Source organism: Ictalurus furcatus, chromosome 14 (assembly GCF_023375685.1).
Source record: "Ictalurus furcatus strain D&B chromosome 14, Billie_1.0, whole genome shotgun sequence".
Lineage (NCBI taxonomy): Eukaryota > Metazoa > Chordata > Actinopteri > Siluriformes > Ictaluridae > Ictalurus > Ictalurus furcatus.
In genome coordinates, this window is record NC_071268.1 from 28,835,508 (window position 1) to 28,907,596 (window position 72,089).

General features: G+C 41.2%; 4 protein-coding genes and 3 non-coding genes across 7 annotated transcripts in view; 2 read left to right on the plus strand and 5 right to left on the minus strand.

Moving 5' to 3' along the window:
• The first annotated feature begins 5,457 nt into the window (after positions 1–5,457).
• On the plus strand, positions 5,458–14,781 carry ddah2 (dimethylarginine dimethylaminohydrolase 2). The gene is made up of 6 exons (XM_053641160.1): positions 5,458–5,588; positions 7,433–7,843; positions 8,431–8,604; positions 11,879–11,998; positions 14,053–14,196; positions 14,507–14,781. Exons 2-6 carry the CDS (start codon positions 7,556–7,558, stop codon positions 14,621–14,623), a joined length of 843 nt encoding a protein of 280 aa, XP_053497135.1. The 5' UTR covers positions 5,458–5,588; positions 7,433–7,555; the 3' UTR covers positions 14,624–14,781.
• A 1,642-nt stretch (positions 14,782–16,423) lies between these two features.
• On the minus strand, positions 16,424–21,737 carry rps5 (ribosomal protein S5). Its single transcript, XM_053641161.1, has 6 exons — positions 21,646–21,737; positions 19,676–19,781; positions 19,220–19,429; positions 17,853–17,981; positions 16,837–16,935; positions 16,424–16,542 (listed from the first exon to the last, which is right to left on the minus strand). Exons 2-6 carry the CDS (start codon positions 19,778–19,780, stop codon positions 16,474–16,476), a joined length of 612 nt encoding a protein of 203 aa, XP_053497136.1. The 5' UTR covers position 19,781; positions 21,646–21,737; the 3' UTR covers positions 16,424–16,473.
• LOC128618820 (small nucleolar RNA SNORA3/SNORA45 family) lies at positions 16,646–16,779 on the minus strand. The gene has a single exon (XR_008387838.1). It is a non-coding gene; the product is annotated as a small nucleolar RNA SNORA3/SNORA45 family (small nucleolar RNA).
• LOC128618818 (small nucleolar RNA SNORA3/SNORA45 family) lies at positions 18,089–18,223 on the minus strand. The gene has a single exon (XR_008387836.1). It is a non-coding gene; the product is annotated as a small nucleolar RNA SNORA3/SNORA45 family (small nucleolar RNA).
• LOC128618819 (small nucleolar RNA SNORA3/SNORA45 family) lies at positions 19,500–19,635 on the minus strand. The gene has a single exon (XR_008387837.1). It is a non-coding gene; the product is annotated as a small nucleolar RNA SNORA3/SNORA45 family (small nucleolar RNA).
• A 2,175-nt stretch (positions 21,738–23,912) lies between the features above and the next one.
• On the minus strand, positions 23,913–34,124 carry ppt2b (palmitoyl-protein thioesterase 2b). Its single transcript, XM_053641159.1, has 8 exons — positions 33,767–34,124; positions 30,114–30,267; positions 29,531–29,626; positions 29,250–29,357; positions 28,451–28,534; positions 28,282–28,366; positions 28,108–28,162; positions 23,913–27,620 (listed from the first exon to the last, which is right to left on the minus strand). Exons 1-8 carry the CDS (start codon positions 33,926–33,928, stop codon positions 27,477–27,479), a joined length of 888 nt encoding a protein of 295 aa, XP_053497134.1. The 5' UTR covers positions 33,929–34,124; the 3' UTR covers positions 23,913–27,476.
• A 19,224-nt stretch (positions 34,125–53,348) lies between these two features.
• LOC128618317 (uncharacterized) overlaps positions 53,349–72,089 on the plus strand; it is a 20,968-nt gene continuing 2,227 nt past the window's right edge. Inside the window, exons 1-3 of the mRNA XM_053641853.1 lie at positions 53,349–53,433; positions 68,022–68,086; positions 68,430–72,089. The exon at positions 68,430–72,089 is cut by the window's right edge and continues 2,227 nt beyond it. Of these exons, the coding sequence (XP_053497828.1) occupies positions 68,489–72,089 (3,601 nt within the window). The 5' untranslated portion in view covers positions 53,349–53,433; positions 68,022–68,086; positions 68,430–68,488. The remainder of the gene's footprint in view (positions 53,434–68,021; positions 68,087–68,429) is intronic.

Genomic DNA, 72,089 nt, shown 5'->3' on the forward strand with positions numbered 1-72,089 from the left:
TCCTCCACACCTTCACACACATTATGAGTAAGTTCTTTCACATTTTTCTGTATTTCTGTGTTATGATGCTTTTTCTTTCATATTTGCTCTACATTTCTGCTTTTTATATCTGGTTATACTGCTTGCATATTTTACCCCCTTTCCTGCACTCCAGACTTCATAATATCCTTATAATCCTTACACTCCTTTTATTATCCTTTTATTATCCTATAATGTTCTGTATTCCTTCTGTGTGTGTGTGTGTGTGTGTGTGTGTGTGTGTGTGTTTGTGTGTGTGTATGTGTGTGTGTGTGGCTGCATAGGCCTCTGTGTGTGTGGGTGTGTGTTGTGTCTACATGCCTGACCTTATCTGTGTATGTGTGTCTGTGCCTCGGCAACTGTGTGTGTGCGTTTCTTTCAGCCTGCACTCCTCAGCTCCTATATTTCTCTGTGAATAATAAATCATAATGTCAATCTTAAAGTGTGAATCCAATTTATCAATATCCGCCTAATACAGTTTATTCGCTTCTATGTGTCCTAGGTGCCTGTCACTTTTACTTCTTTCCTTTACTGGAGGGGCTGGATTTGGATCTGAACACTCGCTATCAGCTCGCGCATCTCACTGCTGACATCACTATGCTACTCGACGTTCTTCGCACCCCCTCTGGAAATGCAGGGTTCCCCCCACCTCTCAGATACAGAATCCTCCCCGCAAATGTGTGTATTGACGCCTCTACACAGACAGACCCTCTGCCTGACCCTTCCTCCAGCTACCAGACTGATGATGACGTGGCCTTCTCCGACCCAGGCTCTGATCACTCCCCCCGCCCTCACTGCCAGTCCTGAGTACTCTCCCCCGTACACCTCCACTGGCTATCCCACATCCCCTGGGCACACCCCATTTTACCATCCGTTTTCTCCATACCGCTCCCCCCGGGAGTACAATCCCACCAGTCCTGTGAATTCTCAATAAAATTACATGCTATTCATACTTGGTCTGTGAAACCTCAATAAACTTGTTTATTTCATGTATTTTTTATACACAACAACTGTCAGAGCTGCTGTTATAGAAAACGAATCAACATGAAAGACTTTCAGAGAACGAGAAGAATGATGGAACAAAGGAAGGAAAGATTGAGGGATGAAAAAGCAAAAGAAACAAGGAATGAACGGTAGTTTGAAACGTCCGTTAGGGGGCAGTATTGATCATGAAGCAAAACCTTGCACCATCTGTCACCTCAACTTTCAACAATAGACGGTGTGGCCTTGTTCTCTCTCTCTCTCTCTCTCTCTCTCTCTTTCTCTCTCTCTCTCTCTCTCTCTCACACACACACACACACAGAGAGAGAGAGAGAGAGAGAGAGAGAGAGTTTAACAGCAGCTTTTTACAGACTGACCCTGTGTTGCAGGAAATCTATTCAATTTATCTGTCTGTAGTTTGTCGTAAAAGGAAAAAAAAAAAAAACAGTAGTTCAACACTATTTTATTAGTACACTAGCCTAATACAGGCTAACATTAATCCTAATGTTAGCTAGTTTGACATTTACATTTATTCATTTATCAGATTTTATCCAAAGCGACTTACTAATGATGAAATACAAGCAAAGTGTCAGCAGCCCTGTTACTAGTTAGTTTAGGAGAATGGGTATTTAATGGCTAGGTTGTTTTTATCAGTTAATGATATTCAGGAAAATCCTCATCATTCAATCAGAGATCTAAAAACAACAGTTTTCAACAGTATTCAACAACAACAACAACAACACACCATATCCCTCTGAGGTAACATGAATGGAGTGATTCCACTTTGTGTTTTATGCAGCATTATATTGTTCAGTAAGAAACAATCCCGTATTATGGTGACAGAATTTAATAAACTAGACAAGCTCATGTTAGTAAATATTCTGTAAGCCTGTGCTGTGTGTTTTCTTTAAAGTTAGAGACTCATGAGTTGGGATAAGAAACCTAAATATCCTCAAGTCTCTGAGGCCCCCTAGTGGCTGAGGCCCGAAGTTACCCGGAAACAGCGCTCCAAAGTCGGCTAAAATGAAAGAGATCCGCATACTTCGGCTCCAATCGTGCACAACCATCCCAGTTTTAATAAGGGCACAGATTCTCCGTGCGATCACGTGACCACAGCCACCGCAAGCGCGCTCTCGTCACACGCGTGTCCTGGTAACAAGCGCATTCGAATTACAAGATTCTGTGACGTCACAGGTGAGAACAGAGGACCATGTCGCGAGGGAGAGAGAGGAATGTGAGACAGTCATAGACATGGGAGAGCTAAAGGAGGTGGAGGTCAGGTGTGAGCTGATGATGAAGGCAGGGCAGTCGGGTTCAGAGGGAGAACAGCAGAAGGCTGAGTCAGAGGACGAGGGAAAGAAATCCACTGACACGGAGAGAGAAGACACTGAGCAGTTACTGACCAAGGTAGAGAATCAGAATGAAAGCCAGGTTCAGATTAAAGAGGAGACAGAGCAGCTCCAGAAAGAGCTGCAGCAGAGAGAGAAAGAGGCTAGAGAAGCTGAGATGGAAAGTCTGTCTCATGCTAAGATGGATGCTGAAACGCAGACTGTAGTGGTGGAGGAGCAAGAAAACCCGAAGTTGCGAGAGATAGAGGAGAGGAACGCTGCGCTTCTGCAACACATCACTCAGCTCCAGGCTTACAACTCAGACTTCGAGGAACAAGTAAAAATAGCAGAGGCGAGGACAGAAGTCTTGGAGAAAGATAACGAGAGCTGGAAGAGAGAGAGAGAGAACTGGGAGAAAGAGAGCGCGGACTGGGAGAAAGAGAGAGCGGACTGGGAGAAAGAGAGAGCGGACTGGGAGGGAGCATCAGAAAGATGGAAGTACGAGAGAGAAAGCTTAGTGGAAGAGACAAAGAGCTTAAAAGCAGGAAAAGAGATCTGGCACAAGAGTGGGAGAAGGAGACACAAACGCTGGTGAACGAGATAAAATCACTGAGAAACATTTGCATGGCTACTTGGGGCGGCTGTGGATCAGGTGGTAGAGCGGGTTGCTCACTAATCGTAGGGTTGGCAGTTCGATTCCTGGCCCATGTGACTCCACATGCCGAAGTGTCCTTGGGCAAGACACTGAACCCCAAGTTGCTCCCGATGGCAAGTTAGCGCCTTGCATGGCAGCTCTGCTACCATTGGTGTGTGTGAATGGGTGAATGAGACACAGTGTATAGCGCTTTGGATAAAAGCGCTATATAAGTGCAGACCATTTACCATTTACCTTTTACTTCAGCGGAATCCACCGGGTGGCTGTGGCTCAGGTGGTGGAGCGGGTTGTCCACTAATCATAGGGTTGGAGGTAGGGATGCACCGGTACCGATACCAGTACTCGGGTGTCGGCCCAATAGTGTGCTCATGTACTCGTACTCGTACTTGTAAAACTACCCCGATACAACCGCACCGATACCACTTTATGACAACGTGACACAGCCTAACCTCTCGTCAGTTGAGCAGGTAGTCGGAAGAGGAGCGATGTCAGCAATTTGGAGATATTTTAAGATAACTGATGATGATAAAAGTAGAGCAGACTGCAAACTATTCTCTGCTAAACTGTCAAGAGGAGGGGTAAAAAATAACTCATTTAACACAAGCAATCTGTTTAAACATCTAAAGAACAAACATAACGCCGAGTGCAAAGAGTTTGCTAATGCGAGCAGCAGGAAACAGCAACAACCAAGTTTGCAGCAAACACTGGAGAAGCGAGAGAAAATGTCCAGAAACAACCCACGGGCAGTAAAACTAACAGAAGCTCTTACCCAGTTCATTGCTCTTGATGACCAACCGCTGTCAGTTGTAGATAGTACAGGATTTCATCGTGTTCTTTGTGTACTTGAGCCGAAGTATGAGATTCCCAGCTGTCACCACATTACAGATACCGCATTACCAAAGCTGCATGACTTGGTGAAAAAGCACATCAGGAACCTGTTGCAGGACATTTCGGCCTTCAGCTTCACCACTGGTATTTGGACTAGCAGTGTCAGGCCAATGTCTCTTATAAGTTTAACAGCACAGTGGATTGATGAGGATTTTACTCCCCAGAGAGTCGTTTTACAAGCAACGCAGTTTAGGGGTTCGCACACTGGCCAAGCCATCGCAGGTGTGTTTGAGGACATGCTTCAGACGTGGGGCATTCCGAAAAGTGTGAAGTACTTATATCGGTACTTGGTATCGGCAAGTACCCAAATGTAAGTACTTGTACTTGTACTTGGTCTGAAAAAAATAGGTATCGGTGCATCCCTAGTTGGAGGTTTGATTCCTGGCCCACGTGACTCCACATGCCGAAGTGTCCTTGGGCAAGACACTGAACCCCAAGTTGCTCCTGATGGCAAGTTATCGTCTTGCATGGCAGCTCTGCTACCATTGGTGTGTGAGTGTGTGTGTGAATGGGTGAATGAGACACAGTGTAAAGCACTTTGTATAAAAGCGCTATATAAGTGCAGACCATTTACCATTTCATTGTAGAAAGAGAGCCGTGGCAGCAGGTGAAAGAAATATAGATACAAATTTATCAGATAATATAACTCAAACAAATATCATAACAGGTTTAACACAGATTTTTCCACGTTTAAAAAGTTTGAATAAAGTTCTTCTTATGCATCAGTTCTTGTGTGTTGTGTGTTTTTATTTTAAATGTGTAACAAATAAGTCTCGCTTTATCGTTCGGATATTGCGAGTTTGACTCCCAGTGGTGCCGTAACCATTAACTTGCCCCAGAGAGAAGGAACCATTAACTTGCCCCAGAGAGAAGGAACGCAGGTCTGGACTCCTAAAATAAACACAAAAATGAATATAATTAAGTAGAATTAAACTCTAACAGTCTAAGAGCTTCACAAAAACAATCCTCCCGACTTCTGCTGTTTTTATGATGAGACGAGACAGATGTTTTTGGTGTTCTACAGTGAGGATTTGTGTCTGTGGAGTCAGAATGCTTGAAGGTGGTCAGGTCTGATTCGGACGTTTACCTGTTTACCTGACGTTTACCTCACGTGCAATCCCTTCGCATAGTTTAATACATCTGCTCTACAGAATAATTCAGTCCTGCTCAAATGCACTTAGAAGGGCTGAAAAAAGTGACTACATTTAAATCTGTCAGTTTTCCCTCTAAACACACAGAGAAATAACCTCCGTACGCACGGGTACACCATTATGGTAAATAAAATAAAAGTGTATTAATATAAGGACTGTGTGTACATTTATTTTTTTTATATATATGAATATTTATCTATTAGTGCGTTTTTTATGTGTGTGGGGGTGGGGGTTGTTTTTGTTTAATTAAATTGAGGCTCATTTTTACGACAATTTGGATCAATCGAACGAATCAAAACCCGACCCGAGTTCGATTCACTAACTCGAAGGAATCGGTTCACTGAGTCGAATGGGAGTTGGTAGTTGGAAATGGACGAGGAGGAGGAATGTTAGGGGGAAGGGGGAGTGGAGCACGAGAAAGAAAGGCGGGGAGGGGGGAAGAGAGAGAGAGGGAGAGAGAGAGAGAATATGAATAACGGGCTCTGTGGGTGTGGGAGGAGAGGAGATGAATTAGATTCATGAACTCTGGTTCACGGATTCAAACCGAGGCTTTATTATTTTTATAAGGTAAGCCCAGATATCGGATATTTAGATTTATAATCGGGGTTTACATGATGAATAACAATATTGCATTTATTTATAACACACTGAAAGTTTGTAGCTCTGTTGTGAACAGAAAGTGCAGCATGGCTTAGTGTTTTCCTCTGTTACAATATAACACGTGTGTGTGTTTTATCTGGATTAAGGTTTAAAGGGGGGGGAGGGGGGGAGAGATGAAACTGGGTTTTTGTGAAGTGTTTTGTAGCTTTGTAAACAGATCCTTGCTTCACTTCTTTAACTTGTGCAATTTTGCAGAAAAAAGGGTTCAGGTTACAAAATGTCCATATTTTCCCCTCTGCTCCAAATGCAGGGTTGGATGATCAGTGTTTGGTGTCTAAAGTTTGCTTCTTTATTTTTGCATTGCGAGGCTAACAAATAGTGAAAGCCTATAGCTACTAGTTTAGCATTGTTCAAACTGCATGCCTAGGTAATTAGGTCAACTTCACTTTTGGCAGTACTGCACCTTCATGGCTGTTGTAGAACCTCTAGACAATACTGTGTGCGCGCGCGTGCCAGTTGTTTTGTGAAATGGTGAAGTCTGGAAACAATCTAGCTCTAAAAGCTATGCATTGTCTTCAGCCCTAACCATTTTGTGTGATGGAGACATCACTATCATTCATCTCTCTCACCGTCTCTCTCTCACTGTTTCTCTCTCTCTCTCTCTCTCTCTCTCTCTCTCTCTCACTGTCTCACTCACCTTTCATGTGCAGAGGGAGATCATCCGGTCAGCTTTCATTCCTGCCTCACTAAACAACTTCATCCTGCTGGATCAGCTCTCTGTCTCTGTCAGAGTGACTGTGGTCTTTTATACAGAATGCAGAGAATAAAAATAACTGCAATAACAGCAAAAAAAAAAAAAAAAAAAAGTTTAAAAAATCACAATGCGCTTGACTTTAATGCCTTCATTTAATAATAATAATAATAATAATAATAATAATAATAATAATAATAATAATAATAATTGGGAGAGTTTCCTGGTGTTTTGCAAGAAGAATTACACAATCACCTGTAGAATATGAAGTTCACGTGTCTGGAGTGAGAGCCTCCTCTACTTTATGAGCTGGAAACCATCCACCATGCTTAGCACCTCAGACCTCAAACAGTGATATTATCAACACTTTGTAACCTGCAGTGAACCCTGTTTTAGTCTGATGAGTCTGTCAATTTAGTAACTCTTGTTGGTTTGAGGAACTACATTTATTTAAAAAACACCACTGTTTCTTAGAACCCAGTTGGTTTATGGGACTTCTGAGAACTCCTTTGGTTCAGGGAAACCCATTAGTTTAGGGGAGTTAGTAGATTCAGTAAAACCTCTTGGTTCAAGAAACACATTAGTTTGGGGAAAATTTTTGGTTTGAAATGCACCCTTGGTTTCAAAGTTGTTGGTCCTGGGAACATTGGTTTAGAGAACAGTTGGATTAGGGGAGCTTGTTTTCAGAAACCACGTCGGTTTAGGGACGCTTGTTGGTTCGGGAAACCCTGCTGATTTAAAGCATCTGTTGGTTTGGAAATCCATGTTTATAGGCCATTGATAGTTGATTTAAAAAAAAATTATGCATTGACCAACATGCTGATTAATAATTTATTTAGTGATGTTATGCCATCTGCAGTAATAACAATAGTCATTTGTAATGTGTGTGTGGGGTTGGGGGGGCGTGGCCAGATGAGATAAGAGGTAACTGTCACCTACATTTTCTCTGACAGTGACACATCTCTCTCTCTCTCTCTCTCTCTCTCTCTATCTCTCTCTCTCTCTCTCTCTCTCTCTCTATCTCTCTCTCTCTCTCTCTCTCTCTCTCTCTCTCTCTCAGGTGTGGGTCATGCTGATGTAGATGAGTGAATGAGTCTCCTCACAGGGATCCATTAGAAACCACAGGTACACACCCTGTAACCACATCTCTCTCACACACACACACACACACATTCCGAGTGCTATGGCAAGTGTGTGTCCGTACGGACGGTTCACCCATGCTGTGGTACGTGGTATCCCTCAGTCCCCCAGTGTGGGTGGGGTGGAGGTGGAGGTGGCAAAGTTGCAGCGTCAGTACGGCGTGTTAGTGGGGACTCTGAGGCAGAAGGTGGGACTGCAGGTGCTGGAGATCCCTGCAGACACACACACTAACACACACCTTCCTGAGAGCTGGAGGATAGAGGACATGGCCATCATACAGGGAGACACGGCACTCGTCACACAACCGCTCAACCAGGAGAGACGCCAGGAGGTGACACACACACACACACACACACACACACACACACACACACACAGAGTGACTACTTCACTACTTAATACCCATCGTTTAACTGTGCTTTTTTACTATATTGGGACCCCTCTAATGAAGGTAGTGTTCATTAGTGTATCCATTTTGGACATTATGTGACCGTAGTAACGATCATAATGTTTCAGGTGATTGCACACTGTTCTTGTGTATTTTCATTAAAAACTCTCGGATTTAATGAAAAGTCTTCTAGGTTTCACGGACTAGGTTAGCTTTTGTTTGCAAGGTTGCGTTCCATTGTAACCATTTTGGAACAACAGCAACAATAATACATAATGGTTCAGGTCTAAAACTACGTTTAGTCTTGCTACCATCTTCGCTAAACGAAAATAATCAAAATCCCTGATGCGCTTGCTCTACAATTTAGAAATGTTTGAATTAAAATCAACAAGAATAGAACGGGAACAACCTCAGAGATGTAACCATGGAAACAATCATAGCATGGTAGCCTAAAATGATTGCAAGGTTGATATGAGGATGAAAAGTGTGTGTGTGTGTGTGTGTGTGTGTGTGTGTGTGTGTGTGTGTAGGCAGAGGCAGTGAGGCGTGTCCTCACAGAGTTGAACCTGACCATGGTGGAGATGGAGGATGATGGAGCCACATTGGAGGGCAGTGATGTGCTCTTCACTGGGAAAGAATTCTTTGTCGGCCTTTCCAAAAACACCAACCAGCGTGGAGCTGAGATCCTCGCCAACACCTTCCGGGTATAAAAGCAACGCTATAATCAGACTATACTCACCAACACCTTCGGGGTTTAATAGCATAACTCCACTATAAGATGCATAATAGTGTATCTGAAATCACTATGCCTGTCAACAACTTCAGGATAATAAAAAAAAGCACATTGTACTGTCACTTGCACATTTATTTTCAAACTTACAGGCTTCAGTGATTCAATCCTCAAAAAGAAACCTTAATCCAGTGCATATTAACAAAAAATATATATCTTACACAAAGGTAGAGAAAGCAGCTGAAAACTGTACTGCTTTCTTCCCTAACCTCTCTCTCTCTCACACACACTCACACACACACACACATACACACACACATACACACACACACACACTCATACCCAGGTCCATAACCCTACCTTACTCTACTTTAACACCATGTTGTTGAGCTTTGATTTGTCGGCAACTAACAAGGGAATGTTCACCTCCACAGACATGAAGCTGTGAAGGAGTCGGGTAGACTGGAATTTCTCATACCTGTAGATGCAGATGTTTTGGACATTCCAACGGCCACATGTGGCATAACTGTTTATAAAAAACTTCTAGCAAGTTGCCCACTGCTCGTGGTTTAGGATTTGCTGTTCTGGACCTTTGGAGTGTTCCACACATTGTATTGTCTCTGAAATAAAACTAAACAATGGTTCGGAAATACTTTCTGCTTGCTTTTCCAGAAATGACACATCTGTAGGTATGCGAATCCAGCTCCAACACTGCTTCTTTCCAGTATGTCATATCCAGCTGTTCTCTATTATTCACTGGCAGCTTTGAAAGGATTCATTTCAGGTTTGATAGAATATCAAGTTCCTCCGTTGCTTGCAGATTTCGCATTACGTTGCAGCAAACCTTTTAAGAAAAGTGCATACGCATGTAAGGCTTGACTTTGTTCTGTTTTTATATTTTGCCAGTTTAGTCCACGTACGCATTTGAAACTCCGACATCATCACCAAAGTTTTCTTTAAGTAGCTTTTTTTTTTTGCCTCAGAATAACCTGCCTTTGGTTCCACGTGCAAAAAAATAATAATAATAATAAATAGTTAGCCTTGAGTACTCTCGAGACTGTTTTCAATGTCATTTTTAAAGGCTTTTATATAGGATGGATAATTCAGCAAATACTGGATAATGTTTTTCTATCCATCATATTGAAAGACACACACGACCTGTTTGGTCTTCAGTTCCCACACCATTGCATGATTGAATGTGGATCGTTTGGGACGGTGCCAATGGGTACATATTCTGTTGGTGTCTGGATTGGCTCACTCGGTGTCTGCAGTGGCTCGCTGAATTTTCTTGCTTGCTTTCGACTTTCCTCATAGCACCAGTTTGTACTACTGGATGCAACTGGGAAGACCGTTCATGTTGTTCATACAGTTTGATCGTGGCTGTTGAATTTGGGGTCTCTTCCATTTTTGGGGAATATATTTCTGCTAATTAGAGCAGCTCACTCTGCTTCTGCTTTCATACTTGCTGTAGAGGATACAGAAGATTTCCTGCTAGTTTCGTTTAACGAGGCTCTTGAATTGACTCTTAGAATGAACAACTGAAACACAGTCCTCAGGATGAACTTTACATCCAGATAACATTGCTAATTCAGCAGTTTAGCCAGTTTGGGGATTTTCATGCAACCATTTCTCAACATCCATCATGAAGTGTTGGTTATTTTAGGGTCAAACCAGTTTATCTGGTTGTTAACACATTCCATGCCGGTCAGCATTGACTGCACCGATGTGCAACGTCCAGTATGTTCCTTTTGTCAGAGAGCAGACGGTTAACGGTTTCTTTTCCTTGTGGACTCTCCGAGTTTTCCTTTGCGAGTAGCAAGGAGTTTATTTGAAGGTTCGTCTGCTGTATCACCTGAACTGCTCACCGTTTGCATCATTTCCAGTTAATTTATCCTTTAACTTCTGCAGTATTTGCATTGCATATGCATTTCGAGCTCTCTTACTTTGCAGTTGCAGCTTATCCTAGACCAAACCAGTTTCACTCACGGCTGCTGCTCAGTGCTGCATCCTGTCTTTATAATCCATATTATCATCCTTTAGAATCCAGAGCATGGTCATCAGCCAGTACAGTTTTCAGCTTTGTGTTTGTGGTGGGGACTCGAGTAGATCCGACACACCATGTTGTTTCAAACTTACAGGCTTCAATTTTCAGTGATTCAATCCTCAAAAATAAATTAACCAAATGCATAGTAACATCTTACATGAAGGAACACATAGAAAGTACACATAGAGGCTGGGATCCCGTGATTTTGTCACCGGAGCCCAGGTTCGATTCCCAGGCAGGGGCCGGGTTGGTAAAATGGAAGGGTCAGGCCGGGCATCTGGCATTAAACCTGTGCCGAATCAAACAAATGACCCCCTAACGGGGAACAGCCGAAAGCACATGATGACATGAAGTTAGAGAGAACGGTTTAAAATTGTACCGCCTCCCTCCCTAATCACCGGTCCCCAGGTGCTACTTCCTCACTGTAGTGTATCACGTATTGGATTAGATTAACTATGTACTGGGTGATGTAACACGCATGCACCTAACCCTATATGTCATCGTGCTACAGGCTGCACTGAAGACCTCTTGGTCTACACATCTGGCTAGGTGCAGTGACTGGTATACACATTAGCGGGTGGTGTTTGTATCCATTAAGTCCATCAAGTGTCACTGGAGTAGTGCATGTAGCCTAAATTAACAATTATAACAAAGTGAAGTAGATTAATTAACAAACGGGTATAAAGAATCACTATACTCGCCGATACCTTCCCGATCTAAAAGGATCGCTATACTCGCCGATACCTTCCCGATCCAAAAGGATCGCTATACTCGCCGATACCTTCCCGATCCAAAAGGATCGCTATACTCGCCGATACCTTCCCGATCTAAAAGGATCGCTATACTCGCCGATACCGTCCCGATCTAAAAGGATCGCTATACTCGCCGATACCGTCCCGATCTAAAAGGATCGCTATACTCGCCGATACCTTCCCGATCTAAAAGGATCGCTATACTCGCCGATACCTTCCCGATCCAAAAGGATCGCTATACTCGCCGATACCTTCCCGATCCAAAAGGATCGCTATACTCGCCGATACCTTCCCGATCCAAAAGGATCGCTATACTCAATATATTGGTCAACAGCTTCAGGGTATAAAAATATCACTATATTGAAGCTACACCCACCAACACCTTCAGAGACATCAATCAATATTCAAACTTTACTATAGCCCTTATTAAAATGTTTGGTGTGTATGTGTAGGACTTTGCCGTGTCCACAGTGCCTGTTTCTGCTGGTACTCGTCTGAAGAACATCTGCTCAATGGGAGGTCCTGAGACCATCATCTTCAGTAATAGTGAGGGAGCGAGGCGGACACTAAGGGTGAGTGTGTGTGTGTGTGTGTGTGTGTGTGTGTGTGTGTGTGTGTGTGCACGGGTGTAGAATAAAAAAAAATGTAAAAAGAATTTAACCTTTTTAAATAAAATGTAAATTCGTCCCCTGCACAATTCACTGGCCATGGCCAATTTGTGCATCTTTGATTTCTATACGTGTATGTGTCTATAAGTCTTGACGTGACCTGGCGTTGCCATGACAATTGGTCACTCATGTCACTTGAGCTCATGCTCACAGCCATGCTGAGCGCTCAGAGGTCGTGATGAGCTCAAAGCGGCAAAAAAAAAAAAACCCATTCCTTCCCCCCCCCCCCCCCTAAATCGAGCAGTGAAAGTTCTTTTGGCACGTGGTATTCCTCTTGCACAATGATGAATCATTTGCTACATATTTCTTTTTAAACACTGACTATTTAATGTATATATATAAAAAAAAAAGTCTGTACATTTTAACAGGGGTGTGTAGTCTTTTTATATCCACTGTACACTAGAGAAGAATGTTGGAGGTTTTTTTTTTTCTTCTTCTGAACATTATGATGCGTTAATGTTTATGAAGTGATGAAATAAGAAAACTTAATGGTACTGCACTCAGACTGACTGTATCTAACCCTGATCTCATCATATATATCTGGTTACATAAGAGCAGACCCTGACCCCTGGCGTCCACACACACAAACACTTAAATATATGTGTGTGCGTAGAAGTAGTTGTAGTAGTAGTAGTAGATGCTGCTGCTGATGTAATCCCTGACTCCGCCCCCATTCCAGGTTATAACCTCATCAGGTTAAAGAGCTGTCTGGTCTGTCGGATTCCTGTTGGTATGTTAAAGGAACAACATCAACATCAAATTACATCTCCACACTTTCCCCTCAGATGGGAGAGACACTATGTTTATTGTCTGAGGTTTTCTGGAGCGATGATATTAATGGTGGCTAAAAAAATAATGGAAGTCTACCTCCTCTGAAATATTTTCATGAATGCATTCACAAATCTTCGAATCTGTGCTTCAAGCAACATTGGCAATCGGCATCATCTCAATTTTCGTAATCTTAAAATGAAATAAAACAGGGAGACTTGGAATTTACCCAGTATGTTTAGACATTAACCATATCATATCCAGTTTTCTTCTACTCTTCCACATTTAAACTACGGGAGGCAGAGCCTAGGAGGCGGAGTCGTACCAAAGTGCACTGAGGAAAGAAATGGTTCCTTATTTATTATTAACTACACTACTTAAGGTGCAGCCATTTACAATTCTCAGTGGACAGATTATATTTCTGTGTGGATAGTGTGCTATAATAATAACAATAATAATAATAATAATAACAGCAACAACATTGGTCTATGGCAGCGGTTTAAATCTTATCCACAAAGGGCAAGTATGGCTGCAGGCTGATTTCACTTATTTAATCAGTTCATCTTAGTCTCCAATCAACTATGAAGTGTGTTTCTTATTGACTGTAATGAAAGCCTGCAGAAACACCAGACCTTTGTGAATAAGATCGAAGACCCCTGGCCTATGGGATTAATTCTATTAACATAGTGAAGAGGACAAAATTGGGTTTACATGGCAGCGACATCTAGTGTTCAAACCAGGAACTTGATTTGCGGTGGACACTCCACATAAATATTAAAAACGTGTTCTCGTTGATATGGTGAAGTTTTCTGTAAGGAGATGTTTATTTTATTTATTATATAGAACATTGGAAGGAGTCTCCAGTGTGAGCACTTTGTACCAGTCAGAGGTAAAGCTGTAACTTTAAGTTATCCAACATCTTCAGGACAGAGGAGTTTATACTTTTCTCGATAACATGATGAGCTGCGTTTCTTTTATCTGATTAACTTTAAGCGGGAGAATAAACGAGGGGCTGGTGAGGGAACGACTGTTTATAGCTGCTATAACGTAAGTGAGAACAGGAACTAACTCAGATGTTTCACATTTATTCATTCTGAATAAATAAAAACTGATAATTGTTGGTAAATCGCTACGATATGAGAAATAAAACATGTTGGCAGACTGATGTAACGTGTGTGTGGTGTCTGTAGGTAATGGAGCAGTTGACCGATCATCACTATGACGTGTTGTCTGTACCGGAGGACGCTGCAGCTAACTGTGTGTACGTGCGCGGTGCAGGTGGAGCGGATTATCTGCTCCACCCCACGCAGGGCGAGTGTCCCAACAGTGTCTCTGTGAGTTTCTCTTCATCCAAAGCTCTTTTATTTTAGTATTTCATGTATGTATTGACAAGAACAATATGTTTTTAATTGATTGAGAGGAACCAAAGTGAATCTGTAAATGAGGACTTTTTTTTTGGAGAAAAAAAGTTTGGTAAATATTGACATTTCTCTTTCAACGATGAGAAACACAGTCATATAAACATCTATGCGGTAATTTCCCCTCAGAGGATCCGCCAAATGTGCCAGTTGTATAAATAAGCACGGATTTGGTCAAGAAGAATTATTAATGCTCATGAAGGTGTTATTTTCTCTATTTTCGCAGGCCTTCCAGAGGTTTCCGGGCTACAACCTGCTCCCTACAGCGTGCAGTGAGGCCTCCAAACTCGGAGGGGCGCTGTCCTCATTCTGCCTGCTCATCAACAGGAAACTCCCTTACTAACACCACACACACTTCACATCTGTCTACGCTTATAACGTTTGTGTTCATCTGCTACGCCGACATGCATCTGCAAACATGCTTCACAATTTTGATATATTAAAATCCAGGCCTCCATGTTACTGTGTGTACATTAACAAATAAAAAGAAATCATTTCAGTCCATCGATTACTTTCTAATTTTTACTCCTGAACATGGTGGTTCTTCTTCTCAACAAAAACCCTCGGAAACACCTTTAGACCTACAGTGTTAAGCTAGCTAGTTTGTTTTGCTAATGAAAAAAAAAAAATTTGATTAGTTTGGTGGTGTTTTTTTTTTTTTTTTTACAGTAGACATGCCACTCCAGCACTTAGAGTAGAGGAACACTAACAGGATAAAAACTAAGTGCACAAAATTTCATTTAACGGCAGGGACAAAAACACCTGCTACACTGATGCAGCACACAACGAAGAAGTGTTTACACTGATTTTTGTTCCCCATTAAAATAATGAAAGTATTATTTTGTTTATTACTCCAGTGTCAATCTATACATCACAGCTGCTGGAGCTGTTATTCCACTCTGCTAATGAACTATAGTAAACTAGAGCAGAAGCATTCTAACCACCTAGGAAACCAGATGCTTTTATATGATGTATGGTTAAAGGAAATATACTGTTTAAGTTGTCCTCGGGTTTTAGATCTGATTAAAAACACTTGCTTTCAGCACGAGTAAGAATGAAACAAGAAATTTAGTTTTCTCATCCAGGGAAAGAATGTTTTAAAACAGTAGAGATGAGTAAAAAGGGGGAAAGCCTCCCGTTGTGAATAAACAAAATGGCGGTTGTAGATTTTAATCGAACGTTAGCTAGCATTAACTATTAGCATGCAGCTGTTTTTGTGGGAAACACTACACTATCACAACACCCTCCTAACCTTAAACAGACCTCAATTTATCTTTAGTAAATGTATGAATTAAATTCTCGTTTTAATGCGTTATTTTTATGTAGTCTGTTACTTCATTTCTGTTTGACCGGATAAGTCTCGACTTCTCCCTCGGACTTCAAAATTCTGGGACATTTGTTTATTTCATATTTATATTCTGGCTCATGTCATGATCAACCATTAAATAGCTATAATAGTTTTAGTTCTTGTGCTAAAAGGTCTGTGTCATGTTTATGACCTTAAAAACTGTTAAGCTCTACAAGCTCCAAACGTCACTGAACACATTTAAAAAAAGTTTTAATGGACTTTTCACTTTGTAATTGTGCATTTGGTACAGAAGCACTAAATCTTTGTACATTTCTGACTCCCAAATCATTTTTAGATGTGCTAGCTGATGTTTAACACTGCAGTGGCCATTTACATAAAGAATAAAACACTGATGCTTTTACGAGAAAATAATCAACACTGAGGTGGTGTGGAGTTACTGTTACCACCCTGAAGTTGATCGTTTCCCACCAACAGCACCATGTTTTATTCCTTTTACACCACAGAAAATTGCCACTGATCACCATTTCTAATTAATTGAAGGACACATCAGACTTTATTTCCATTTAACATTGTGGAACACCCCCTAAACAAATTATATAAAAAAAGAGGCTTGGGGAAGGTCCGGTTGTATCTGATGCAACAAATGAAATGTAACTATAAACAAATAGCGACGTCCTTTAACAAATAAAAAACTAATTGTTTAGGCTTATGCTGGCTATCGTTAATCTATTTATCATTACAGATTATGGGATGGAATAGCATTATAACATGTTTTCTTGCTGCTAATCATTAGCAGAATAGTTTTGTTTTATGCTGAAATCAGAGACAACAATCTGAAGTTTCTCAAAATTTATTCGATCTTTTAGCAGAAAGCACGAGCAGTTTTAACGGTTGGATTTGGCCACTCTCTCCAGCTCGTCCTTCTTCTTGATGGCGTACGAGTTTGACGAACCCTGAGAACCAAAACAGAGACACAACACATTAACAACCATGAAGATTAAACTTCTAATATTAAATTCAATCGTTTAAAAGTGTTAAAGACGGTACAAGTGTGAGGAGTGTCTCTGAGCGGGTGACTGGCTGAGCGATGGAGAAGCAGCAGCCAATGAATTAGCAGAGAGCGATTAATCTGCGAGAGCTATAGCACACCAGGACAATGGTCAGTATCAGGATGTGACTCTAGTCTCACTCTTTTCTTGTGGCAGATTTCACAAGGCCTTGCTGCATGACATCATAACTCTGGTTACCTTAGCGGCGTTGATGAGCTCGTCAGCCAAACACTCGGCGATGGTCTTAATGTTTCTGAAGGCGGCCTCTCTCGCCCCGGTGCACAGCAGCCAGATAGCCTGAGATACACACACACACAAATTAATAACCAACTGTATAATAACCATCAACAGTGTTTACAGGTGAGATGAGATGTAGATTGTGATTGGCTGAGCAATGGGAGCAGCAGCCAATGAACTCAGATCTACTCTGCAAGCTCTGCAGCATGCCGAGACCATGAGGAACGTCAAGACAGGACTGCCGTGATGTTCCTCATGGTCTCGGCATGCTGCGGAACTCACAGAATAAATCTGTGTGTTTGTGATCGATGTATACATGTATCAAAAGTTTCGACACACTCATTCTTTTTCATCCCCCCACATTTTAGAATAATAACGGGAATTATGTTGTGATAAAAAAAATCCCCAGAACAAATCAAAATCTAATATTTTAGCATCTTCAAAGTAGACCCCCTTTTTGCTTAGAACTTCCAGAAATGTATTCTCTGCGTTTTCTCGACTGATTTCTTGAGGAATTTCCCTCAGATGCTTTTTAAACAGTATTAAAGGCGTTCCCACCTACGCTGGACTCTTATGGGCAGCTTTTCAGAATATTTCGCGCCGAGTCATCCCATTTAAAAATATATTTTTTTGTAAATAAAATGTTAGTTTTTTTTAATGAAAGAAATTAATATGTTGGCACAATTATATTTGTGTCTTCAACACCGATTTCAAACATTTAATCATACACCTTTTGATCTGATGGCCTCCAGCAATAAACTCCTACCTACAGACACACGCGAGGGGATGGGATACCACTAAAACAATCGCTAACTTTTAAACATCTGAATGCACCCATATCTTGTTTGTCCACCATATTGTTCTTTTGTGTTTTCCACTTGCCTGCTACAAAAACGTAAACAGTGTTACAACCAGAAAACAGAACCGGCTTCCAATAACTACGAATGGATTTGGATTAAGTGAGTGCGAGAATGTACCTGGTTGACCCTGCGGAGTGGGGACACATCCACGGCCTGTCTCCTGACTGTTCCAGCTCTGCCGATACGGGTGGAGTCCTCACGTGGGCCGCTGTTAATGATGGCATTCACCAGAACCTGCAGGGGGTTCTGTAAAACACGGACAAAGACAAGGCCCGTCACATCAGGACTGTCGGATAACTCCACGTTCAGACACACACACACACACACACACACTAGACGTGGTGTAGGAGATGATCTGTCTCTGAGCTGGTGATTGGCTGAGCGATGGAGATGCAGCAGCCAATGAATAAGCAGAGAGCGATTAATCTGCGAGAGCTATAGCACACCAGGACAACGGCCAAGTGTCAGGATGTGACTCTAGCCTCGTTCTGGAGTGTCTGGAAGATGATCAGGTCTATATTCCACTTTTAATTCTTATTTAAACAGACAACTCCATGGAGAAACACAGTCCAAGCAGAATCACACGCACAACTCTATCGCTTACCACTTATGATGTTTACCATTACTAAAGAAAATAAAACTAATAAAATAAACCAGGAGTACGTGTGCATGTGGAAAGCGACATCAGAGCTCTATGCACGGACACTAAAAAATGAAAAATCAGAAGTGGCCTGATCTCAGACAGAAAGGTAAGCTGGCAACAGGAATGACCTGCTAATCAACTATCAGTTTGGAGTTTGGATGAAAGTTTGTGTGATTGGCGTTTGATAGAGGCTCATCGCCAAAAGAAGCTCAGGACGTTTTGAAAAACACTCTACTCCATAGGATTACCGCTTTCTGGCTTTTAGTATGAATATGTTCACCAAAACAATGACAAAATTAGCATGTAGCTTATATACACGTTCAAAATTTACACTCTCACTACCACCGAAACGGATCAACAGTTTCGATGACATCATTCTGTACTTCTCATCAGGTTTTCTGTCCAATCAGATGCTCACTAGAATCTGAAGTGTCCCGTCCACAACGTTATCCATGCTAATGATGGTCAAGTACAGCTTAACCTGGGCTGTGAGGTAAAATAAATGCTATTGGCTATTTAAAAAGGGGGAGGAGGCACTATGTATGTCCCACTCTGACTTCCTGTTTCAGTGGAAATTACATCCACATAGCGAATATTGCTGCCGAGTTTCAAGGTACTTCACAGGGACTTTAAGTTAATCCACTTTTGACTGCAAGTACATTAAGTGTTGCCAGCTTTCTTTCCCAAATATGGAAAGGATAATGGCGAAAACATCGTGAAAACAACTTCAATTCCTTTGTATAATTTCAAACTGCCCAACCACCCTTCCAGACAGCACCCATGGCCTCTGTAACCCTATGGAGAACCAGGAATACTCCAGCGTACTCAACCCCCCCCTTACCTCTCCAGTAAGCAGATGGATGATCTCGAAGGCGTGTTTAACGATGCGCACGGTCATCAGCTTCTTGCCGTTGTTGCGCCCGTGCATCATCATGGAGTTGGTCAGACGCTCCACAATAGGGCACTGAGCTTTACGGAAACGCTTAGCGGCGTAGCGCCCTCCGGAGTGAGGGAGGTACTTGGCATACTTCTCCTTCACAGCAATGTAGTCCTGAAGAAGAGAAAAAACGAAACTGTTAGAGCTGAGCATGCGTCGTGAGGCATCCTGCGTCGTAAAGGGGGAGTGTTTCTGAGCGGGTGACTGGCTGAGCGATGGAGAAGCAGCAGCCAATGAATTAGCACAGAGTGATTAATCTGCGAGAGCTATAGCACACCAGGACAACGGCCAAAGTGTCGGGATGTGACTCTAGCCTCGCTCCGACATGACAAGCGTTCATTATCAGGAGAATATTCTCACCTGGAGGGAGATGTCGTTGATCTGCACATCATCTGTGCTCCATTTCCCGAACAGCTTGATCTCGGGCGTCTCGGCCACGGCCGGCGCAGTCTCCCAGTCCGCCATTCTGAAGAGAAACCAGTACACACTGGAGTCAGCCCATTGACATTACATCTGTAATCGCTATACCAACGGGAGGATGATGAGTGGGGACCAGACTACAGCTCCTGGTTTAAATGCTAGCCTTCTTCCATCTTTGACTGTTTGCAGTTACTAATTTATCTGCTGGAGGATAAACTACTACTCTCTATATCATGATAAATGATTACAAGATACACTTCTGTATTTTTTAGAAAAAAAACATTTTAAATAAATACACATTAAACGGTATGAATGGATGCTGTCGATTTGACAATTTCTTTCTTTAAAAAAACCCCACTTAATCTTCTTTGTCAGCATTAAAGAAAAGTAGCATCAATCTCAGCTTAAAGGATTTTTGTTTTATTTCACAGCAGTTCTGCAGACAGTTTGTTGGCCAATTTATACATCCCGATATTGATCGTGTATCATAGAAATGCCATCAAGTATCGATGATATTTCGGTCATATCGCCCAGCCCTGAAGCAAATCCATGTGTTCATCTGAAGGCAGTGTGAAAGCAAATCCCAGTAAACAGTCTGATTTTAGTCCCGGGCTTCCAAACGAACGATCCTCACGTGAACAAGCGATCAAAGCGGTAGATTTGCCTTCCACCCTCCTCATTTTAAAATCACAGCTTTATGAAGTAATAATTAACCACACTGTCTTTTGGAGTGATGCGAACGGGCCAATTTGTGAACACTGATGCTAATTTGAATAATCCGTACAAAACGAATACTGCACACATTACATAGAACAAGTGATCGGATACATTAATATCATATATTGAGAGATTTGAACCAGCGAAAAGAGCAGAAACCCTGACGTAATAAACTTAATGATCATAATGAATGTCAAACATCCCTGCTGGGGGAAAAAAATACAATAAAACCATCATTACAAACCACCAGCTAACCATTAAAACTATTACTAGTCCTTAATGGTATACACTAGACGCAACATGCCACCAACAGAAGGCAACGAATTACCAGTAGAGACCTACAATTTCCATTAAAACCAATATAACTCCTATTAAACTCATTACATCTTCTATGAGGGTTTCTATTGTTTTGGGGGGGTTTTCAGCAGGGAGAAAGAACAAATCAGTAATGAGAGTGAATTTGGGGCTATGAATATGAATATATTAAACAGCAGGAGAATCACAGACATCTTATTACAAGCTAGAAAGAGAACCATACAGACATACTTTATTATTTAATAATTTTAACCCCTCCACCTCCATCATGTCCCTGAGTCTCACAGGTCTGAAACAAAGCTAAAAGCTCCAGATGGATTGATTTCCACCAGTTTACAATGAAAACGTCTATAGCTTTAGGACACATTTTCGCTAGTGCACCATTAAATTATTAAATATAATGTTGTCTTTATAGACTTAAGCGGTCATATTAAACCAAACCAACCTAAACATGAATAAATATCTTATAGAATAAATCCACATTTCTGTTCAAATTCCGCACGCACCATGTACTGAACCGCTAACGCAGGCCGCAAACCCGACAGGGCAGAGATTAGATTAATTTATAACATGTAAAGACAATTCAACAAATAATATGCATACACACTGTTTACATTTAAAATAAACAGTAAGTTTAACCCGCTTCACCGCGGTTATATTTCACTTCTGAAATCACTCTTTAACGCCAGAGCCTAATGGCCGCCGCGTGCTCCAGCTAAACTCCCTCATCTTTATCCCTTTTTAAACACTTCTCTCTCCAAACACTACCTCTGAGGCTGTCTTCTCGATTTCGCGACACCTTTACAAAGCTGTACGATGCAAAATATCACGGTTTTGTACCGCTTTAGACGCCAAATATGCAATTATTTGTCACTCACTCGTGTCTGAAGTCCACACTGGCACTTCGTAGAGAGAGAAAAGGGCCTCCGCGCCGCGTGCAACAGGAACATCCGGTCTCGCGCCGGAAGCGGTCGAGTTCAACGTCCGGTTTTTTTGGTTATCGGGAATTGTAGTTTTTTAATGATTCGACGACTACAAACTTTAATTTAAAAGGTTTTTTGTTTGTTTTTTTTTAAACAATCACCTGTTATCGTAATCTGTGAATTTAAGAAACGATCATTAACTAAAGTGACTTTCTGTGCTTGTGAATCACTAAGAGCGGGTAGATAGGACATCAAATAAGAATAATATGCAATGCTAATATTACTTAGCGCTTTTTAAAATGGAAAACACACAATTCACGACCGTTAACGGATTGTTGAATCACATTTGAATCTATTTATAGCAAAATAGCTATTCAATAAATATTTTAATCCTCCATTATTATGACAGATGAAGTAACCTAGCTAGCTAGTTAGCATAATACATCTCTGCTGAAGAAAAAAAACACATGAAGAACCCCTCATAGAATATGTAATGGTTTTAATGGTTATAATGGAAATTGTATTGACCCTGTGGGTCTCTACTGGTAATTTGTTGCCTTCTGTTGGTGGCGTGTTGTGTCTAGTGGATACCATTAAGGACCAGTAATGGTAATGGTTTTAATGGTTAACAGCTAATGGTTTGTAATGGTATTTGTACTGGAAACCATTAGAATTTATGTGATAGTTTCTATTGTTTTTTTTTTTTTTTCAGCAGGGATAGTTGAAAAAACAAGTGGACCTCAACGCCAATGGCTTCGACAAGGCGGCCTCTGCTACCACCAAGTCTAGTCCTTCTTTTTGCTCAACTGTATGCCTCAAATACCCTTAAAATATGCTTCAAGCAGGGAGGAAGCTATTGAAGAAAAACTATTTCAGACATTTGACCTTGCTGTGACCTTGACCGTGTTTGGATCAGTTCCAACTCTAATCAGTTCATCTGCTGGTTATGATTATCATTCCTTATAAAACCTACAAACATTCAACAGCTCGCTTTTAAGATATCTCGTTAAAAACGATCTTGAACAGATGCACAACCCAAAAACCCCTAGCTGGTGGAGGCAGAAAACAACACCCAGCTACAGTGTGGGTTTTGTTTTTAGAGAGAAATGCATTGTGACTGAATAATTTGCTTCTCGCTACATGCTCATGTGATTCTGAGTCATCAGGGGAAGTCAGAAGAGGTGGGTTGAAAACAGCTATACTGAGACCTGCAACATACAGCAGGGTCCAAAAGTCCGAGAGCGCTAGTAAAAACGCTTATATTTTGCATTCTTTGCTAATTTAATACAACAATTTTCATTACAGATTTTATTACTGACACCAACCTGAGTGAAAAGCAGAATCTTTGAAATATCTACATGAAATTCAGAGTTTCTCAGGGCGTGTCTCCTTTTTGCTTTAATGACGGTGTGGCATGGAGTCCACACGTTTGTGTAAAACCTTATGATCCATTTCAGATCAATTTCGTCGGAGTGTCGTCTGATCACACGCTTCAGTAGGAGAGATCAGACATGAGGAAAATCTGATCTTTTTATAGTACAAAGCAGTTAACATGGTCATTATCAATATGACACATTTGCTTATATTTAAATAGGGACCTAGAAATAATTATTAAACATTCAAAATACTGAACATTTACTTTCTTTGTTTTAAATAATTAAAACATTTAAAACCTTCTGTTTATTTCCAACTTTAAATGAAAAAAAAAAAAAAAACATTAAAAAAAAATCCCATATCTCAATTTGGTCTCGGACTTTTGGACTATACAGTTGAGTCCAAAAATATGAGACCACATTGAAATCTGGGAATTATTTATTTCATCCAAAGTTTTCCTTATTGCCAACCAATGCTATACATTCCATATAAATTAGAAATGCTACATAATCCCAGGCACATTTTTTGTTTTTAAAAAGCCTCTGAGTCACATCCTGGCCTGAGAAAGATGGGCTCCTCCCAAGGTTTGTTCCTCCTGAGCTCCACTTTAGGGAGTTTCTCCAGCCACTGATGTCTGTAAACTGACTGAGAAAATAGCAATAAAATTACAGTTCTATTTTGTTCTTCTTCCAATAACAAACGAGACTGATGGTTGTTTTAAACATCAAACTTTATTAGAATAAATCTGCAGTGACAACATTCAGGTCACATGTTTAGTATTTAAAATGTATCCAGACCCCCCAAAAAACTCAACACTTTCTATAAAAACTGTACTGAACACTGGATAATTAGTGTTGAAAACAGTTTCTTTATTTCATGTTTCAAGGATTTAAGAACTGAACACTCCAGTGGATTTAGTAATGAGATCAGAATAACAGAATAAGTCCCATCATCTCCACTTAGTCCTTAAATAAAAATCTTTTTTAAAAAATGAGTTCCATATGAGTTCAATGCAGACAAATATGAGATAAAGCAACAAACAAACCACACATCCGATACTGCCTTGTTTAATCACATAAGACACCGTTTCTTAAAAATTTAAAAACATTTTACTCATATCTCACTCCCTTATTCACCTAATAACGCTAAAATCCCATAAATCTATTACACTGTTAAAACCTGGTGCGTCTCTTATGCATCCAGACATTAATAAAACATTAGAATTGTGAAATTTTTACCATAAATGTAGTCAGCCGAGACTTTTGGCGTGTGAAGATTGTGGAAGATCGTCGTCCACCTGAGGCTTTGACACACTGTGATGAGTGAGGTATGTGTGAACAATCAAACAAATGTTACGATACATCGCGATTAGATATTAGATAAATAGCACAAATACAGTGCCTCGCATAAGTATTCACCCCCCCCAGGTCATCACCTTTGGCTGCAATTACAGCTAGGCCTATGTCTCGATAAGCTTTGAACATCTGGATCCTGATGTTTTTTGCCAATTCTTCTTAGCAACATTTCTCAAGATCTGTAAGACTGAACAGAGACCATCATTAACGAAGAGCCGTTTTGCCACAGATTCTCAATCAGACTGAGGTCTGGGCTTTGACTGGACCGTTCGAACACATCAGGTTCGTGGCGTTAAACCACTCCAATGTAGCTCTGGCTGGATCCTTAGGGTCATTGTCCTACTGGAAGGCGAAGCTCCGCCCCCATCTCAAGTCTCTTGCAGACTGGTACAGGTTTTCCTCATGAACCCTGAACAGTTTCCCAGTCTCTGACAATGAATAGCATGCCAACAACACGATGCTAACACCGCCATGCTTCACAGTGGGGATGGTGATCAGCAGTGTTGGGTGTCCACTAAATGTAGCGCCAAAAAGTTCAAATTTGTTCTTATAAACCCAGAGAACATTTGTCCACGTGTCTGCTGAGTCACCAGATGGAATTTCATCTTGCTTTGTTTTTCAGTAATGAATTCCTTCTTCTAAATAATAATAATAAAACTGGCTTTGTGGAGTGTCCAGGCTATGGTTGTCCCATCAAAATGTGGAAAAGTTCAAGGGGGGTGAATACTTATGCAAGGCAATGTAGGTAGAATTTGAGGCAGTCTTCCTAGGGTCCTTACTTAGCGCCTCGTGTTTCGTGTCACAAACTAAATAACCATGAAGATATCATAAACCGTGTAATCAGGATCCGATATATCTACGATACCCGTTACCTTCCCTTTACTTCCTTCAAGCAGACTAAAGAATAAACTTATAGAATACCGATAGACATGTGCTGATAATCTTGTCGTATGAAATATTGCGATATTCACAGCAAACAATATTGTTGTCGTGTTCCATTTCGGAAGAGGTTACAGTTCTAGGCAGTGTTCACATTCCCAAGACCGCTGCCTTCTCACCAGCAGCGCTATGTCGTCTCTCAAACCATTGGGGTCATTGCCGGTTGCTATGGTAACACTATTAACGTGGGAATATGGTCCTAACAGTTAGCTACAGAGCATATACGTACCACCCAGTTCGACCATGAATCAGATGCATTTCCTTTAAAAAATAAACACTCTGGAGGGAAATGCTGGGACCTGAACTGCCACAACTCGTTATCTGTGTAAAGTTTAATTGTGATTAAATCTTTTGCATAATTTGCATCGCAGCTAGTTGCTCCGCCTCTTTTTCACTGTAATCGCCAGCTACCAGTGTGATTTTTTTATGACGCCTTGCTGCTGGTGTGAACACAGGGCCCTTATTTTGGACAAATTTGAAGGATGAGTCTGTCTCTAAGAAAACAATCCCATGATTCAGTTAGAAAAGATAAAATAACATCACTGACTGCTACAATATATGCTATAATATCATATACTGATACAACCTTAAACAGTTACTACTGTATGATATGAAACTACACTATTGACGCATGCCGAAAATACCCACAATTCTTCCCTGTTGCGTGCTGTTAAAGGAGCAATATGCAACATTTAATAGTTACATGGCTTTTTATACCACTGTAATATTGTAGGAATAAACTCACATCTTATTCTCATCTAAAAGCCTACTCTTACAACTGCTAAGTGATATTAATAGTTGTCGATTTTACTTATCGTTGCTTTAATATGAAAACAAGTAGACAAAGGATTAAAACCAGTAGGTAAACCTGAGCATCTATGTGTATATCCCTCAGTACTATTTTATCATGTTATCATCTCTTCCCTTTATTACAGTCTTTTACATTCCTTCCCCATCTTCATCGTATAGCTACATGAAGTCTACTATAACACAGTTAAAGGATAAAATATGTACAAATATAATGAAACATAAGGCAATGATTCTTACTGCAAACGGACTACATTACCCACAATTCCTTGTTGTGGGAGAATAAATGAGCAATATGCAACATTGTAGTATCACGATTTTCAAAGCATTCGAATTTAAACCAACGTGCACACTGTGTAAGTGCGTCCGATTCCAAAATATTTTTCTCTTAACGTGGCACAATCTGACTTATTGCTGCTTTAAAAATAGATAGTGGGACGGACTTAAACGATGTCATTCCATGTAGTCCAATATCCACAGTTAAAGGATAAAACTAGTACAAACAATCAAATACAAGGCAACGAGTCGTACTGCAACCGGACTACAATACCCACAATTCCTTCATGTTGTGGGAGATTAAAGGAGCAATATGCAACATTTTAGATTTGCATTTCACATCGTATTGCTCCTTTAAAAATAAATAAAATTAAATAAAATAAACAAAGCGAGGCTGATTTAAAAATAAAGGCTTAAAAATAAAACTCGCGTCCTGATTTCGGGTGAAAGACGGTCAAGCAGGGGCGGGGCTTAACTTCAATTTGATCGCTGTGCTGTGTTCAGGTAGCTTAACTAATCGCTGCAGTGGTTTATGCTAAGCGGTATGATGACTTTTTGATGATCTTCAGCTCATAAAGTTTGTGATTAAATTTAGATTAAGCCCCGCCCCTATTCACCCAGAAACAAGACGTACAGGTTAAAAACCCGCCCCCTTTTTAAAATTTCTTTATCAGCAACTCTTTTGTAAGTGATCAGAAACGTCTTTGAGGCACTGGTTTGCATTGTGTAGTGCTTTGTGCGAGTGTATAAACGAATAAAAGGTATTTACAGAGTGTGTATGTATTTAAGCGTCAGTACAAAGCTGAGCAGGCCTGAGCGATGAACCGTGTGCGTCATGTACGCGCGCGCACACACCCACGAGCAAGTAAAAGAGATAAAGTGCTGCTGTGACTCGGAGCAACACTGAAGTGGAACAAACGCAGCTGATGATCATTTGTTTGATAGAAAAATGTTAATCCTGTATGTAAAAATAGTCTCAATATCTGTGTATGTGTATGTGTGTGTGTGTATGTGTGTGTGTGACTGTGTGTGTGTTTATGTGAGCCATTTTTCAATGCAGCTCTTGTATACAGTTTCATTGGAGTGCCAGTAGATGTGCTGTACCCCGGCCACCGAGCACAGTTCCAGATCTCCTCTAGCGTACAGAGACTTCAGACCGAATGAGTCCCTCAGAAACATCTGAAACACACACACACACCAAATATACAATCATCGATAAGGTGACGTGTTCTTAAAGTAAGGAGTCTCCAGTGTCAGAGTATTCTAACAGTAACAGTCAGAGGTAAAGCTGTATCTTCAGGACAGAGGAGTTTACACGTCTTTGCGGTTTGGCGAGAGAAAAAACAGAGGCTGGTGAAGGAAAGACCGTTTACAGCTGTTCTAGCGTAAGTGAGAACAGGAGATGACTTCACAACATTAAACGTGGCGATAAATGGATAAAGTGTGCGCTCTTTAATAAATAGAACAATTGTAATTGATGGCAAGCCGCTGTGGTAGAAGAGGAACAAAACACTTCAGGACATGCTGTTTAAGGAAAATAATCAACGTCAGGGTGGTAACAGTAACTCCACCATCATCATCATCATCATCTCCTGGATAAATACAGCACACTGATGCATTATGGGTCAACACCTTTCCGTAAACAAATCAAATAAATCACACTTACTTCCTGAGATTTCATCTCCACGACCGTCTCGTTATCATCATAGAAACCGAACTGACTGTAAGAAAAGAGAGAGTTCAGTACACGACTACAGTGACAGTTTACAGGTGGCGTGCGAAAGACGTTCAGCTCTTATTAATTAAAGTATATAAAGTAAAGGCGAAGGGGCGGCGTCACCTCGACTGCCACGGCGTGATGACACCATCGTCTGGTCCACCAATCAGCACCAGCTTTTTAATACGCAGGAAGTTCTGTTTCCACACTGCAACACAAAATTCACTTTAGAGTGACTTAAATGTGTGTGTGTGTGTGTGTGTGTGTGTGTGTGTTAGGGGTGAGTGTTTACCTGCTGATTCGGGATGCGGCCTCTCGTTGTTCAGCGGTGCAAGATAATCACTGGTGTTCACGTACATGTCTCTGTGATGAGGGTCTGATTCAAAGAGTAAACACAAGAGAGACGTCACGTCTTCACACTCAGCACGTGATTGAGCAGTGTATGACATTCACGGGGGAAACACGTCCCTGCGTTATCCCTCTACACGTCCCCGTGTTATCCCTCTACACGTCCCTGCATTCACTGAAGCAATTATCCCTTCATCCATCCATCAATTCCAACTGTCCATCCGTACATTCATCCATTTCTTCATCTCTCCCATGACCCATTTTTCTTTCCATCACTCATTTATTCCTCGGTAGATCACTTCCATTTCTCCATCCATCCATCCTTCCTCTCTCTCTTCGTCCATCTCTCACACCTCAATCCCTTCCTTCATTTCTTCATCCACTGCTGTGTGGCACACTGATCACATGATCAATCACTCTATTTGTCCTTTTCTGCATCGATCAAGCTATCCAACTCTTTTTCTATTTTTTTATCCATCCATCCATTTTTTTCCCCCATCCACCCCATCGCACCAGGCATCTCTCCACTTATCCTTACATCCACTGGCACCTCTATGCACACATCCATCTCTCTATCCATTCCTTTAACTCATCCGTCCATCCGTCTCTCTAGCTCCCCCTTTTTCGATTCATGTCCACTGGTGTACTCTCATACACCCATTCAACCCTTCCTTTATTTATTTCCCTCAATCCATTTCTGTGTCTAGTCATCCCTCGCTCTCTGCCTCTGCCCCTGTTCTCACCGTTCCAGTAGTTGCAGATGGAGATCCTCTGGCCCACAGCGTTGTAACACAGGCGATAGAGGTTGAACTTGACAAACTTGGGGAATAAGTACTTCAGATAGTCCGTGTCTAAAAGGAAACACCACACCCACACACACACGTGCTCACACACACACTCAAACATTCCAACTTCCCCTGTTGAAATATGCGGCACTGACGGTCGCTCACTGTGCTGATGTGGATTTTTTAAAATTTCGCTTCTGAACCTAATCTGATTTCAATGGTGAAGAGATCAGACTGACCTCCATACTGTCCGGCCTGAGGGGAGGAGAGAGAGATGAAGGAGTGAACGTTGTGATCATTCAGTGTAGACAGGATTCCTCGACATATCAACCCTCCTGCAGAGAGAGACAGAGAGAGAGAGAGAGAGAGACAGAGAGAGAGAGAGAGAGAGAGAGAGAGAGAGAGAGAGAGAGGGAGGGAGAGACAGACAGAGAGAGAGAGAGAGAGAGAGAGAGAGACAGACAGACAGAGAGAGAGACAGAGAATGAGAGAGAGAGTATACAGTGGATATAGAACGTCTACAAACCCCTGTTAAAATTGCAGATATTTTTTAGATAAAAATGAAGAAAAAAAAATGAAACCAATATAAATCATATCCAATCACTTCCCACCTTTAATATGATAAAGCAACCAACAACATTCAAGTGCAAAACAAATAGAAACAATTTAGGAAAAAAGAGAAATCTTACAATAAAGATTCAGAGAGACTGAAAGAGAGAGAGAGAGAGAGAGAGAGAGAGAGAGAGAGAGAGAGATGTTTATCGTGTTACAGTGTGTATCTATAATGAGGATCAGGGAGAATACACACACACAAACACACACCTTGTGAGTAACAGAGGAGGTGAACTCCGTCTGCAGAGTTCTGCATTATGGGATAAATGGCCTCCTTAAAGCCCGCCACCTGCTTCCACAACGGCTCCAGACTGGCTGTGCGGTCAAACAGGTCTATAACCGTCACGTTCGTCCCGGGGTGAGTCTGAGTGAGAGAGAGAGGGAGAGGGAGAGAGAGAGAGAGAGAGGGAGAGAGAGAGAGAGAGAGAGAGGAGAGAGAGAGAGATTATCCAGTGGATATAGAAAGTCTACACACCCCTGTTAAAATTGCAGATTTTTTTACATAAAAATAAAAATTAAACCAATATAAATGACGTCCGATCACTTCCCACCTTTAATATGATAAAAACAAATAGAAACAATTTAGAAAAAAAGAAAAATCTTACAATAACATAGTCCCATAAGTATGTCCACCTTTTTATACTGAGGCACATTAATGTGTTCAGAATGAACCAATCACATTCAACAGTAATTATTATACAGCTGTCATCAATAAAATTATGATGATGAACCCCAAATAAAGACCAGATGTTTCTTTAGGAGTTTCTTCACATCTTCTTGGTTTCATCCGACTGCTGAAGTCAAGGAGCTTACAAGGTCTCGATCAGGAGAGAAGTACAAAAGAATTTCCAAAACATTAGATGTACTATGGAACACCGTGAAGGCCATCATCAACAAGTGGAGGAAATGAGGTACCGCAGTGACGTCACTCCAAAATAGATGAGAGGACAAGAAGAACTTATCAGGGAGTCTTCCAAGAGACCTACGGAAACATTAAAGGAGCTGCAGGAACATCTGATATGTACTGGTCACACCCTGCATGTGACAATCTCACATCTTCACCTCAGGGGTAGGGTGGCTAAAACACAAAAACATCCAAACTCGCCTAAATCACTCCAAATCATGCGGCAAAATGTCTTCTGGTGTGATGAGACCAAGGTAGAACATTTGGGGCATAAATCTAAAAGATATAAATTTGGCAGGAAAGCAAGACAACTTATCACCCAAACACCACCATAAACACGGTGAAGCATGTTGGTGGCAGCGTCGATGCTACGGAGCTGCTACTTTAACAGCTGGACTGGGGTTCTAGTCAAGACAGAAGGCATCATGGACCACAGCGTTTTCATGTAATAACATCACCACATGATGAGTGAATCATTACACCGTTTCAGGTATCCAGTAGCTTAGCAGTGTAACTGGAAAACAATAACAAAAACAACAAAGGGGGAGTTTATCATGTGGAAACTTTTCAGCCACAGACTTCCACATGGTGATGTTTGCACTGCATAGGTTTTTTGTTTTGTTTTTTTGGTCCTTGAGGAAAGGCACCCGTATCCTCAATTTAACACCATGACACTATCTTTACAACAAACACACACACACACACACACACACACACACCTGAACAGGTTAATTAGTAAGCGAAACCCATGATCACATTTATTATGGATGTGATGTAAAGAAACGAAATAAAACTCAGCTCATGTTTCTGTGCTGATTTGAACCATAGAAATTACAGTTTAAAATCAAGCTCATAAACCCATCTCTCTGCAGTGGTGGAATGTAACTAAGAGTACAAATTCAAGGTACTTGTACTTTACTTGAGTATTTCCATTTTATGCAAATGTATACTCCGCGACATCGCTGAGGCAAATACTGTACTTTTTACTCCACTACATCTGTCTGACAGCTCATACCCTTCCTGCCCGGTGAAAACTGCGCATCTCCAAATGCGGTGAATGTTCGTGATAAACCGAAGGATTACGTGTTCCTTTGTGGATTTAGAAAACTGTCGTAATTCTTTAAAAATTTAAAACACCGCTGGAAGAGCTGGAAAACGTGTGGCTCTCTCAAACATATCTTATAGAATATGTTGCTCTGCTGTAGATTAAACTACCCAACAGTATATAAAGGAGTTAAAGTGGACATTAGCTCAACCTTAAAGCGCACCTATTTTGGTTTTTCAAATATTACCTTTCATGTAGTGTGTTATAGAGTTATATTTTACTCAAATATAACCTGAAACGTTAGCTATGTAAAGGGTACTGGAGTTTTCTTTTCTTAATTCTAAAGACAAACCGCCATAACTAGTTCTGAATGGAGAACTACAATATGGCCACACCTCAGATGTTAGTTCCATATCTCTCGGTGCCAAGCTAGCACATCTCAGCATTATGCTGAGCCTTATATTTATAAAATCACTTAGTTGTCCTTAGCCCAAATGTAGTGTTAAGGAAGGAAATGCTGTGCAACTTTCCTCACTTTCACTCGCATTTATAACAGTCTGTCACAGCGTGAGGGTTCACAGTGAACTCAGCGGGAGGATCTGAAAGTGAATGTAACGTTAATGGTCAAAAACTGGACCTGACGTGGGTGTGCAAATATCAACAGTTAATTGATGTTCTTAAGAACAAACCAAGCCATGGTATGATGCCTTCTATACTAAGCTAAGGTTACCTACTATTTAGGGATCTAGTTACTGACTGTCTGAAAAAAAGCTCGTATGTTCTGCTGCACTTTTCTACACTTGGCTGCTGTCTCCATTTCTTACAGACTGAGCGACTAAAATATATCAACGAGTATGGGCGCAAACAAGTGTACAATTGGGGGGGGGGGGGCACACTCACTTTCCTTAACAAACTGAGATTTATTAAAAAGGAATAGACATAAATAAATACAATAGATGAAGAAAAGACAGATCCGTTGGCAGGGTTCATTAAAGGGGGAAACATGGGAAATATTTTCTACTGTATACTGGGGGGACAGATTGGTATTTCCTCAACAAAGAATCCGTGGTTACGCCCATGTAGTCAATAACACTGTAAATTATGATTTTAAAAAAGTTACGCGGTTATAATAAAACAAGAATATAACAGCTTTATCACAGCCAGAAGGAGAAGTACAGAGGGTGTTATTTTACCCAGAGTCCAATCTAATCTAATTTCAACAGCATACAGACGTGTGTAAACATAATAAGCCCTTATCAACGTCCTGTTTTCCGCATATCAGCAGGAGAAAGTGCTCTGATTAGAACATAACATTTATTAAAGCAGAAAGAAATAATAATATGTAAAGCCTCCTGATGTAAGCTGCGTTTATTCGTTTATTTTTGCCTTATTCACTTAAAGAGAGAGCGAAAAAAAACAGAGGGCTGGAGAAGGAACGTTTATAGCTGCTATAATGTAAGCGAGAACATGAACTGACATGTTAAAATTGTATTTGTTGGCAAATTGCCAAGGTATAAGAGGAATAAAACACTCAATGACGTGCCGTTATAGGAAAATAACCAGCTGCGGGTTTGAAACAGTAAGTCTGCATCGTCACACCCAGTCGTTGATGAATTTCTTATAAGAGCACGACACACAGTGCTTTATTCCTTACTCGAAAGGTATCGCCGTATTAGAAGATTCCTAAACGATTGCATCATCCCTAAAGAGATGCAAATGTAAGAAACTGCCGAACTGCTGAAGGGTTCAAGTAAAAACATCGAGGTTGTTATGATATACCAAAAACCGTGATCTATTTTGGGTTGATTATCATACCGTGAGTCTGTAATATCGATCCAGCTCTAATATCGAGTGGAATTAATGGAGCGCATGGAAAGAAAACGTTTGAAGGGGAAGTGAAAAGTAAAGTTTCACCTGGTTGATGTATAGTCTGAGGTTGATGAAATCAGCAGGAGTGTCGAACAGTCCATGAATAATAATGACAGGTTTATATCCCAGCACACACACACTGCACAATAATAACCACACTAACCCTGAGCTCCCAGAACACTGGCCTCCTAAACCCAGCCTCTTCATGCTTAGCAAATAAAATTAAAACCGATTTACTTCTATAATAATTCTAAATCAATTTTAAAAAATATCTAAAGATAATTTAAAAAATATCTAACGCAGAGTGTTTACTTTCTGCGTTTCAGCTGGATTAAACATCACAAATAAACCCTATTCCTCCTGCACGCCTTCACTTCCTCTGCTTTTATTTCATTTCTGTCAACTAAAGCCGCACCGACACCGCTTCGCTTTCTAACAACCTCATTTGCATCTGCATTTGTTTGTTCCGGTTTCAGAATCACGTCACTTCCGGAAAAAAAAACGCGCACGCGGTATGAGAAATTCCGTTTTTAAAAATAAATTCAAATAAAAAAATTAAAAAATAACTTTTCGTCTTCAGATATTTTAATGGTTTGATATTACAGTGTATTTATTTCATCAAGTCAGGTTTTAATTTTAGTTTAAAATATTATAATATCTATTTTTAAGAACCCCGTTACTGAGCGGAATGTAACGGAAAATAACGGCCATTAACCGCAAAGTCTCAACAACGTGTCTACAGAAGCTCTAAGAGGCCATGCATTGTTGTTGTTGTTATTATTATTATTATTATTATTATTATTATTATTATTATTGTTGTTCTTGTTGTTGTTGTTGTTGTTGTTGTTATTATTATTTTCCTTTTTCAGGGTCATGGAGAACCTGGAGCCTATCCCAGGGAGCATGGGGTACAAGGCAGGGTACACCCTGGACAGAGTGCCAATCCATTGCAGGGCACAATCACATACACACTCACACACCCATTCATACACTACGGACACTTTGGACATGCCAATCAGCCTACCATGCATGTCTTTGGACTGGGGGAGGAAACCGGAGTACCCGGAGGAAACCCCCGCAGCACGGGGAGAACATGCAAACTCCGCACACACAGGGCCACGGTTCGAATTGAACCCCCGACCCTGGAGGTGTGAGGCGAACGTGCTAACCACGTGCGCCCCTATTATTATTTTCTTTCTTGTGTACTCGACGTAACAAGTATGCAAGTATTTCTTTGATCAGACTGTGATTTCAATATGATTATTTTGTAATCCATCATGTCCAATCAGAAGTTAAAATAATCAGTGATAAGAAAAGTTTAGGCCTAATAATGACCTCGAAATGTATTTCAATCATGAAGAAAGTGACGTAATGTTAAACCAGCATTGTGTCGTGACAATATATGGAATATTTTAATCAAAGTATAATCCCAATCAGTAATCAATGTATATAAGATATAAGAGAGTATTCATGTATATTAATCAAAGAAACCAGGACACGCTGGTGTAACTCCAGCTTGTGAGGAACCACTGAGTGCACATTCCTCATTTCTTCCCAGCTCGTTAAGCTGTTATCTGTCGTTCCTCAGCGTGTATCCACTATTATTGCCAAGATTTATGAGTGGGAAGTTAGAAAAATTCAGGATATGCATGTACTGATAAGGCCAACTGTATTAGAGAGGATGCACCAATGATTCAGGGATATGTGTGGGAGTTACTTTGCAAAAAGTCCTCCTTCGTACTCTTATCAAAACAGATGGATGGGTTGTAGAGAGTCTTTGATTTGGAGGGGTATAACACAGTGTGTTAAGATGGACTCGGGAGTGGCTTTGCAGGCCGGTTCAGCTCTTGTTACTATTGTGATAAAAGTCTAATGTGTTTTTGACATCAAAAACCTCAAGTCTCAGAAGTTTTTATTTTTGCTGAAGGAGATTCCACGACATCCGCATCATCATGGATGAAAAAAAATTAGTTTTTACTTTGATCAGGGACTCACTCAAGCTGAAACGGCTCTGTCTGTGAGTGACTGACGACTAGTGTCTGACACTCGAGAAGCTGTCAGGTCTACAGTATATACAGTAATTACTCCATTTATGACGGCGATGATGAAGATGCCAACGTGCGTGCAACACCAGTCCCATTCGCAAGGCGCGAGATTTTCTCGTGATAAAATTGCGTCATGAGAAAACAGCTTTTTGTTATATCAAGATCATGAGAAACAATTTATTATAACGCATGTCCTCTTAGGGCTTCCGTACATGTCTACAGATTATGGTTGTTAAAGTTTACTAGCTCATCCGTACACACTTTAGAGACTATCAACTTGTACATTTTTCTTTAAATTTATTCTGATGGTCCAGTTTATATCTAATAATCATTAGATAATATACTGATTATTAACTCGTACTTCATCAAATTCACTTCGTTTGGACTCTGTTAATACATTTTATACCACAGTGCTTTTGAATCATGGATTGCGATTGGTCAGAAGGTGTTGATTAATTTTACAACACAGTTTTCTGACATCTTCAGTACATGTAACACGACAGGCTGCGATTTCTTTTGGTGTTTATAGCTGCTATAGCACACACTATAACGTACCCCAAATGTATGTGGACGCCTGACCATCATACCCATACAGTATGTGGTTCTTCCCCAAATTGTTACTGCAAGGTCTGAAGCACACAATTGTGTAGAATATCTCTGTACACTCAAGCATTATAATGTCCGGTCACTGGAACTAAGAGGCCCAAACCTGTTCCAGCAAGACAATGCTCCTGTGCACAAAGCGAGCTCCATGAGGTCTATGATGTGTGAAGGTTGGAAGAAAGTAGAAGAACTTGAGTGTCCTGTACAGAGCCCTGACCGCAACCCCTCTGAACACCTTTGGGATGAACTGCAACTGGAGCCTCCTCACATCAACATCAGCACCTGACCTCATCCTCACTAATGCTCTTGTAGCTGAATGAACACAAATCCCCATAGCCACGCCCCAAAATCTAGTGGAAAGCCTTCCCAGAAGAGTGGAGGAGGTTATATAACGGCAAAGGGGGAATAATTCTGGAATGGGATGTTCAACAAGAACGTGTGTGTGTGATGGTCAGGTGTCCACAAACTTTTGGCCATATAGTGTAAAAGCAAGAGACACAACATAACAAAGCCATGAGATACTAAATCGAGGTCATGAAAATGTGTGCACAAGATGCAATTGTATCATAATTTTTGAGTTGTCAGATGTTTTACTTAACTCAGTGCACACTTCTGTAAAGAAAACATACCCATAGTTTGAATGATAAGCTGACTGAACACTCATCTGATATGCTTACAGCTCACTTCTAATGATATTCTTAATTTTACCCATAAAATTGGGTCCATGAAATAAATGTCACTAATTAAGATGCATTAAGATTCATGTTGGGCTGCATCAATGATTTTGATTATTTTTCTATAACAGCATGCCATGTAATGCTTACGAAATGTAGTTATGAGATAGATAAGTATTATTTGAAATGTTGTAGAGAACGAGTTGATCAGCTGCTTCATAAGAGTCTACAGATGGTTTGTACAGTTTTTAAAATGGATTATACACTTATACAAGTGGTACCTGGAAATTTTATTACAAATATTATACAGTCCTAGAGCAGCACAGAGATAGCATTGTCACGCCACAGCTCCAGGTTCAGTACTGACCTCGGCTTACTGTCTGTGTGGTGTTTCTCATGTGTTTCCCTGTGTCTATATAGGTTCCTACCGGGTTCTCCAGTTTCCTCAGTTTCCTTCCAGTGTGTAAAACCATGCCAGTAAGTAGACCGGCTCTGGGAAATAACCGCTCATGTGAAACAGTGTGTGTAAATGTGTGTATGCATGGTGTCCTGTGATGGACTGGTCTCCATGGTCTATTCCTGCCTCATATTCAGTACTCTCAGGATAGACTCCTTCACTTCCTTCACAAGATGTATGTAAGAATGAACCCATATATATGTTTTATATATATATATATATATATATATATATATATATATATATATATATATATATATATATATATATGTGTGTGTGTGTGTGTGTGTGTGTGTGTGTGTGTATATATATATATATATATATATATATGTAAGTATATATATGTATATATAAGTATATATATGTTTTATATATAAACGAGAAAAATAAATGAATCATTTAAATATTAATACATGTGAAGTGTCTGAAATGCAGTATATATAAATATAAATGTATATACAGTGAGTATTTCATACGTGAAGCTCATGTGACGTTCACCCACCTCCACCAGTGGGCGCTCTAACACACACTGTGCCGATCCATTGGCTGAGTCGGTTCAATTTAAATTTAACCCGCGTTTTTTTTTTCTACCGCATCTCGTTAATAGCTGCTGGTCAAACAGTGCGTATTATCGTCCTCGTCAGTTTAATCTCCAGTAAGTACTTTTTAACACTTTAACTAACGGCTCAAAGGTACGGATGGGGAAATGAAGCCTCATAAAGCACTGAGGCTTTTACCTGACAGCGCCATCTGGTGGTTAGTGAAAAAATAAAACAGCAAAAACCAAGCCTGTGGAAGAAGCTCCGTCAGATGAAGCAGCCACCAGACACTCCAGAGATAGTTTCCATGTCATGTGCACAAATAAAAGCCTAGTATGTGTGTGTGTGTGTGTGTGTGTGTGTGTGTACGTGTGTTGAATTTCTCCCTCTGATAAATGAATAATAATAATAGTAATTCCTTACATTCATATAGCGCTTCTATTTCTAGAAACTCAACATTTTACTTTTTTTTTGGGGGGGGGATCTCATCAACCACCACTAGTGTATAGCATCCACCTGGATGATGTGACGGCAGCTATAGTGCTCCAGAACGCCCACCACACACCAGCTATTCTTTTACCCATTAAAGTGTGGTAATAAATGACAGTATGATCTAATATAATTCACTATGATTTAACAGAAGAATAATGTACACATAACATGCAACAGAGTTGCATATGGCAAGTATTTTGCCTGAAATTATTTGTATTCTTCATATTACTTGTATGACTGGATATTTAAAAATGTAAATTGTTCTAGGAGACCTGGATCTCCGGAATTTGTAGTCTCAACCCTGCCGTTATTTCTTGCTTAATGTAAATACAGGCTGATATAATATGCTAAGTTCATATATTATAACTGCCTTGAAATATGTTTTATTATTAAACTATGTAAAGAACCTCAACCTTGACAGCCCGGGGAAATACAATCGCATCAGGAGAAAAAGAGGTCCAAGAAAAAAAAAGGGAACAAGCCGCACATGTCTGTCTTGAGAGGCCTAGACCCTCTACTTTTACCACACAGGTGGATACATTGGAAAGATTGATCAAAAGCATTGATATAAAATTGAAGCATGTCAGTGAACCATAAAAGAACATGCATTCTGTTTCTCAAACCACACAGCTTCCTGTTTTTCTCTTAAGAAAACAAGTTAGCATTCTTTACCAATATGTTGAACTTTATGCTGTACGAAATACCTGCTATATTCTTGTTTTTCTCTTAAGAAAGCGCCATACGCTTTTCTGTGAATTCTATTTTATCTCTAAGCAAGCAAGTTAGCACTCTGTTGACCTTTATGTTTTCTGCTCACAATGCTGCTACATTCTATTTCATTTCTAAGAAACCGAGCTAGTGCATCAAACCTCATCTTGTTTTTCTCTTAAGAAAGCGAGCTAGTGTTATATACTTTTCTTAGAAATAACTGCTACACTTTTGTTTTTCTCTTAAAAAAGCGAGCTGGCACACGCTGGATATTTTGAGCATCAAGCTTAAACCCTAGCGCATGAAACCACAATAGATAAAGGTATAAATACTTGGAGTAAGCCAGCATTAATTTGCCACTCCTCGGGTGAAGGTCTTGTCGTTTTAATTTCTTGAAAAAGGAAACCACTATTCAGATCCTGCGTGGTCTTAGGATTTTCTTTATTTTATTTTTCTTTATATTTTGAGTTAAAAGTAATTGTAATCCTTTTGTTCTTTACTTTAATAAACCGAAGTCTATACCAAGGACGATTCGTATATTTCACTGTAAAAAGTACGACTCCTTTTGTTATCATACGTCTTCAGAGAAGAAAAAGGACTTCAAAGGGTTCTCGAACCCAGAGGCACGAAAGCTTCACTTCCTGAAAAAGGTAAGAGAAAATAATTCTACAGGCTCTATCAGTTTTATGATAAGAGTAGCAGGCAGAACACAGAACACTGGGATAAGGAATTCCAGGGAAAATATTACAAAATGAATGAAAATCATTAATTTTGACATGGACAAAACGATCCATTCATGTAAAGTGTGGGACTAAAATGTGAATAATCCAAAATCACGAATAAACTTGTTTGGGAAGAAACAGTCCTACTACCTTGCATGCGTGTAGGATTGTTCTCGGGCTGTGCATTCTCATGAAAAGCTCTGAAATGCCTCAGCATCAACGAAGTATTGTTTCCATACACACGCTCCTTGTCACACACCAAGCATCTCACCTTCTGAATAAAGTTATATGAAATTAAGATATTAAATATAATGATAAAACGAATGAATGAAAGCAAAGACATGGCAAAAATTGTGATATGTTAAAAAAAAAAAAATTCTTTGAAAACACCATACCATACCAACCATTGGAAGTTGTAAGCTGAAAATGTTCCCAAGCAGAATGATGCCATTGTTATACACTGTAAGTAAATAGTGAATGCTAAGCTTTTGTGAAAGTGTAACATTCACGCCTTCACCAAACACCAACACAAACCCATTCACGCTCACCCCAAGACAAAAGAAAAAGGAAAGGAGATGCCAGCGCAGAGCAGCAGGAAAAGCAAGGATGCAAAAAGCACAGAAGACACTGGAAAGCAGGACGGGACAAGAGTCCGCACCGGTGAAGAGATCCTTGGACTTCACCTGCACAGCATTCAAATGTGGATGATGAAGAGAGAAAAACTTCAGAGAGAGACTGATTAGGTAACTGATCAAATTAAAAAAGAATGGAGGGAAAGTGAAGATATCATTGGGATCAACTTATTTATGTAAATGGCGCACTTATATAGCGCTTTTATCCAAAGCACTTTACACTGTGTCTCATTCACCCATTCACACACACACACACACACACCAATGGTAGCAGAGCTACCATGCAAGGCGCTAACTTGCCATTGGGAGCAACTTGGGGTTCAGTGTCTTGCCCAAGGACACTTCGGCATGTGGAGTCATGTGGGCCAGGAATCGAACCGCCAACCCTACGATTAGTGGACAACCCCCTCTACCACCTGAGCCAAAGCCACCCTCTTTATGTAATACTAATGAAGGGAGAAAATTTTTGTTTATTGAAGAACATAATTTAAAACGAAGAATTAGAGAGAACAGAAAAAACAAGAACTACGTCAACATTTATAGCTCGAACAAGAAATGGGAAGTCTCAGTTCCCGAGACCGTTGTAGAGCAAAGCGTGGCTGAGTTTTGAAAGTTAACCGCAAGGTGAATGCACACATGCCAAGTGAGCATAAATTTATTATTGTTCTGCAAATGTACCGTCTAACCACAAAAATTCCCCTTGGGCCTCATATAGCAAAACAGCCAAAATGCGAAGGTTCTAGCTGTGTTCAACAATATATATATATATATATATATATATATATGTGTGTGTGTGTGTTTTTCAAACCAAGCTTTGCCAAACCTTGGGTGAAGATCATTCACATAGAGGGGACAGCCAGGCTCGGTACCTATATTGTTAAGTGCAAGCAAAAAATTAGAGCTAGTTATTTTTAAATAGAGAATTGATCTTTGTTTAATTCAGAATATTTTTTTTTACTGTAGCAACTTTTATTCTTTAATAAAAGGAATACATGAGAGAGGAGATTCGAGAAAAGACAAATTGTTGTTTACAGAGTGGGCATTATCAATGCCCTCTTAGGTCCCAATGGGACCTGTTTATGCTCTCGTGTGAAAGGCAGCTTATGAAATTGGCAAAAGAAATACTGGGGTTACCTTTAGTCCAAGGGATTTGAAATGGCTTGCCGATTAAGATCTCGAAATGTGGTGTCATTCTGATTTCACAGAGAACTGCTGGCAGCAGATCTACCAAATTTTATACTAATAAAATTAGAATAATATTAAACACCCCTTTTTGTGTGACATGTAAAACAGTGAAAATGGCATACAAGAAATGGTAATACTGAACTGGGCAACACGACGCATCCATTATAGCAACAAATAATACTGTCTGAGGCAAACTCGCAATGTCAACATCATGGGGTGACCATGCATGTGTGAACAGGGAAAAAATAGTGTTATGATCAATGTATGGCAACAATGAGCCCTCTTTGGTGACCCATTTAGCCATGTCATACGTAATTGGTTAAATAGTGAGGTAGTGAGTGGCACAGAGAATAGTCTCTGGCTTTTTGCCAGATTATCAACAAAAGGTTGCAGAAAAAGATACCAAATCCCTGATTATACACCAAATCATTTGGAGTGTTTTTGGACTGGCCACTTCCACCCATGTCTAATAACTTCCAGACAGAACAAACAACACACAAAGTTACTTCAAAGCATAAAATAAAAAGAAAATCAGGAACACTGTGTCAGTGTGAGTTTCAATGAAATAACTGAGTTACAAGATAAGTTTTACAGCAAAATAAGTTTCTTATAAGAGAGTTATGTGCACGAAATCAGACGAACTTCTCAGTGATCATAACTGAGTGAGGTTATGACAGCCTATAATCACAATTAAGGTCACTAGGATTCCCACATGGAGGCAAACCTTTCTACATAATCAAAGAAAATATTCTTACCTCCACCTGGGAAACACACTTTATGATGCCAGTAAACTGTTACATTACATTTACATTTATTCATTTAGCAGACGCTTTTATCCAAAGTGACTTACAAATGAGAAAATACAAGCAAAGCGATATATCAAGCAGAGAACAATACAAGTAGTGCAACTATACAAGATCCGTTAATTCCAGAAGAAGCAAAGTGCGCAGAGTAGAGGTGTAATTGCCAGAGTAATTATTTATTTATTTATTTATTTTATGGGTTGGTTAGGTGTTGACGGAAGAGGTGGGTCTTTAGCTGTTTTTGAAGATGGTGACAGATTTTGCGGTCTGGACTGAGGTTGGAAGTTCATTCCACCACTGAGGAACAGTTAATGTGAATGTTCTTGAAAGGGACCTTGAGCCACGCTGAGTAGGTACTACTAAGTGTCGGTCATTGACTGATCGCAGATTGCGTGAGGGAACGTAAGCCTTCAGGAGAGTGTTGAGGTTGGAGGGTGCTGTTCCAGACAAGGTCTTGTAGGTGAGCGTCAAGGCCTTGAATTTGATACAGGCGTCTATAGAAAGCCAGTGGCCGGAGATGAAGAGGGGTGTGACATGGGTTCTCTTGGGCTGGTTGAAGACGAGGCGTGTTGTTGCATTCTCAATCATCTGAAGGGGTTTGATGGAGCTGGCTGGGAGGCCTGAGAGTAGTGCATTGTAGTAGTCCAGTTTTGAGATAACAAGAGCCTGGACTAGTATCTGTGTAGCCTGTACGGTGAGGTAGGGTCTGATTTTCTTGATGTTGTATAGAATGAACCTACAGGACCGTGCAGTTGTTGAGATGTGGTCTATAAAGGTCAAGCTGTCATCGAGAATCACCCAAAGGTTCTTGGCCATCCCCGTTGGCTTGAGTGTGGTTGAGTTGAGCTGTACAGTGAGGTTGTGGTTGATTGAGGGACAGGCGGGGATGACGAGAAGCTCAGATTTTACCAGGTTGAGCTTAAGGTGGTGTTCCTTCATCCAGACCAAGATGTCCCAGTGAAATCTCGCATTCCCAGTGAAATCTCGCATTGATTATAAAATACTATTATTAACCTATGTTGGAAATAAAATAGACATGAAACAAACACGAGGGAGACCTAGTATGAGTAATATGTAATTTTATTGAGGATTCACTGGGCTGGTGGGACTGTAAGAGCTGACGTTCACCAAAGACACAACACACACAGATAAGCAATGCGCAGGGGGATAACAATACATGTATTTGATTAGTGCGGCAGACCTCAGAGGGTAGGTGGAGTACGTCTGCACGCAGGCAGAAGGTCAACTAAGAGACAAACACACACACACAGAGGCCTGGTGTATATGCAGAAAACAGAAATAAACTATTATAGGGTAATGTACATGCAATAAAAAATAAATGCAGAACAAACATAAATCTTACTCATAATGTAGAGATGGTGTGTTTGAAAGTGTGGAGAATCCTTTCTCGACGAAAATCCAGTCAGGAGTGACACAGACAAGGTCAGGTTATTTTTAAAGAATGAAACAAGACAAAATGTAAGGAGCTGAGCTGCACCTGCGAGATAAGGGTCTCTGGGAACAGTGCCAATTGACGTACGTAATTTTGTACGTGTTTTGGGGACAGCTAACTCTAAACATTTCGGTGTCTGGGTCATCCTGACCCTAAGAAAACCGTATAAATAGAAGAGCTTCAGCTCTGTTTTTTTTAGATCACCCTTGGGACCTCTCAACTGTGTGGATCTCATGCAACAATAAACTTGGACCCTTGCCTCTCCTCACTCACAGGTCCAGTGTCTTCTTTGTCCCTCAAACCGGTTAATATATGTGAGTATCTGTTTCTATGTTAAATATTAATTGTCTCTGGGTAATAGGCAACATTTGATGCAACACCTACTGTATAAAGCACTAAATGGTCTCGCGCCACAGTATCTAAGCGACTTTTTGGTTTTCTATGATCCGCCATGCCTACTTAGATCAAAAGATGCAGGCTATTTGTTGGTACCTCGAATAGCGAAGGCTACAGCAGGGGGAAGAGCTTTCTCTTATAGAGCCCCACAGTTATGGAACTTCCATAACTTGTCTTCCAATTAGTGTTCGGGACTCGGACACAGTCTCAGTGTTTAAGTCTAGGCTTAAAACGTATTTGTTTCCTCAAGCCTACTCTGACTAGACTTTCTGTTACGCTAAGTACAGTCCTAATAATCTTTTCTCTCCCTCTCTCCTTCTGTCGAGCCACACACGATTTTATGGAGACACTAGAGATCCTGATCCTTTCTGCTCTCAGGACCTGCCTGATCCGTTTCGGATGTCCTGTCTCTGGATGGAGCTCTCATTTACTTCAATTCCAGATTGCAGGGACTACGGCTGCTTCTAAGGCCAAACAGACTTCATATAAATCCATAATTAACTTTTTCACACTATCTGTTGTTACCCAGATGAGGATGGGTTCCCTTCTGAGTCTGGTTCCTCTCAAGGTTTCTTCCTCTTAACATCTTAGGGAGTTTTTCCTTGCCACCGTCGCCACCGGCTTGCTCAATTGGGATAAATTTGCACTTTTAATATGTGTATACCATGTTGATATTTCTGTAAAGCTGCTTTGAGACAATGTCTATTGTAAAAAGCGCTATACAAATAAAATTGAATTGAATTGAATGTCCGACCGGCAAGCAGAGATACTGTTAGAAAATCTTTTGAAGATATTTTGAAGAAAATATCCTCAGCAAAAGTAGAAATGTCCTCTCACATTCAACTGCTTTTATTTACAGCAAATTTCTTAACATGTGTATATATTTGTATTAGCATAAAAAGATTCAACAACTGAGACATAAATGACCGTTCCACAGGTACATGTGCAATAATTGTTTATGGTTCATTGAACAAGCATGAAAAACTTTGTTTAAACCCTTTCCAATAAAGATCTGTAAAGCTTATTCAGATTGTACAAAATTATCTTTAAAATACAGTCTCCTGAAATATTCAATATTCCTTAAACCGTGTACTTACTGTCTATATAGTAGCCGAGATACATGTATTTCTCCTACTACAGGCCTATAGTAGGCAAGTATGTGGTTTGGGACTGTTGTTCCAATTTTTATCAGTTAATCAAACACTATCAGAACTTTTCATAGAATTAGGTACTTACATCAAATAGCCCAATGAAGAAGAAAGAAATACACAAAGAACCAGTGAGTGAGGAAAAGCAAAAGGGTCCAAGTTTATTGTTCCACCACACGAGATCCACACAGTTGAGAGGTGAGGTCGCCACGTTGGCCTCTAGCAAGAGCTCTGCCAGTGAGACCTCCTTGTGGGTCTCAAGCTGGAGCTCTGAGGTCGCCACGTTGACCTCGGGCTGGAGCTCTGCAGGTGCTTTCTTATGTAGCCATCTGTGTTTACGCCAGCTGCTCTTGAAGCATCACTGAGATCAGAAAAATGATTCCGGGATACCTAGTTTCGTGCATGTAGGACACAGCAGCGAAGCCTCTTTCCAGCAGCCCTCAGACATACAGGTCAGTGCCACCTCCACCATGTTGGCCGGAACCTGAAGCGAAGCTGCGGATTCTGCCATGTCCATCCACTTGTAATAGAGGTGAAATGACGGGTCAGCCTGGGTCATCCCATTGACGCTCCACCCCAGTAAATCCAGGCCGTGTAGCTGCCCTGGCTGCGTGAACTCCTCCAGAAAAAGTTCCGCAAACTGAGTGACATTATTGAGGGCGGTGGAACCAGTCACAGGCTGGGCCGCAAAACCGGGACACTAAGAACCCAAGCCACTGTTTCTTGTCAGGCTTGGGATACACCAGGTTACAGAAGTAGACTCGGCAGTGGCACAGGAACATCATCGGGTAGCTCTCTAACCCATACGTCTCAGGTGGGAGTTCCGCGGCAGGCCTCTGGTGAAACTGCACTGATAAGAATCATGGCCAGTAATCCATATATTGACTGCCATGATGCTCTCCTCGTTCTCCTGCTGCTTCCATGATTCAGCGGAGTATTCTGTCATGTCACGAGACGTAAGGTAATAGAGTACGGAAGCAGGTGCAGGTAAAGACGTATTTATTTAAGGGCAGGCAGACAAATCCAAATCGTAATTCAAAAAACGTAGTCAAGACAGGCAAAAGGTCAGGCGTAAATGGGGCAAAGCAGGAATCAAAGTCGCGGTCACAGAAAACAGGGTCAAAACACAAAACAAGAAACATGAACTATTACTATGGACTGGGAGCGGAAAAACCAGCATGGACTAAATGAACTAATCTATAGTTTAAACTAACTAAATCTATCAAGGAACATAACAATAACAACGTATCTAACTATACTATATCTACTATAATACTCCACGAGGTGTACAGGGACGCGAGATATATATATCCCGAACATAATCAGCGCTAAGTGCTGGCAGCTGAAAACAATAAAGCCACACCCCCGAACAACAACCAATGACAAACCAGGGAGGAGACAGAACAGAAACAAAACAAACGCATGTGTCCACGGTAAACAATGTCACAGTTGTCAACATCTGAAGAGCATGTGCTCGTGCACGTAGCTCGTGCATGCGCGCACCCCCTCATCTCTCCGAGCGCGCTGCCAGAAGGGGAGATCGTGACATAACCACCCCCACAAGGGCGCTCCTCCCGGAGTGCCACAAAACACTCCTCTCCATTGGCGTTCCTGGCCCCCTGGGCAAAATGTCCCCAACTGAACCAGGAGACTGCGCAGCGTCCTCAGTGGAACAGGAAAGCAGAGTGACATCCTCAGCAGAACAGAAAAGCAGAGCGACATCCTCAGCGGAACAGAAAAGCAAAGCAACATCCTCAACAGACCAGAAAAGCAAAGCGACGTCCTCAGCAGAACAGAAAAGCAGAGCGACATCCTCAGCGGAACAGGAAAGCAGAGCGATGTCCTCAGCGGAACAGGAAAGCAGAGCGACGTCCTCAGCGGAACAGGTAAGCAGAGCAACGTTCTCAGTGGACTCTGCAGGCTGAACTTAGTTGGCTGTGTCAGCAGAATAGCGCGTGAGCAGGAATTGGTTGGTCTTATCTACAAAACAAAACAAACGCACGAGTCCACAGTAAACAATGTCATGGTTGTCAACATCCGAAGAGCATGCGCTCGCTGAGCACTCGTGCACGTAGCTTGTGCATGCGCGCACCCCCTCATCTCTTCGAGCGTGCTGCCAGAAGGGGAGATCATGACAGTCTTGTCCTTTTTGGAAGTGTTTTCTCATATTTTACTCCTCTGCGTGTGTGTGTGTGTGTGTGTGTGTGTGTGTGTGTGTGTAATGTAATGTAACTCCTAGCGTGGCTTCTGCTCTTTTTCCTGTGTGAGTGAGTGTAACCTGACTCAGTGCATTGCATGCCTCAATGACAATATGTGTGTGTTTGAGTGCTTTTAGTTAATAGTGAGCTCAATTTGAGGAACCAGATGAGAGGAACCAGACTCAAAAAGGGAACCCGTCCTCATCTGGGTGACACCGGATAGTGTAATTATAATTAATTCCCTTCTATAACTGTGTGCTACAAAATAAAACAAAAAGTGCAACTGTGTAATCAGGAAATTCACCACAGTCTGAACATGAAGTCTATTCTGCTGAAATCATGAACTGTCCACTGATGGAAACCCAAATGTCTGTTTGTGCAACTGTAGTCCAAAACCGTCACCACAACCACAGTCCCAAGACACTGCACCAGAACTGCCCGTATCAATTGCAGTCCAATGCCATCTCCACAGCTTCCAAGTGTCCCCAGCCTGTCCATGTTGGGCCATCCTCAGAAGCCTCTCCAGTCTTCGCAGGTGTTGGTGTCATCTGGAATCTGAGCTGGAGCTGGCACATTCACTGATTACCAGGAACAGGAAACAGAAGCAGAAGGATTAGCGTAGCTGCTGTTGATTGCATTTCAGGCAGAGATGACCGTGTGCATTTGTTATCGTTTTATCAGACATGGCTGGAGTATGAAAGCATGGACTAGTTTTCCTGCACCAGAAACAGATAGCATGTTACTGCAGAATATTTTGCTCCTTCAACCTACATTGACCCTGCTAGCTCATAAATTCAAACTATAACATCAATTAAGCTATCTGACTTGCACTTAAAATAAATAAAACAGCCGAACTCACGAAGACTGGATTCAGATGAGGTAGGTTTATTTAGCAGTCAATCAAGACAGCAAAACAAACCACTGTACCAGGGACGCACGCCACATGAAGATATAACATGCACCAAAGCACATAGTCTCTTTATATACACTTCAAGCATGTTCCTCTTATCCAACTTTAACCAATCACACGTTTCCCCTTTTTTGCACATCCAATCGGAATCTTCCACATGTATTGCAGTTGCGTAATTTCCCATTATCTTCAAGAGACCTTAGGTTCACCGATTTAGTGTAACTCTAAATTTCCCATTATCTTTTCCTTGGCTTGCTTTTCACGTCATTTATGTTTAAGGGTTTATATTTTCCTCTACCATTCGCTTTTCTCTTCATTTACCCTTGAGGCTTTTTTACCACCACGGATGAGTGAATTATCCTAACATTTTCTGCTCTTCTGCTGTGTGCCTATACCATGGTTAGTGGATTTTCCACATTATCTGTTTCTGTGTTATGTACTGTTGATTTTCGTGGGAATTCTTTATCCCAGTTTAGTCTTTTACCCGCTACTCTGTCATACAACTGATAGAGCTTTTAGGAATACTTCCTCTTACCTTCCCAGAAGGTGGAGTCTTCGTGCTGCTGGGCTCGAGAACCCTTGAAGTACTTTCTTTTTCTCTGAAGAAGTTGGTAACAAAGGAGTTCACTCTTGAAGTAAGGTATACGAATCGTCCTTGTATGGACTTCGGTTTATTAAAGAACAAAAGGATTACAATGATCTTAACTCAGAATTTAAAGAAATAAAATGAAGATCAGCCGTAGACTATGCAGTGTCTGATAATGGCTTTCTTTTCAGAAATTAACACGAGTATTACTTCACCCGAGGAATGGCAACTAAACACTTGCCTCTCCTCAATATTTACACACTAGGGTAGAATATCTTTGTTCTAGCACATGGCATAGAACATGTTCTAACCCATGTAGAACATAAAACACCAAACATTATGACATACAGTTCTTACTTGAAGCTGAGTGCAGAGGAACAAGATGTATGCTCTTTTTTGGTTTTTAACCAGAGGAACAGGATGTATGCTCTTTTTTGGTTTTTAACCAGAGAAAAAGGATGTATGCTCTTTTTTGTTTTTTAACCAGAGGAACAAGATGTATGCTCTTTTTGAGGCTTCAGCTTTACTTCTAGGCACCCTAGTGCCTTAGCCAATTCATCTACTTGAGTGATGTACTTGGGTGCCTGGTCTTGGTTCAAGATTACATTCCAGAGCTGCCCTTTTCATTTCTTCAGTATTCCTTTGCCCATATCTCTTATTGAGCAGGCAAATACCTTCAGCTCTAGAGAATTTAGCCTGATCCCTCAACTTCACAGCTTCAACTCTTAATTGATTCAAGATACCCAATATTCTATCACATTCTTTCTCTAGATGTTAGTTTTTTTTAAGATTAATAGCTTTTACATCCAAGGTGTCCAGTTGTAGATCCCGAAGGTCTCTCTGAATCAGTAGGATGTCTGTCATGGGTGCTTTAACGACCCCCGAACCAGAAGGTCTTCCAGTCTGTCCTCCGGAACGGCTTGCAGGTTGCAGGGTACCTCGGGAACGGCTTGAGCCCTTTCTTCTTCTTGGCCCTCTTTTTCTCCTGACGTGGTTGTATTTCCCTGGGCTGTCGAGGTTGAGGTTCTTTACATAGGTCAGTCATAACATAGTTTTAATCATAGTCACATAGTATTAACATAACATATTACATAAGCCGGTATTTTACACTAAGCAAGAAATAACGGTAGGGCTGAGGCTACATATTCCTGAGGTCCAAATGTTCTACAACAGTACTTATGGGCTCTGATGCATTTTATGGTCAGATATATGGTCGAACTCCACCAATTCTGGATCACCAAGGATGGTTGATGTGGCTACGGAAACAAGTGGACTTTATGCCCTGTGCGATGTACAGTGAAACCATAGTCTGTAAAAAAGTAGCTTTGTCACTATAGTTTGTCAATAAACAAATTTATCTTAAACCTCATCCCTGTGTGTGTGTGTGTGTGTGTGTGTGTGTGTGTGTGTGTGCGTGTTCCTTTGACTGGCCATGTGTGTGTGTGTTATCTTTTCAGTACATCTGTTATGGGGCCCCTCTGTTCTCCTGCACACACACACATACTGCACAAACAATACACCTTACAGTCTCCCTTTACGTTCAGCTGTTTTCAAATGTCAGGGGATGTTTTAATTCTTTATATTTTATTATTCTCAATTCCCACATAATTTCCCACATTACATAGCTTGGCAATATTTCTAAGGTGGAAGAAGGCTGTTTTTGTTAGCTGGGAAATATGATTTTCGAATGACGGGTTGCTGTCTAATATAACACCTAGGTCTGTGACTGTAGAGGATGAAGTAAAGTACATCCTTCTAAATGTAGATTGTATTCTAAGAGCTTTTATGTAGAGATTTTTGGTCCAATTAGCAATATCTCTGTATTATCAGAATGTAGTAAAGTAAAATGACCGGTCATCCGGTCTTTAATGTCTTTAACATATTCTGTTAACGTGGAAAATGTAGAAATGTCATCTGGTCTTGTAGAAATATATAGCTGAGTATCATCAGCGTAACAGTGGAAATTAATCCCATGTTTTCTAATAATATTTTCAAGGGATAGCATGTATAAAGTAAACAGCAGGGGGCCTAACACCGATCCTTGCGGGACACCATACTTTACTGCCGTCACGTTAGAAAGTTAATAATTTAAACAAACAAAATGGTAGCAGTCAGACAGGTAGGATCTAAACCATTTTAATGCCTGTCCCTGAATACCCATGTAGTTTTGAAATCTATCTATGAGTATGTCATGTCAAGATCAAGTAGAACCAGCAGTTACACGCAGCCTTTGTCAGATAGAAGTAAGTTATTTGTAATTTTGACAAGTGCAGTCTCTGTGCCATGACGGGGCCTGAAACCTGATTTAAATTTTTCATAGATACCATTAGTCTGCAAAAAGGAGCATAATTGAACAGACACAACTTTTTCTAATACTTTAGAAATAAGTGGAAGGTTTGAGATTGGTCTGTAATTTGCTAGTTTACTAGGATCTAGGTGTGGTTTATTAATAAGAAGCTTAATAACCACCAGCTTGAATGTTCACGGGACGTAACCTAGAGATAATAATATTGTTAATAAGAGTTAATAATATTAAAAAGAGGCTCTCCTACTATAGGAAGCAGTTGGTACATCACGTACAAAGACGTGAGAGGGGTAGCATGTTTTTGATTTCCATTACATTGAGAGTAGATGTTAACTTCATGCTGATTTTAGGCTGGCGAACTTGGCTCTCGCCAAGATAAGAACCAACTATGACATAGCTTCACAGTAAATTAATGTGATCCATATGTGTCTCCATCCATTCTTTCCATATAATGATATCCTTCTGTCTGGTGTTGATGGCTGAAGTGTAATGCTGGCTCCAGGGATCAGCTTATTTTTGCAAGATAAGAGAAACTAAGAGAGAAAGACACATTCCTGTGATCTGGGTTGTCGAGGAGACGAGAAAAAGGTCACAGTGTTCCTAAGAGAGAGAGAGAGAGAAAGAGAGAGAGAGAGAGAACTCACATAAACTCACGAGATAAAGTAAGAGAGCGTGCCCTATTAACATTTATTACATATGATTATGTTGTGACAATATATGGAATATTTTAATCAAAGTATAATCCAATCGTGTAAAATCAATGTATAAGTTATAAGAGGGTATTCATGTATATTAATCAAAGGAACCAGGACAACTCCAGATTGTGAGTAACCACTGAGTACACATTCCTCATTCGTAGTTTGTATCTTTTTCTTCCTAGCTCGTTGACTTTTTACCTATTATTCCTTAGCGTGTATCCATTATTATTTCCAAGCTTTATGAGTGGGAAGGATATGCACGAACTGATAAGGCCACCTGTGTTAGGGAGGATGCACCAATGATTGAAGGGTATGTGTGGGAGTTATGTTGCAAAAAGACCTCCTTTGTATCTTATCAAAACAGATGGATGGGTTGTAGAGAGCCTTCGAGGGTCCGGCAGTCGCTTTGCAAATCGACTCGGCTTTTGTTACTATTGTAATAAAGGTCTAATTTCTTTTTGCCATCAAAAACCTCGAGACTCAGAAGTTTTTATTTTTGCCGAGGAAGATTCCACGACAAACCCTACTGAATCTAGACTGGACACAACCGCTGCTGTGAACCTGATGGAGTATGCAATAATCATTCTCAAATCAAACTCTGATCAAGAAAAATACACTATACCACCAATAGAAGGCAACAAATTACCAGTAGAGACCAACAGGGACCATTACAGTTTCCATTAAAATCAGTACAATTCCCACTATAACCATTAAAACCAGTACAATTCCCATTATAACCATTAAAACCAGTACAAATTCTATGAGGGTTTCTGTTGTTGTTGTTTTTTTCTCTCAGCAGGGTATGCTATTGTTAACGGAGAGATGATTCTATTGTTTTTGAATGCTCGGTAGTTTTATAAAGTTACCTTCAAAACAAAACAGCCATGAAATATAAGTAATGTCGTTTAGTCAGAACTGTGTAAAGCGGGTTAACACTCCTGTGATCCTCCAAAATGATAATAATAACAGTTTTGTCTGTATTCAGCCGAAAATATGCAGATTTATTTTTCCTGAGCGCATTCTGATTGGTTGTGACGTCGCGTGGTGGATGGGGATAAAGCAACGAGAGTGTGAGAGAGCGAGAGAGACAGAGAGAGAGAGAGAGAGAGAGTTGGATTACGCCGTTACCTAGACTGCAGGATAAAGCAGAGTTTGGAAGTAAGTCACACTTTGTTTCATTTATTTATTTGTTTGTTTGTTCGTTAATTAATTAATTAATTGGTTTATGTATTTATTTATTTAAACGCGACTGCGCGAGCCCCGCGTGCTGCACGGCACTGTGCAGATGTGCAGATGTGGATGTGGAAGCGCACAGATGTGCAGGTTGACTGATCACCGCGGTCGCTGGTGAAAGTACTGTATGACGCACTCGACTTCAGCACGGAAACATTTCTCACCTGCAGAGTGTTTAGTGCGTGTGTGCGCGCGCACGCTCACACACACTCAGAATGAGCATTCTGATTACTTTCACACTGCAGACATGCTTCACGCGCGAAATAACACACACCGGGACATTATTATTATTATTATTATTATTATTATTATTATTATTATTATTAATATTATTATTATTAATGGTTTAAATCAGCATTTAACCACATTAAGTGCATGCTCATGTAGAAAACGTTTGACTCAATAATTGCATTAATTATTAACTCATATGTAACCAAAGTGTAAGATTATGTCACAGTAATGTTCACAATAGTGAATTAGTCGGAAATTACTGTGCTTGTGCTTGAGATCTAATGCTGAAATGGAAAAAAGTTAATGTTATTAAAAAAAATTTTTTTTAACATATTGGACTTGCACCACAATTATAAACAGCATATGAGCAGAATGAATGAACTGTTTGGAAATGACGGGTTGTTTCCCAGCAGGGCCGGCCCAAGCCCTCCTTTATGGGGCTCTGGGCAGAATTTGATCTGGGGGCCCCTCGGTGCCGCCAGTACGATTGACTGTTGTCAGTGCTTGCACTATAACCCTCCTGTTAGTCTCACATTCACTCACCACAAACAAAAGCATTTCTACTCCATCATTGAACATCAAACTGGTAATATATAAATATCAACTAATATCAACTTTTTTTTATATAGTAACAATAACTGGGTATGAAATATACTACTCTACAAATATGTTTTTGTAAAGTCTGATCTTTTGACATCTAAACTCAGCAAAAAAAAGAAACGTCCCTTTTTCAGGAGACTGTATTTTAAAGATCATTTTGTCAAATCCAAATAAGCGTTACAGATCTTTATTGGAAAGCGTTTAAACAATGTTTTTCATTGTTCATGAATCATAAACAATTCTTGCACATGCACCTGTGGAACAGTCCTTAAGACAGTTTACAGGCAGGAGGTGATTATGGTCACAGGTACAATAAGTTAGGACACTAAAGAGATCTTTCTATTGACTGTGAAAAACACCAGAAGAAAGATGTTTAGTGTTCCTTCTCATCTGTGTGAACATGCCATAGACCTGCTGCAGGGAGACATGAGGACTGCAGATGTGTTCAGAGCAATAAACTGTAATGTCTGTAATGTAAGAGGCCTGAGACGGTGCTACAGGGAGACAGGAAGGACAGCTGATTGTCCTCGCAGACATGATGGAGAACTTGCAAATGCCTTGATGGAAGAGTGGAGGAACATCTCACAGCAAGAACTGACCAATCTGGAGCAGTCGAGTAGATGCACTGTAGTAATTAAAGCAGCTGGAGTACACCAGATACTGACTGTTCCTTCTGATATCAACCTCCACTTTATTCAGGGACTCATTATTCCATTTCTGTTCCTCAAATGTCTGTGAAACTTCTTCAGTTTATGCCTGAGCTGTTAAATCTTTTTATATTAATACAGTTATTTACACGTTAAGAAATTTGCTGGAAATAAAAGCAGTTCAATGTGAGAGGACGTTTCTTTTTTTGCTGAGTTTATAATACCTCGTCTCTGGAAGTTTTTGACTTGGAGAGATTTTCTACAACACGTCATGCTTTATGGTTACATGTAATGTTCTGGAACATCTGTGAAACAAGTTAGTTCATGTTTTCCTGTTCTCACTTTCATGTTATAGCAGCTACAAACAGTCGTTCCCTCACCGGTCTCTTTTTTTCTCTGTCTTGAAGTTAATAAAACGCAGCTTGTCGTGTTACCGAGAAACCGCAAAGAAGCATAATCCTGACATGTTGGTATTACCAATTTTATCATGGTTTATCGTGAAACCAGTAACCATTTCATGGTACAGCCGGAACTACTGTCTCAGCCAGATTGTTAGACAAAAATAATGCACACCTTCTGACCAATCAGATTAGAGAATTCAACTGCACCACTGTGTTAACATGGAACTTTCGGGTGTGTTCACTGTACTGTTATTTTCCCCTTTTTTTAAGTAAACTGTCAGTGTTTGAGGTTTTATAGACATTACTCAGAAGTCTGTGTGTGATGTGCAATTTCCTCCGTGGTGATGCAGGTGTGTATGGTAAGAGGAAGAGAGACCTGCTCACCCCCATGTTTTCTGTCTTGCTTCAAATGAACTCGACATCAGTGACATTTAATGTTTTATTTTCCGGTCTGTTTTTGGTATCTTATAAACTCTTTGGTTTATATTTGTGATGAGTGGGCTTGAGAACAGTTTTCCACACAGAGCTAAATTGACTGCATATATTTCATTATATTAAAAACTCTTTGATGAAAGCTTAAGGTTGATATTTGTTTCTATGACAAGTTAACACCCATATATATTTATTTCTCAATCAAAATATAATTTTAATAAGTAGTTTTTACCTAAAAAACTAATTATTTCCCATCATGTTTAGAAGTCCGGTGAAGCAGTGAGTTGCTTCTGTTTATTTGGGAAGTTTAAGATCGTGGTCATGGAAACTTGGCAGTAATGAAAAACACAACAACAACAAACAGTACAATGACAAACTCGCTTTTATTAAACCAAATGTTCCGCCGTCATCTTGTCAGTCAGCTCGCCTCACTTTCACAGAACTAAAAGTGCACAGACTTACGCAGGACTATATGAAGTGCACATGTGCAAACAGCGCAAGACAGTATAATAATTACTAAAACAAAATAATAGGCACAGTAAAAGACAGTGCAACACCAACCAGTACACAGTTCTAGTCTGGAATAAAGATATTACAACATAAAAATAAATGTTGTAGATGTAAATATAAGATACAACATTAGCAGCAAAAATGCTGGTGGTCAGTGTAGTATTTTGTTCACGGTGTTGTGGCAGCAGTTTAAGAAAGAAATGTGCAAAAATTGGAGACATAGCAGAATGGTGTTCAGATGACTTTGAGTGTGTGTGTGTGTGTGTGTGTGTGTGTGTGTGTGTGTGTGTGATTGTGTGTGTCTGAGTTGGTGTCAGTCCAGTCTAGTGGGTCCAGTGGGTATTGAGGATTCTGTTACACAGGCTGGCTGTGAGGGCCCAAATGCTTCAATACCTTTTGCCAGATGGCAGGAGGGTAAAGAATATATGTGAGGGGTGTGTGTGGTCATCCACAATGCTGGTGGCTTAGTGGATGCAGCGTGTGGTGTAAATGTCTGTGATTGAGGGAAGAGTGACCCCAATGATCTTCTCAGCTGTTCTCTCTATCTGCTTCAGGGTCTTGCGATCAGAAACGGTTCAATTTCCAAATCAGACAGTGATGCAGCTGCTCAGGATGCTCTCGATAGATCCGTCTGTAGAATGTGGTGAGGATGTTGTGCATTGTGCATGTTTCTAAAGGAATTCTGGCCACTCCCACCTGCTCAAACATTTTTGGACCATATTCAGAGTAGAGTTGAGGATGCTAAGTGAGCATTTAATACCAAAATTGCTATTCAGACCTCAGACCTAACTACAGATGTAAGTGAGTGTTGGATACTTTTTAACTATTTTAAAGTGTTACAAGTTTACAATTTAATTAACTTGTCTGGGGTGCTTTTAGGTAGAAAGGAATCAAATAACTTCAGACAGTCTTGAATCCTTTTAATAACAAAAGCTTTTGGGCTCAAGTACAATCAGCAACAAAGTACAGAATGGCAAGCGCACCCTTACCTCTCTGTGTCCTGCTCTTATAGTCTCAGTCCACTCCCCTGTGCATGAGTAACTCTAATGCTTCTTTGTGTGTCGCAAATTTTAGTTATCCCCCCAGGTCCCCAGCCTGTCTGGATGTTCACAGTTATTATTCTATGGAGTTATTTTCCACTGAATGTCTCTGGCATGGGGAAGTGGAAAGTGTAAGTACAGGAATAGATACAAGAGTTCTCTTCATGTTCTCTCTGGTCTATTACCTGCTTCTGTTTTCTGGGTTTTAAAGGTCTGGGGCATTCTTTTCCAGTCTGTTCTTTTCATACCCAAATAGTTTTGTGGGTGTTCAGGCTAATGCATTGTCTAATCACGGTCATGTAGACAGGGTAGCAAGAGGCACTGTGAGTATCCATCAACACATTCACTCTCTAATCCCATGTCAGATCGACCGTGGATTTTGGACCGTGCTGTCAAATTTGCACTAATAAATGCTAGGTCTCTGTCCAACAAAACTTTTATTTTAAATGACTTTTTTACAACTCATGCTCTGGATTTTTTATTTGTGATGTAGACCTGGCTCAGCCCTGGTGGTTTTACAGCTCTAAAGGAACTTACTCCTCCAGACTGCCTGTTTTGTAATTCTCCAAGGACTGTAGGTCATGGTGGTGGAATAGCAACAATTTTCAAGAACTGTTTTAAGTGTAAACACGTGCCTGTTTATATCGTTCCAAGCTTTGTGGTGCAGCTCTTCAAGGTTGATCTCACTACCTCCTTGCTTTGCGCCCTGGTTTACAGACCACATAATTTCAATAAGGATTTCATTAGAGAATTTTCTGACTTTTTGGCCTCCCTGATGTCACACTATGATAAACTTCTGTGTCATATCACAGCAAACTCCGGCAACTCCATTTAACAGGAGGCACCACAAACTACAAACACACGCTCGCCTTCTCCGGAGGTCTAAATACACACACCTGCACCCAATCTCACACACATCACAACCTCAGCATATAAGAGACTTTGTGAACATTTAGACTTTGCGAAGTAAACGTTCAGCTGACCACTCTCTGTTGTTGTCCAAGGCTTGTTTTCATGGTATGCCATTCTGAGTTTTGACCTCTGTTTACTCCATTGACTTCAATTCTCTGCCCTGCCTAGTTTTGCATGTTTGCCTGATTGCCTGACCTCTGCCTGTTTTTTGACTACGGATTTCTGCCTTACCCTTAGACTTGTTGTTATTAAATCTGCCTAACCTGCACTTGCTTCCGTCTCAGCCTCCATTTCGTGACAGATTACTTCACCTCCTCATGGAAGCAGCAGGTAAGCCGGAGTGGCGTCAAGCCGTTGACGCCCACGGAAGGCTGATGAGTGAACACCACCAGCAGCTAGCCTACTTGACTGAGCAGGTCACTCACCTTTCTCAGCCCATGCCGGCAGTCATGCAAACTCATGCTCAGTTTCGTCCGATACCGGCACTGGAGATGTATCCCAGGGATCCGGCACGATGTAAAGGTTTCCTCCTACAATGCTCCTTGTTCTTTGCTAGCTATCCAGACATGCCGGAGACACATAAGATCACTCATTTTCTGGAGCTCTAAACCGGGAAGGCTCTCCTCTGGGCTACGGCTGTATGGGAGCAAAGCGGCGATTCCATGTTTCCTTTGGAACAGTTTACGGGGTATTTCAGGCACATCTTTGATTACTCTCCCGATGGCAGGGAGACAGGAGAGGAGCTTATAACCATGACTCAAGTTTCACGTTGTGCTGCCAAATATGCACTCGAATTCCGGACCACAAGGAGTGAGTGGAACAAACCAGCTCTAAAGACTGTGTTTCACCAGGGACTTAACCCGGAAGTAGTGATAGAGCTGGCCTATTGCGATGAGCAACTCACCCTCGACTCTCTCATTGACCTTGCTAACCGACTGGATCAACTTCTGCAGAGCCACCGTCCAGTGAGTAGCGAGAGAAATGTTGCAATGCAAAGTGCCACCGCAGAGCCCATGCAGCTGGGGCGTGCGCGGCTCAGCGAGGAGGAGAGAGAGAGGCGTCTTCGAGAGTTTTGCTGTTTTTACTGCGGAGAGGAGAAGCATCTCTTCCGACAGTGCCCTCTCAAGTCTCGTCGTTACATCGGGGATAGCGAGGATGCTAAATCCCACCATCAAAGGGTGAGTTCATCCCAGTTACCACAGATAATCTCTCAGCCTGCATTCGTGCTACCTGTCATAGTTGGATACTCAGGGATGTCTTGTGATCTAGAAGCTTTGATTGACTCTGGAGCGGCGGGGAATTTAATCGATCAGGACACTGTTCACCAGTACAACATCCCCGTTTGTCCATTACTACAGCCATGAAAGATCCAAGCCATTGATGGAGCCCCAATTGGGAAGGGGTACATATCACATTGCACAGAACCACTCATCCTTCAAACCAACGCACTCCACAGAGAAACCATTATTTTCTACCTCACAGTATCTGCCAGACAGCCCATCATCCTAGGTCTCCCCTGGTTAGAACAGCATAACCCACGCATTTCATGGACTAACAAACAAATCACACACTGCTCTACACACTGCCTTGTACACTATCTACCGACACCAGTAGTTCTGCTGGTGGCCACATTCCTCGAAAGCTCTGATCAACCCACTCCAGTTCAGATTCCACCTGAATATCAGACCCTCTTGGAAGTTTTCAGCAAGGAGAAGGGCAGCAGACTATCCCCACATCGACCATATGACTGTGCTATCGAGCTGCTCCCCGGAGCCACTCCACCTCGAGGGTGGATGTATCCCTTATCACAGACAAAACAACAAGCTGTGGAGGAATACATTCAAGAGACACTCCAGTAGGACTACATCAGACCCTATACATCCCCTGCATCAGCAGGTTTCTTCTTTGTGGAGAAAAAGGGAGGTGGTCTCAGGTCATGTATCGATTACCGGGGCCTCAATCAATGTTCTGTTAAGTATTGCTACCCTCTACCGCTGGTCCCAGTAGCCCTAGAACAACTCCGATCAGCTACCATCTTCACCAAACTGGTCCTTCGCAGTGCACACAACCTGGTTCATATCTGAGAAGGAGATGAGTGGAAGACGGGTTTCAGTACCACCTCAGTCCACTATGAGTACTTGGTGCCCCCTCAGCATTCCAGTGCTTGATTAATGACATCCTAAGGGACATGCTGGGTTGCAATGTAATCACCTACATCAACGACATTTTGATATATTCAAGTTCCCCTGGAGAACATGTCTGCCATGTCTAAGTCCTGCAAAGACTCCTTAAGCACTCCTTAAGTGCAAATTCCACCAGCACAATATCTCATTCCTGGGCTACATCATCATCCCTGAGGGGGTCACCATGGACCAAGGTAAGGTACAGGCGGTTGTGGAGTGGTCCACTCCATGAACAGTCAAGGAGTTAAAACGATTTCTAGGCTTTACCAACTTCTACCAACGTTTTATCAGGGGTTTCAGCTCCATCTCACACCATTTAAAGTCCCTGCTGATGGGCAAGCCAAAAAAAAATTGTCCTGGAATACAAGCGCCCAAACAGCACTAATCAACTCAAGGAAGCCTTCACCACAGCCCCAATCACTAAGCACCCAGACCCATCCAAGCCCTTCATTGTAGAGGTCGATTCATCTGAGACAGGTGTAGGAGCTATCCTCTCTCAGCAGCTTGGAGATAAGCCCAAGCTTCACCCCATGGCCTTTCCCAGAAGTTGTCACCGGCAGAATGTAACTATGATGTGGGAAACAGAGAACTCATGGCAGTGAAATTAGCCCTGGAGGAATGACGGCATTGGCTGGAGGGAGCAACACACCCCTTCATCATATTCACTGACCACAAGAACCTTGAGTATCTATGTACTGCGAAGCGTCGGTCACCTCGTCAAGCACGCTGGTCATTATTCTTCTCACGTTTTCAGTTCACCTTGCCTTACAGGCCAGGTTAAAAGAATACTAAGGCCAATGCTGTCTCCCGTCTAGACAGCACTGAGGTTCAAGAAAGCCACAAGGAATTCATTCTCCCACCTTCCTGTATAGTAAGCTCCCTGGAGTGGGAGTTGGACCAAACCTTAGCATGCATACCAAGATCACAAATTCCAGCAGCATGCCCCCCAGGAAAACAGTTTGTGCCAGAACAGCAAAGACAAGAGCTCATTTCCTGGGCCCATACGGCGGTCGCCACAGGTCACCCAGGTGCACACCGCACTTACCATCTGTTGCGGGAGAAGTACTGGTGGCCTAATCTGTTAAGGGATGTGCACCGCATAGTGTCTTCCTGCTTGACGTGTGCCCAACGTAAGGTTCCACGAACACTACCGGCCAGCAAGCTCAATCCCCTATCCATACCTGAATGTCCCTGGTCCCACCTTTCCATTGACTTCATCACTGACCTACCAGAATCCCAAGGAAACACAGTTATCTTAGTGGCTGTGGACCGGTTTCATTCAGGTACTTCGGAATCATAGAAGATATCGTCAGTGATCGGGGACCACAGTTCATGTCATTGGTCTGGTCCAGTTTCATGGAGAAGATGGGGACCACCATCACTCTCACCTCAGGCTACCACCCACAAGTGAATGGTCAAGTGGAACGAGCTAACCAGGAGATTGGACATTTTCTCCGGACATTCTGTGCGTCCAACCCCGAGGACTGGTGCAGATTCTCCTCAGGGCTGAATACGCCCAGAATTCTCTACGTCACTCAGCCACAGGTCTCACCCCGTTCCAGTGTGTTTTAGGCTACCAGCCTCCTCTGTTTCCATGGAATGCCAACCCCACTGAATCCCCGACCATTGATCAATGGTTCCAGAGCAGTGGACAAGTACAAACCAGCGAAAACCTCACGCACCTACAAGTGAAAGGCTTATCGTCGTCGCAGTGAGCACCCCCAGTACCAGCCAGATGACAGAGTCTGGCTTTCCACAAAGGACCTCAAACAACCACATGCTTGCAGAAAGCTCACTGCAAGATACATCAAGCAAATCAATGAAGTCACCTACAAATTGGAGTTACCTTGTCAGAGCCGCATAGCACCATTGTTCCACGTTTCACGACTCAAGCCTGTTATCCCTGGACCACTATCCATGGCTGTGCCCCTCGACGCCCCTCCTGTCCCACTGGAGATCGACAGCCAACCTGCATACCTCATAAAGGACATCCTAAACTCATGGCGCAGGTAAGCTCGAATACTTAATCAAATGGGAAGGATATGGGCCAGAGGAACGATGCTGGGTTCCCACTCAAGACATCTTGGACCCACAGCTATGTAGAGACTTTCATGCACTACACCCAGAATGTCCAGGACCCCAACCCTGAAGCAGACCCAGAAAGGACTCCTGAGCCATTCGGGGGGGCTCTGTCATATCACAGCAAACCATGAACTCCATTTCCAATCTCTAACACGTGTGTGTGTAGAGGAAGGGACAAAGGACAAGGGGCCTGCTGACAGTGCACTGATAGGAAAGTAATGGAGCACAGAGGAGCTGCACTTATAAGATAATAATATGCACACACAGGCAAAATGAACACACAGAAACTAGTTTACAGTAAGATTTGTGCATTGACAAGAAGACGTACAAAAGAACATTACTTTTTTACAGGGGATTTTTTTAACCTTCCAGGGGATCTGGATGGCCTGAATACATTTAGATGCAGAAAGGTACGTGGCAGTCTGTGTAACCCTAGATACTTTAAAGCATGTTTGAGTAGATGCATCAGTTCTTTCCTTCTTTATGGGAGGCCCATTCAGGGGATGCCCAGAGTTCCTCTTGGAAGGACCAAGACTGATGATCTTTGATCGTATATCTAGCCATAGAAAAACACATGAAAGATGAAAACTGTTAAGAGCATGAGTCTGACTCAGGAAAACAACAAGCAAATGACCCAGAAAAACAAGAGGCAAAATGGAGGTACAAAGGTTAAAAAAACTTAGAATGTTCACTCACCCATGACAGGAGATAAGTCTATTGCTCGTCCATGGTGGAGGTGGCTTTGAAGTAGATAATGAGGTGAAAACTCAGGAAAATATAAACCCTTCAGTATAAATCATGCAAATAATGACATGAAAAACAAACCAAGGAAAAGATAATATGCAAATTATCTTTAAGCAAATATACAAATTAATATGCTAAATGGGTAAACCTATTGGAGATAATGGGAAATTACGCAACTGGGATACGTGTGGACGATTGTGTTTGGATGTGCAAAAAGGGGAAAGGTGTGATTGGTTAAAGTTGGATAAGGTGCCATGCATGAAATGTATATAGGGACATTGTAACCAACGGAACGTCAGTGCAAGTTTCATGTTCATGATTCTTGTGCTCCTGGTACCAGTTGCTTTGTTTGCTGTGAGTTCGGCTGTTTTATTTATCTTAAGTGCAAGTCAGATCGTTTAATTGATTTTATAGTTTGAAGTTGTGAGCTAGCAGGGTCAGTGTAGGTTGGAGAAGCAAAATATCCTGCACAAACTGAAAATTACACCGTTAGGAATGCAGGACTGAAGGTTCAGAAAAGCTAAGCTTCCTGCAAAACTATCATCATAGCATTGTCAAGATGGCTGTGGCTACTTTAATGCCATTTAGATTTTTCAGAAAGATGTTTAAGTCTCATACCCCCAGTACCAGGACTTTGAGACAGCAAACAAGGAAAACAATAAAATGCATGACTTACATTGCATCCAACAAGCCAACTCCGTTTGCCATAACAAGTACAGGAGAAACCCGGGTGTAAGCTCATCCGCTATCACTTGACTGCTGATGAATTTGTAAGTTGAGTCAATCTGGTCCAAGCTCCTTTATACTTTTTTCTTCATTTTGAACACCTTGTGAGAGGGTTTTATGTAAAGATAAAACCAAATTTTCTTTCATCTGGAAGAAATGTTGAACCTACTTCTACATTAATAACTGGGAAAGAGAGTCGTTGTCATTTCACAGCAAACCAGTGACTCCATTTCCCAGAATGCACCGCAAACTACAAACATGTCTGACCACGACTACAACTCCCAAACAAACAGACAGACACATTCACCTTCTCTGGAAAACTAATTAGACACACCTGTTCCAAATCAAAGTCACAGCACACTTTAAAACAGACTGCTGATGCAATACACATTTGCGAAGTAAATACTCAGTTGCTTTAGTCTCTGTTGTTACCAAGGCGTTCTATTGTGTTGATTATACTGGTTTTGATTATGCTTTGCCCTTAACTCTGAAAGTGTGAGTTCCATCAGCACACCATCTCGTTCCTGGGTTACATCATCAGTTCTGAGGGAGTCACGATGGACCAAAACAAGGTGAGAGCAGTGGTGGAATGACCTACTCCTCGAACCATGAAGGATTGGCAACGATTTCTGGGCTTTGCCAACTTCTACAGGTGCTTTATAAGAGGTTTCAGCTTCATAGCACATCCCTTAATGTTCCTGCTGAGAGGAAAGCTTAAGCGTCTGACCTGGAACCCAGCTGCCGAAAGGGTGCTAACTCAACTCAAAGAAGCATTCACCACAGCTCCCATCCTCAAGCACCCTGATCCTTCCAAGCCTTTTATCATAGAGGTAGACAGGAGTGGGAGCCACTCCTCTCACGGAGGTTCAGAGATAATCTAAGGCTTCACCCCTTGCCTTTTTTTTTATCAAAGAAATTGTCTCCAGCAGAACAAAACTATGATGTGTGCAACAGGGAACTCTTGGCCGTCAAACTAGCCCTGGAGGAGTGGGTGACATTGGCTGAAAGGAGCAACAAAGATTAGAGCTCATCTCCTGGACCCACACTGTGATAGCTCCGGGCCACCCTGGTACCCAACGCACCTACCATCTGTTGCAGGAAAAGTACTGGTGGCCCAACCTACTTAGAGGCGTGCTCAACGTGTGCCCAGTCAAAGGTTCCTCGGACACTACCAGCCAGCAAACTGAAACCTCTACCCATACTGGAACGCCCCTGGTCACAGATCTCCATCAACTTCATCACAGACCTACCAGAATCCCAAGGGAATATGTCCCTCGTAGTGGTCAGTGACCAATTCTCCAAATCACTACATCTGATTCCATTACACCCCATCAACCTTCACAACAGCTGAGCTGCTCTTCTAACATGTCTTCAGATACTTTGGAGTCCCAGAGGAGATCGTCAGTTCTATTGTGTTGATTTATCCTGGTTTTGATTCTGCTTTGCACTTGACTCCGATGAGCCTTACCTGCTCTAGTCGGTTTGCCTGAACGTTTGACCTGTGCCTGTCTTCGATTTTGATTTTTGCCTTGCCTTTTGGACTTTAATCTCTCAGTAAAGGGTCATGAAACCACCCTCTTTCAGCTCAAGTCCACCTCTCAATGTTTTTGAAAAATGCAGCTCGAATGGGCGTGGATGGCTGTGCGAAGAAGAGAAGGGGAGGGGAGTGGGTGTGGCAGGGGGAGTGGGTGTGGCGGGGGAGTGGGTGTGGCAGGGGGAGTGGGTATGGCAGGGGGAGGGGGTGTGGCAGAGGGAGGGGGTGTGGGCATGGCATGGAAAGGCAGGAGAGAAAGAGGGGGGGTGAGCCTTCATAACACTCACAAAAAAGATGGATAGTGACAAAAAGTTTGCAGATGATGGAGAGGACTTGTCTCCTCCTGAATCCCCAGGGCTAAATGGAGACACAGTAGATAGCAGTGCAGGTCCTCTGCCCTATCTGTTTAAACCATTAGCCCCTGGCGTGACTATGGAGGGAAACATAAAATAAAACTGGAGGCAACGCCTGCTCGTAGGCAGTGTCTGAATGGTAATTGGCTAATAGGCTCGAGCTTTTCACAAATAAAAAGGTGAAGGTTCTTCCCTTCAACACGGACTCTCATTGCATAGTTTTGCATGCGACGGCCTGCGGAGCTTTAAGTGGTTTAATTAGCTCAAAAGGCAAGTAAAACTGTCGGTTAAAAATTAGACACATACCTCATTTGAAGGGATAGAAAAGTCCTCGGGACTGAGTACCGCATCATTGTGTAGATGCAAACTGCTTTCATTCACAAGTCCAAAGTCCACCTTTCTCCAATTCTTATAACTCTCCAGAATAAACACACTCGAACTCTTACACCACTGAAACAAATACCTGCGACCCATTTGAACGCCTCTCTCATCTACTACATCTGTAGGAATGCACCACGTGCTGTCATGTATAATTAAGAGACAGCATCTTCTCATAGGATAAGAACACGCAGGCTCATAAATAATTATGAGACACCGACATGTCATCGAATTACCATAGTGCATTGCCAGGTCACTGCCTGTGACGTGTGACAGGACGAGATTTTAAACCCGGAAGACGAAAATAGCAGAAAGAAGCTCAAAATTAACCAGTTTTCTCCTACAATTAAAATTAACGGATGCAATACTTGTATTTGCTTCCATCTCCGGTTCCATTACATGACAGTCGTTGAGTACTCTCCAATCACATGAGGTAAATAAAACATAAAAACAATACTGATTCGCTAATAACAAAAGTAGGAGTGTCTGGGGCGCAATGAGATGCGTCCTGAGGACAATCTAAAACAAGCCAATTAGAGAGCAGCCTCAAGTCAAAGAGAGTCTGAATCTGAACAGTTGAATCTGTGGGACTGACAGTGATAACTATGAACTCTGTGTGGCTAAAAATAAGTATTGGATCTTTCAGTCTGGCAGTGTTAACTATTTACAATATGTGCTATGTGTGGGACAGTTTTAAAATTTGTGTGGGCTTGTACAACCTTTGATGATATGAGAATTAAGTTAGTGCCATCTTCGGCAGTGATCAGTTTTTAATAACCAATAAAAGAAAGTATTCAGTAGGCTACAAAGATGGCCAAAAAAGGAAGGCTCAGTGATAAAAATTTTCATGATACTTGTCTCAGAATTAAATTCCTGGACCCACGCTGCTGTTACCCTCTCAGTACCGAGCTCGGGTAGAAGTCACACAGACACAGAGTTCAGTGAAAGCTTCTTAGTTTAATGCTGCCATAGGCAGAATATATCTACAGAAAAAGAGGATGGGTGGGGTCTGACAGTTAGAACATTGCTTGACCTAACTAGAAACAGAAAGCTTATCATGTCAGAATAAGTACAGGGACAGAAACTTCTGTGTAATCAGATAAGATTATGTAGTGCTTTGGGATGGCAGAGGTGATAAAAGCACTCATACATAAGGTGCCTATAGGAGAGGAAAACAACCATATACAGTGAGGGAAATAAGTATTGAATGTGATAATACTTGTGGATAACGGCCCAAATGGTGCTTACTGGAAGATTCAGAAGTTTTGAAATACGTCTGTATACGATTCCATCAATATGTTTTGCAACAATAAGATTGTGAAGGTCTTGGGAGAGCTCTTTGCTTTTACCAATCATGAGATTTTTCTTGTGTGACACCTTGGTAACGAAAAGCCTGTTTATAGACCATCAATTTACTAACCCAGCTGATATTAATTTATAAATATTTTATAATTACTTACAGATTTCAGCTGGTTCCTTGCCTTACATTGCCTTGGAGAACTGCTTTTTCTTAGCGTGTTCAATACTTTTTTCCCGTGTCATTCCACTTTATTACACATAACTTTATTTATAGACTTTAATGTTGTGAATTCTTTATATTTCCGGATTTCTTGAGTTAATACTGATGTCTGGTGAAAATTTCATGTGAATAACCTCATTGGAAATATATTTACTGAAAAAAATATTGACGTGTCCAATACTAATTTCCCCCACTGTATGTACATCCCTTCTCCTGCACAGGCTATCATGGGGAAGAAAGAGAGAAGAGAACATGTCTAAGTTATGTGGAACTTATTCAGGAAAAGGTAAACATTTCTTTCATCAGGCATCAGTTAATACTGACAATATGGCCCATGAGGTTTGTCATTTGAAATTTTACTTTTATTACTGGTAATAAAAGGTAACGGTTAATGGTATAATCATTAATGGCAGGCATATAAAACTGGCATTCATTTTACGACTAAAAAACGCATTCATTTAATTTATTTCATGCGTTTCTTTAAAAAAAATTGGATAAATAAAATGCCAAATATAGTAAGTAAATTGCTTGAATTATTTGCTTGGTATATAAGTAATAAAAGTATTTATTATTATGTATTTTGTGAATATGTTCTATTTGCTCTCTATATTTATTTCTTTTTCTTTCAGATTAGTCAGTACCTATCTCATCATCAAAGGAGCAGAAAAGAATAAGATCATCTGTTAAAATGCAAACGAGCACATGGACTCCACCTGTCAGACAGAACAGTCTGCCTAGTCCACACGAGACTCTCTCTAGCATGCAGTTTGGCCCAACACTGCAGATGGGATATTACGGGTTGCAGCAAGACAGCTTTGATCAGCAATCTCTCAGATTAAGCAATCCCCATGCTTTCACCCAGCCTTTATCAAGTTCAGCTAATTTGCAATCAAATCAGACTCAACAGATGTGGAGCAGTGGATCCCAGAGTCAGTTCCCTTACATATCTCCAGCTTCTGGCAGAAATCCTGCACCAATTATTGTACACCATGCATCTTTGCAATCTAAACAAGTAGGAACCCTTGTTGTAAACTTCAACCATGATCCTCAGGTCATAAATACCACTATTCAGAGGAATTATGAGGATCTGCAATCCATGCAAAATATCAATTGTACAGCTACTGCTCCTCACTTCTCTATTCTGCCTGTTCCTAGCAATGCAAATGGTGTACTTGATAATAGTTATTGTAGGAATGGTTCAATTCCACCTTGGCAACACCCTTTATATAGACAACACCATGGAGTAGAGACTACATGCAAACCTGCAGCTCAGTCACAGCAGGCAGCTTTAACTGCTTGGATTAGTCATGCAGCACAAACAATTAACATGAATCAAGGACAAATGAGTGTAGTAGGTCAACACAGTGAGACACCTAGCTCTGTTGCACACTTTCCTGCTGCATCTCATATACCAGTGGATTCAATGCTGCCTTCACAGATTAGAACTTCCAGCAGTCACATGAGTCAGAACCAGGTTCAAAATGCATTATGCCGACCTTCATCACATGGAAAATATGTCGGTTATATCGAGTTAAATCATAGTTCTAGCCAAAATCCACCCCCACCATATAGAGCCAGGGTGAATTCTGCCAATCAGAACCAGTCTAACCGAAGGCTAAACCAAGTTTCCCCCAGTTTAACTCAAGACAAAATCCAGTCCCAGACCACACCTATTTCTGGCCATCACAGACAGACAAACTTTGCAACATTTTCTGCTATTCAGCGCGGTACACAGCCACAAGTCCTACAATCAAACAACACAGTGAGTGGGCTGACTACAAACTCCCAGGACCTAACCTCTTTTAGCACTTCAACCAGTCAAACGTCATCTCCAACTACAGGATCAAGATCTACTAACTACTCTCATAGTCTTCTATTCCATCTGTTACAACAAGAGGACAACAACAAGTTAACTGGTCTGACTTCATTCAGTAACTGTTTTGGGTCGCAGTTTGCTAAGAGCAAAAGTGGATCCCAGCAGTTTACACATGACAATACAGTTGGTTATATTATCACCGGGGAAAACTACACTCAAGGCAGGGTAAGGCAAGGCAAGGAGTTCCAGGAACCTGGTAAAGAAATAGGTATTTCAAGGGGGAATGAAATTGGAACTGGTAGTCATCTGGCAGAACCACAAAAGTTAAGTCAGAATGAGACGGCTAATTGGAAAAAGAGAAATGAAGAGGTGCAGTCCTCTATAGATCCAATTGATTCCATAAAGCTGGTAATATCACAGCCCAGAATGGTTCGACAAGTCAACAAGGCAGTAGCTGTGGTTCCACCTATTTCTCATCAGGCTTCCAGTCATGTACAGCAGAATGTTACCACAAGCACTCATGACAGCCTCCCCTTGAACACCAATACTGTCAAGAATCTTTTTGAGGAGTGTGAAAACATGGAGAAGGAGACAAATGTACGAAATGTGACCTTTAAGCTCACTGAGGATCTGCCTCATGTACCTTGTACACCAAGTTCTTCACCAAGACTGGGATCAGCAATTGACACCTCAGTTGACGTCTCTGAAACGCCTACATCTGAAAACGATCCAACATCTGGCTTGCAAAGCTGTGATATATCTCAGTGTAAAAATGGCTCTGTAGCTACAACCCAAATCTCAAACAAATGTCAAGATGCTGTCCAAGTTGTTGACTCGACATCAGAAAGTTCAGTAGAACAAAATGATGTAGAAGACTCATTTGATTTGTCCACAGTTCCTGTGGTTAATTATACTTTGAAGGAATTGAAGGATTTAGTGAACTCTTTAGACGTCATTCCAGCATTGAGAGCCAAATCGCCAATAGATGTTTTGAAGTGCATTCTAGATCTCTATTATGATGGGAAGAAGCAAAACCAGAAAAAAATAGAATCATTAAAAGGGCTTTTGAAAACCTCATCTGAACTGTGCATAAAAGAAATGCATGCTGTGGTTCTTCAGTACCTGTTACCTAAACACTTAAAAATGCTGGAAAATTGTTCCCAAATCCTGATAAATGAAACCACCTTACCATCTGAGGACTTTAGATCTTCCTGGTTGAATGTGGATGGACATCCAGCTGATGTGGAAAAAGTTCTTGCAGAACCCATTTCAGAATATAACCTCACATGGTGCAAGAAAGTTTCACAGTCAGTATCTGAAAATGTTGTGAATATTGTAGATAGTCTAGCCCAGATCAATACAGATAACCCTGAAGATCTGGGTGTGCATGCTCATAAAAGCATACCCAAAACCACAACAGATAACATTCCTGAATACTTCGGTCACTCAGATCCTGAACATTCTGCAGCGATATTTGCAACAAATGATTGCAAGACAGACATGATGATCCTTGAGAAAGGTCTTATTAGTAGAACCCCCAATAAACTCTCTTGGATGCAACTACATGATGAAGTAGATATGGTAAAAGAGAACAACCGAGTATTCACTGAGCCATCACTTACAAGCAGTTCTGATAAATGTGTAACAAATAATATTGATTCATTTGAGGAGACAGATGCTTCTGATGATTCAGATTCCACCAATGACTTGCCTGAAATCATACTTCTCTCATCTGAGGATGCTAGAAAAATCTTCAGTGAGTGTTCTGAGTCTCATCGGACAAGCCAGGAGGAAGGGAAGGATTTGGTCACACTTTGTGTCAAAAACCACTCAGACTCGAGTAAAGTGAAGCCACTCAATGATTTCAAATTCACTTGTCCTCATGTGACTGGCTTAGTCTGTGGCAGTGACTTCTTCTGCCCCAGTTGCTGGAATAAGACACCATTACTTGATATTGACCAAGATGAGACTCTGCTTACCCCGAAGGAGGGGGAACTTAATACAGACTACCAGAGACAAAGGCATAGACCACACTCTGGAACCCAAATTGAATACCCAAGTGCACCCGTACACCTAGAGAGTAGCAGCAAAATCAAGTCTGTCATATCCACCGAAAAATATGATGGATTTCATGTGACGAGAGATCCTAATCCTGTTTCTCAGAGAAAAAGTTCTAGTCCACCACCTGCTCAAGAACCAAAACCTGGAATAGCAGGCACCAAGAACAGCAGTATCACCAACCCAGTTGCAGAGGATCTCAAAAAAATTATATCTTCAGCTAGGACAAAGCCAGAACACATGAAAAATGAAGATGCAGACTCTCCATCAGGGACCAAAATATTAACAGGAATGGTTTCTCCATCAAGGAATTTGTCTCGGAAAAATGTAAAATCCCCCAAGACTGATGCAGTTCCTTATACAGATGACATATTATTCAGCCCTGATTTTGTAATTAAAAATTCTAGCACCCATA

Bases quoted from the DNA above. Each gene is read 5' to 3' on its own strand.
- ddah2 (XM_053641160.1), top strand. From the start codon at position 7,556: ATGGCAAGTGTGTGTCCGTACGGACGGTTCACCCATGCTGTGGTACGT. The intron at 7,844-8,430 runs GTGACACACACA...GTGTGTGTGTAG, and splicing joins ACCAGGAGAGACGCCAGGAG to GCAGAGGCAGTGAGGCGTGT. The intron at 14,197-14,506 runs GTGAGTTTCTCT...CTATTTTCGCAG, and splicing joins AGTGTCCCAACAGTGTCTCT to GCCTTCCAGAGGTTTCCGGG.
- rps5 (XM_053641161.1), bottom strand. From the start codon at position 19,780: ATGGCGGACTGGGAGACTGCGCCGGCCGTGGCCGAGACGCCCGAGATC. The intron at 16,936-17,852 runs GTACATTCTCGC...TGTGTATCTCAG, and splicing joins CACTCCGCAGGGTCAACCAG to GCTATCTGGCTGCTGTGCAC. The intron at 16,543-16,836 runs GTAACCAGAGTT...TTTGGTTCTCAG, and splicing joins AGCTCATCAACGCCGCTAAG to GGTTCGTCAAACTCGTACGC.
- ppt2b (XM_053641159.1), bottom strand. From the start codon at position 33,928: ATGAAGAGGCTGGGTTTAGGAGGCCAGTGTTCTGGGAGCTCAGGGTTA. The intron at 29,358-29,530 runs GTCAGTCTGATC...GTTTCCTTTTAG, and splicing joins TCAGGCCGGACAGTATGGAG to ACACGGACTATCTGAAGTAC. The intron at 27,621-28,107 runs GTAAGTGTGATT...TGTGTGTTTCAG, and splicing joins TGGAGATGAAATCTCAGGAA to ATGTTTCTGAGGGACTCATT.